Raw genomic sequence first — 72,089 nt, 5'->3', positions numbered from 1 at the left:
TTTCTTACAAAAACATGAAGAAATGCAAATGTCAATGCTTGAACCCATGACCTCTTGTTCATGAGCTAGAACTTTAACCACTAATCCAATGATACGGAGTAGAACTTATGATATTTAAGCAATTCAAAATATATAAGTTATGTTTATTAATACCATGTATGAAAAGTTAAATGCCTACCATAATTATACATTTTCATAATTTTTTATGAAACTAAACTATATTTACATTTTTTTTCATTTACATATTCATTTAGGTTCATTTACGATTACGTTTTTTTAGCAGGCCATTCATTTACATTTACTTAGAACTATAAAAAAAAGTAATTGCAATTAACACATAGGAAACGATTACTCCGTACTCTATTTTTTAATTTAAATTTAGTTTACTAAGATATTACACCAAGTTTTATATTGAATCACCTTACATAAATAAAATATAAAAATAAATGATGCACAAATATTTATCTCATATTATATGTAAGTATTTAAATATTTAAATATTGTAATTATTATTATTTAACTCAAATTTTATCAAGATCAACTATCAAATTACTTACAATCACCGGGAATCCGCCCGGGTGGCAATAACTAGTTAACAATCTGGAACCAAGTTACAAATTGTAAAACCTGATTAACAATTTGAAACCAAGTAAAAATTTCAGAGTTAGATGTAGGTTGTGTATATTTTTGTTTAGGTTTAGGTTTTTTTTCTTTTTTTATTTGTTTTTTTAACCCATGATTAACCGCAGTTAAACTATCTAATATAAAATTTTATCGTAATAACATTATAAGTGTGCTATTGGCAAGTCAATTTATATTTTGAGTGTATCATTGGCAGAAGCAAAAAATACAAGTGTACTAGCAGTTGGAATTTCCCTTAAAAATTTAATAATTCTGAAAAGTCACTTAATTTATTACCTATCCTGCAACGACACGGATATACTAATTTTTTTATCACTAAAACTGTTGTTTACGACGGTGATCACAATCTTTCCTTCCAGTTCCCTTTCCACTACAAATCCTGAAACTGGAGGTGATCCCGGAGCCCTCAACGTCGGATAACATATTACACGACGATAAAAAGATTACCTAAAACACATATATGATATGTTAGTTGTCACAATAATATGTTCTGACGTGTGAGAGAAAAACACACGCTGGTACAAAGAGGCAGAAAGCAAAGATAACCCATACTCTGGCCAAATTGTTGCTCTAAAGGGTACGTCTGACTCTATCCATAATCATCATCATCGTGGAATTTTAATAATAAATATTTGAATGAAAAAAACATGTGTTCAACTGAGCAACAATATATATGATTATAGATAGTAATAATACCATTTTTTAGGCACAAACTCGTTTTGATCATTCACAATATCAATGAAATTTAAATTCACAACATTTGTAAAAATAAAGTTGAATTCCATTAAAAAAAACATTAAATTATTTTAACGTAAAGAAAATTTACTACCCCATAAATGATTTCACATAACATTAATATATTATTTTGGTTTTGTACTTTTTAAAGTAGTTGTATATAATTTGTTCTTTATAAATAATTACTCCGTAAATGATTTTATGTAATCTTATTAATATATCTTAATTAAGAATTTTGAAAAAGTGATCTAGTTTTATATTATTAATTTAATTACACTTTATAAACAAATAATCTAACAATTTAGGATTTTTTGTGATTTACCACCTACACACAAAAAAAAAATCCAAATTTGTGTTTTACCACCTAAAAATCTCAAACTTTTATTTAACCACTTAAAAAAATACAAATATTCATTTTACCACCTTTTTAATAGCAAAGTTAACGGAATCATTATTGAATCCACTTCAATGGTTAGCATAACATATCCCTTATAAAATTCCACAATGTTTTAAGCATGTTGTATAATATAAGTTTGTAATTTGATTAATTTGGAGATTTGATGAACAAAAATGGATGATGAGAATTTAAGAATAGCAAATAAGAAGGTGAAATTTTGAATGAGAAGGATGAGTAAAAAAAAAACATAACATGCTTGTTCACCACATCAAATATGAATTCCATAATACTTCAAAACATATGATTCACAATTAATAATCGTCACATAATCCACATGTAAACGGTGGTCACCCTAGGCATGTACATACCTCGAATATCTAAGTACGTGTGCCACTTTGCGAATTAAGACTCTAGATTAGAAAACTCCTCCTACATTAAAATAATGAAATTCAATTATTATCCATGTTCATTAAATTTCCAGCAACTTTGTTTAGTTTTAAAACACTTGAATTAATTAGAAATTAATCGCTCATTAATAAAATAATAGTCCTAATTAATCGTTTAAAACCCTAGCATGAAATCTAATTAATTTCATGCTTAAAACCATTAAAAATCAATGATTTAAGTCTTTAAAATGAATCTGGAAATTATAATTGATTATCATAATTAAATTTATCATCTAATTGTGCTAATTAATTAGTCATTAGGTTCACATTAAAACCTCAATCATAGTTTGTAATTAAAACCATTAAAACTAATAAAAATTGAAGCTTTAATATATATTTCAAATCTGAAAATTATAATACTTCAATTCAAAACATTCTTCAATAATTCAAACATACAAATCATCAAAATTTGGTGTTCATAACCGATCCCAACATTTTAATTAATCAAAAACCAATAATAATAATAATAATATAATTTAAAATACGGAATTAAAGTAGAATAGGAAAAGAAGAAGAGAATTATACCAAACTGTTATTTGGATGGAACACTACAAGAGGGGGGGTGAATTGTAATATGGAACTTGCTAGCCAATTTTTGCGGAATTATAAAGAACATAAGCAAGTATAGAAACAATGCAAGAGAGATTTTACGAGGAAACTTTCCAGGGCCCAACTGGAAAGAAAACCTCGACCCACTAGGGATTTCAACTCAAACTCTTTTCACTATAGGGCAACAACTCAGTTACAATCCTATAAGAAACTTGGCCATTACTTGAGTTCCTCTACGAACTCAAGTTCCCAATAGTTGTTCCCTCAAACAACTACGCTCTCACTGACTTCCCTAGAAGTCTCTCTTGACTCTTAGACTTCACTCAAAGCCTCTCTGCTTCTCTCTCATAGACTTCACTCAAAGCCTACCCAAATACATATCAGGAACTCACTCACGTTCCTGCCCCATACACATCAGGAACTCACTCAAGTTCCAGCCCAAAACTTGATACAAGAATTCACTCAAACCCTTGACCAATTCCCCATTACAAGAGTTCACTCAACCCTTGACCAACTCTCAAAATATTGATGATTGATAATTGATTAGTATCCCTCTAGAATGTAGCACGTGAAAAACCAATGGGGAACATGTCACTCGTAGGAACTTGGAACTCGTAGGAACTGACTCAAAAATGTGGAATGAAAAACATATTCTTCTATAACATTATTCCACAGCCAACCCTTATGGAATGACACAAGTCAGACTCTTTGGAATGAAGATATAAGCCTCTATTTATAGCGTGTACAAGACTTAACCATAATCCCACTAATTCCTCCACTAACAGTAAGTTTCCTAACTTCTAGGCACTTACCCATGATCAGTTAGTTGGGGAGAAACTTGGGGAGAAAGCAGTCAAAGTCTTGGGCACAACTTATACCACGTTTACAGTAAAACAGTTAGAGTAAAAATAGGAAATAAAAAGAAAATAAATACTTGGAGAAAAAGCAACGTTTTATCAAAACATAATCCAGGAGATATTTTTCCAAAACTCACTTTTTATTTATTTTCTTATGCAAAAATATTTTACTGAAAACCTTTTCATAAACGTGAAATAAATACATGAGATTTCGTTCGTGCAGGAACTTGCATTACAAGTTCCAACACTCACAAACTCATTATACGTATTTTAAATTTTGACTCTTTATTTTCCAAAAGCAGGTAAGATAAAAATAAATAAAAGATGAAATTAAAATCAGAATCCTAATTAAAGTTGATTTAATTTAAAACTTATCTTTTATTTAAAACTAAATCTTATCCTAAAATAACTAGTGCATATTATCTAAAACTCTTAACCAAGTAGAGATTTATTAAGAAACAAAACTCTAAATAAATCCCTACAGATTACGATAATAATATGCAACATATTCACTGACTCTTAGATGCTTTTGACTCTAAGTTCCACGAGTTCCTTTTGACACCTTGTTCCATTACCTTTCACGCTACTACATACTTACATGAATCCTAGAAAATAAACTCTTATTTCCTGTCTTCATGTTCCATGCTGCTCCGCATGTTGGTTGTTCCACCTCTGGAACTTCTCGAACCATGTTCCCATCAGGAACTTATTTATGCCTGCTTGATCAGTTTCTCTGATTGTCCAAGTCTACATGCTTTGGCCTTCTCTTGTTCCTGCTCTGGAACTCCTGGTTTTCTTAGCATAGAAACTTAAACATTTATTAGTTAAGTTTGCCTGTCATCATCAAAACCCTGTGGGTCAACAAATTCCCCCTTTTTGGTGATGACAAACCAAGCAAACTTAATAGAGAAAATAAATCCAACATGCATAGAAATCTTAAAACAAAATATTTACAAGAGTTAAAAGAATATACATAGTTGTAACATACTTGAGAAAAGCAGATATTTGAGACTAGGAACTCAAAATAGTTTGCCTTCAATATTTGCCTTTCTTTTCCCCCTTTTGGCATCATCAAAAAGGTTTAGCTAATTGTATTAATTTAATCCCATCACAGCACCATACTAACGAGAATGGTTAGTCAGAATCAGAGACAAAGCAAAATATCTCCCTCAATGTTGTACTGTTTAGACAATCATACTCAAGCGAATAGAATTCAAAGTGAAAAGAAATTATCATAAGCCAATGTTCCTTAGCAACAAGCAGAAAAGAAAGAAATAAGTTCACCCAAAAAAAACAGAAAAGCAAAATAAAAATAATGAAAAATTATTTCAAAATACATAAACACCATCAATTTGTATTTTGCAGGGATAGGCAATTTATGAGGTAAAGGTTAGGCATGGCTCATGATTTTAATGAATGTATTCCTTTGTCACTTGTTTCTCTGCATGTCTCCTTCTTTACGGATTTTCAACTGAAGATCCTCGCCATAAAATACACCGTTGTTCCTTTCTTTCTTCTATTCTTCTTTAGCAGTACGTATAAATTCTTTGAAGCTTTTTGATAGTTCCTTGATTCAATTTTTGTAGGAACTTACATTTATGGTGTAAGTTCCCATGTGAATCTTGAAGGAACTACATAATTTTTGAGATAATTCTTTAAGGTATAGACAGCTTCATTTGCATTTCAACTTGGAAACTTGAAATGCTTGTAGGAACTTATGATCCCTTCTCTTTCTATTTTCACATATCTCTCCTTTTATTACCCTTTTTTTTTCGATTTCTTTTGTCTCCTTTTTTTTTTTTCATCTCCCTTTTTTTTTTCAAAATGTACATTAACGCTCTATTAATCACCTTCCTCATTAGTTCCCCCTCAGTTGTTGCTGCATCGATTTAGTGACAAAGGAGGAATATTTTGTAGAGGGTTTTGTATAGTGATGAATTTTTGAGAATGTTTTTGAAGAGAACAAATAAATCAACGTGTGGTATTGATTTGGCTTTTGTGGTTTCTAATAGGTTGATATGGTAAGAGAATATTGGGAAACATTTTTGTGAGGAACAAAACTTAATTGGTGCATAAGTCTTTTAGGATATAGGTGAAAGAGATTTTAAGTGTTTTAGGTGTTTATGATAGATTGAAACATTTAAAAGATAAAATTATATTTTATTGGGTGTAACTTAACAGAAGATGGAACATCCTTGAGGAAAATTGAGATCGGCAAGGAGTCCTTTCATTAAGCAAATACGAAAAATTGTAAAGGAAAAAGAATAAACGAAGATTGAATCAAAAGAAAAAATATAAAAAATTGCTTGTCGTACTAGTAATAGGAACACACAAAACAACATGGCTTATGACTCTTCTTTTTACCTTTTCATCAGTTAGCACAAGTAATTATGAACCAAAAAACGAGAAATTAGGAGAGTCCTTCACAATGTACAATTCTGATCTATGTTCACACACAAGAATTGCGTGGGATTAATTTTACCAAAAGCTAAATACTTACAGTTTTGCCATATTTGGGGAACTTCAAGGAAAATATATCCAGCTTGAATATACTGAGTTCCAGTCACATTTTCTCGTGCTTCTGATCAAGAGTTATAGGATGGTAAAATGCGACTTTCGGAGATTTGATTGGAACCTCTCGCTTAGACCTATGGATATGGCAATATTTGGTCTATTAGCGGTTAAATATTGGACAATTTAACAATCATACCTCTGAAGCTTTGTGTATGGCTCACAATCATCCCTTAGGAACCTTCATCTAGTCTTGCTCGTGTTCCTGTGGGAGTGTGATGCGTCTCTGCATTCTTACGCTCATGTTACTTTATGAGTTTAGTAAAGTACTTACACAAAGATTTGTTAGTTGTACCAAAGAATATATAATCAGTGATAAATACGTACAACAACCAAATTATAACATGCATTCATATGAAGGATTTTTAAAGAAAATTCATGATGCATGAAGAATAATTCTTTGGAAAAATAAGCTATAATGCGTTTTCCTTTTACAGCACAAAATACAAGTGTGACACATTTACTTTAAGCATACATAAGTGCCTTATTTAAATATGTGTATGCGTTCCAAATCAACAAAACTCTTGTTAAAGACTATGGTATGCTCATGTCATGCTTCACTAAGTCTTGATCCTCCAAACAGTCCATGAGTAGATGAAATCATAAAGAAAGCATATTCACATAATGCATTGCAAAACTTGTACACTTGTATTAATAAGTTAACAATATAACGCATTAAAACATGCTATGATATGAATAAGAAAAATTTACCTTATATAAATTTTCACCATGTATATGATTTCTTTGAAGTGCTGGACTGATTTTGATGACTTTATGTTCGAGTTCCTAGAGTGCTAGTTCCACCATCTTGATGCCCTCACATCTTATGGAAACATTCATGTGTAATCGAATATTGTCAATCATTCTTCAGAAGTTCCTTGACATGCTTTTGTCATTTGATCATTTCAAATATCACTCTCTATTTAATTTTTATAGAAATTAAGAGAGTGGTTGTTGTGTTCTTTCATCATGTTCATATAAACACTTATGATAATGAAACCTTATAAAACAATTCGTTATGTTCAACATTTATGTATATATATCACTAATAAATCAGTTTCTCTTGAAAACAAAATATGTTAATTTTAAAATCAGTTTTCAAGAAGGGACTTGACATTGTTCTTTATAAGAAAAAAAGAAGTCATCTTCTGTTTGGAACAACCTACGTCCCATATGTGCAACAACATAGGATTATATATAATTACCTTATAAACAAGCTACTGGAGAAAGAGTCTCCTAAAAATCAATACCTTTCTGACTGGTTGTTCCTTTCAAGAACCAACCTTCTCTGAGTTCCTTTGTCGATGTCATTGATAAATTGATTGAATGAATGTTGTAGTGCACACAGGAACTCGATAAATGAATCTGGCAATTCCTCTACTACTAGAGCAGTCGTGGAACTTGTTGCATGATATTGATTGATCGAGTTGATCTTCAGCTTCATGAACTGGAACTTGAACCTTAGTTTGAGGTTCCTCGACATGAGCTTATGTAGCTGGCTACTGTTGCTTTTAATAGTGACATATTTTATCATTAGAAACTCGATTAGTTCTACAGGAACTTGCGAGTTCAATATTGAAATAAACTTTAACCTGTTGCTGGGAATAGTCATGTTAGTTTCAATCACAAGTAATATATTCACTTATTTCAACGCACATTTTTATATTTGTTGTAAACTCTGGATCATCTTCAATAACCCCTAGAAATATCAAATTATTGTTAGGAACCAAATTGTGATCCACAAAGTATGTGTTCCCTCTTTGATTCCCTTCAACTATGACATTTATTACTAATGATGTAATTTGTTTTTAAAATTACCAGAGAAAACATAATTTTGGAAACTCCAAACAAATGTGCATTAATTACTCGACAATAAAAATTCACAATGGAACAGGAACTTGACTTACCAACTTTTCATTTGGAACCAATCTTACCTTAACTGTCAAAAGTTATAAGTTTCCACTGTAGGTAGCAACCAAACGATAATAGTGAATTTTCTTTCATAGAACAATCATTGTCGAGATATAACGAGTTGTTCCCCCTTAGTTGTAGCCACCTCATTTTTCATGTTACAAGTAAGCTAGAACATGTTCCTATGGTCTTCATGACCATTCTCCATCTTGAGTTATTTTAATATGAGTAATCTGGGAAAAAATAACACTCAAGTGTAGTACTTTTGTGCAAAGTTATGATTAGCAGGTTAGTCTAAAATAAATATATATATATACTCAAACATAATAACAAAATATGATGTTCCTGAAAAGTTACTTCACGAAAGAAACATGAAACATATATTCCATGGAACTTAGGTTAACAAGAACCAAGAACTTGTACATGAAAAACTTTGACACCAAAAATTTGCTATCAAATAGTTTATGCACCATTTATCAAGTTACTGTAACCTTGAGTTCGCTGATTGTTTCACCAGAACTTAGAAAGAGTTCCTTTGATCAATGAAACTTATTATTATGCATTTTATACATATTAAATTCCAAAACAAAACCTATAACACAAATAAGGTTAGTTTGCACAATAATTTAAGAGAAACAGGTTTATAAAAAATTCAACATTAATTAACACAAGTAAAATGAGGGAACAACCTTACTAGCATTTCACATGATTGAGTTCCTTTGAGATGTTCAAAGTGACTTCCAATTATATAGTGCATGTGAGTTGATTCGTTGATATGACCCATCATATTTGGAAGGAACTTACATGCTGGTGGAACTGGAACTAGTTTACATCTGAAGTTCCAAGTTCCGAGCCTGAGTTCCTCTTCACTATTCCAACGAATCTAATGGATTTCCAACTCATTTTTCCTTGGTGTAATTCTGATGTTGTTCCTTTACTTCATACACACACTCAATCATGAGTTATAAACCTGTAAAAATCATTTCTCTTCTACTACGTTCCATAATCATGCATTAGTAGTAAATATATTTAAGTAGCATAATTTAGAAGATTAAAGTATACAAAAATTGTAAACTAACAGACCTGTAAACAATTAATGGTCTTGGGAACTTGACATGATTTCAGTTCCTTTGTTTTTAGCATTAGCATCTTAGAAAATGATTATTTTAAACTGCTGGATCTAAGATTCAACATGCATACATGTAATAAATATTCAATATACTCATAATACATGGAAAAATCGTTCTTTGGACAATAAATGATATAACATTAGATTATGTAGCCCAAAGAATAAAGTTCCCTTCGCAGGGAAACCAAGTTCCAAGAGTGGCTATATGCATTGTTCCTTTGTCTTGTTCATTGAACCATTCTTATTAAACAAATAATGCATAAATGTAAAATCAATTTTAGAATCTGAAATTTGTCTCACAAAAACATATTTGAGAAGATCCAAAATCGATTAAACAAATTCAAAATACATTTGAATAATTTTCATAAAACGTTGTCAGGAACTTGAGTTAAATAAATAGCGTATGCATATAAAGATCTCAAACATTAGATGTTTACCTTAAATATATCATTAAGGATCTTTTAGTTGCAGCCTTTATCTGTTCCTTGGAATGGTGCTGGAATGAGTTCCTTTATCTAGAAGTTCCTCTTCGGATTTTGATCCTTGTTCCGAAGTGGGGTGCTGATGTAATGTATCTTTAATAATGTCACACCCTCATGAGTTACTAAGTGTAACTCGTGGGTCAACAGTGATCCAGTGAGTTCCTCAATGTGGAACTTATATTCATAGGAACTCTGACATATTAATGTGCATCTTTGTTTGTTCCTGTACCAATTTCTTTGTCAAGGGAACCCAACAGATTTGGGTCCCTTCTTGTTAGTAGTAACTGTTAAGAAAATAATCAACACAACAACTACTACCAAGATACAATAAGCCTTCATATAAATGATATTCAATATATTCATGAAGCATATAAAATAATAGTTCTTAGGCAGAGAAAAAATAAGAAGAATATTTTGTTGCCTAAAAATTAAAAACTCCGAGTTCCACATATATGCATTTTTCAAAATACGTTTCCTTGACATAATTTTAATGTACTGAAGTTTGAAAAAATAAATTGAAAAATCATTTATTAAATATAGATTTTAGATTTTTCAAATTTAATTTTAAATCAAAACAAAACAGAAGTTCCATTAGAAACAATGCAAGGAACACACAATAAATTAATGCATGCACACAAAGAAGGTCTAAAGGAATAGATATTTACCTTAGAAGATCGCCTGTTACACCTTGACTGACTTTTATTCAACAATAAAAGTCAGATCTGCCTTGTTCCTTTGAATGGGTAGGATCGAGTTCCTTTCATCAAGTTTCTTGTAATTGTTCCTCCTTCCAGGAACTTAACTCGGCAGGGTTGCCTGCTTATCAGCGAGTTCCGGCTCTGATACCAATTGTTATTTGGATGGAACACTACAAGAGGGGGGGTGAATTGTAATATGGAACTTGCTAGCCAATTTTTGCGGAATTATAAAGAACATAAGCAAGTATAGAAACAATGCAAGAGAGATTTTACGAGGAAACTTTCCAGGGCCCAACTGGAAAGAAAACCTCGACCCACTAGGGATTTCAACTCAAACTCTTTTCACTATAGGGCAACAACTCAGTTACAATCCTATAAGAAACTTGGCCATTACTTGAGTTCCTCTACGAACTCAAGTTCCCAATAGTTGTTCCCTCAAACAACTACGCTCTCACTGACTTCCCTAGAAGTCTCTCTTGACTCTTAGACTTCACTCAAAGCCTCTCTGCTTCTCTCTCATAGACTTCACTCAAAGCCTACCCAAATACATATCAGGAACTCACTCACGTTCCTGCCCCATACACATCAGGAACTCACTCAAGTTCCAGCCCAAAACTTGATACAAGAATTCACTCAAACCCTTGACCAATTCCCCATTACAAGAGTTCACTCAACCCTTGACCAACTCTCAAAATATTGATGATTGATAATTGATTAGTATCCCTCTAGAATGTAGCACGTGAAAAACCAATGGGGAACATGTCACTCGTAGGAACTTGGAACTCGTAGGAACTGACTCAAAAATGTGGAATGAAAAACATATTCTTCTATAACATTATTCCACAGCCAACCCTTATGGAATGACACAAGTCAGACTCTTTGGAATGAAGATATAAGCCTCTATTTATAGCGTGTACAAGACTTAACCATAATCCCACTAATTCCTCCACTAACAGTAAGTTTCCTAACTTCTAGGCACTTACCCATGATCAGTTAGTTGGGGAGAAACTTGGGGAGAAAGCAGTCAAAGTCTTGGGCACAACTTATACCACGTTTACAGTAAAACAGTTAGAGTAAAAATAGGAAATAAAAAGAAAATAAATACTTGGAGAAAAAGCAACGTTTTATCAAAACATAATCCAGGAGATATTTTTCCAAAACTCACTTTTTATTTATTTTCTTATGCAAAAATATTTTACTGAAAACCTTTTCATAAACGTGAAATAAATACATGAGATTTCGTTCGTGCAGGAACTTGCATTACAAGTTCCAACACTCACAAACTCATTATACGTATTTTAAATTTTGACTCTTTATTTTCCAAAAGCAGGTAAGATAAAAATAAATAAAAGATGAAATTAAAATCAGAATCCTAATTAAAGTTGATTTAATTTAAAACTTATCTTTTATTTAAAACTAAATCTTATCCTAAAATAACTAGTGCATATTATCTAAAACTCTTAACCAAGTAGAGATTTATTAAGAAACAAAACTCTAAATAAATCCCTACAGATTACGATAATAATATGCAACATATTCACTGACTCTTAGATGCTTTTGACTCTAAGTTCCACGAGTTCCTTTTGACACCTTGTTCCATTACCTTTCACGCTACTACATACTTACATGAATCCTAGAAAATAAACTCTTATTTCCTGTATTCATGTTCCATGCTGCTCCGCATGTTGGTTGTTCCACCTCTGGAACTTCTCGAACCATGTTCCCATCAGGAACTTATTTATGCCTGCTTGATCAGTTTCTCTGATTGTCCAAGTCTACATGCTTTGGCCTTCTCTTGTTCCTGCTCTGGAACTCCTGGTTTTCTTAGCATAGAAACTTAAACATTTATTAGTTAAGTTTGCCTGTCATCATCAAAACCCTGTGGGTCAACACAAACCGTTATATAGCACGGTACAATCGCGATTTGAATGTGGTTGGTCGCAAAGGATCAAAATATACGGAATATAGTACACACACAACACACGTTGGTGTGTGTGTTGCATGCGGTGCAAGCACGGAAGGGACAACAATTCTCGGCGAGGGCACGAGCAAGGAGAGGCGACGCGAGTGAGGGCTAGGCGACGAGGGTCACGCAGCGACGCAACAACGACGAACAGAGGGAGAGAGAGAAAAAAGAAGAATTACTGCTGCAGGATATTAGAACGCTCATAAATCCTAATCTATAACTCAAAATCAATCAATTTTTGAAGAAAAATTCAAGAAATTGTTGGGATCTACAACTCCGAAGAAGAAACTTTTGTCTGAAAACGAACGGGGATAGGAGAAAAACTTCCAAAAAGAAGTTCGACAAAAGAAAGAGGAATTTAGGGTTAGGGTTTTACTTTTATGTTTAATGAGGTTTAATGAATAATAGTGAGAGATTTAGAGGTTGATCACACCTATATTTATAGGCTTAGGAAACTCCAAGATGGGCTAGGGTTTATTAAACATAAGATGGGCTTGCTTAATTTGTTTGGACTTGAGCTTGGAGTTGGATTGGGCTAGATTAATTTAAAACCGTTTTACTTTTGAAACCAAATTAAATTTCCAACTTGAAATAATAAATTCGTTTTGTAATTAATTAAAATAATAAATATTCTAATTAATTAAAAATACATTTAGATAATATTTAAATGCGATTTAAATTCTAAAAATCATAAAAATGCTTTATAAATATAATAAAATATATTTATAAATATAGAAAAATACAAGGTATTACAACTACAGATTACTTCTATTTGTAATTGGTTACTTCAATAACCATAGTTACTACTAATATTGCGAAGGGTTACTTCTATGAATACTTTTAGTTACTTTTTATAGTTTTAGAAAAGTTACTTTTATTCGAGCTACTAAGTCACTTAGAACATTAGAATGTTACTCTAATATTTTACTATGGTTACTTTTTGTACGTTAATGATGTTACTTTTAAATATAGATACAATTACTACTAATGTTACTAAAGGTTACTTCTTATTGTAATTGGTTATATCTATTTATAATTTTAGTTACTAGTATAGTTTCAAAAGAGTTACTTTTTTTTAACAAGCTACTTATTCACTTAAAATATTAGAATATTACTTTAATATTTTATAGGGTTACTTTTTGTATGTTACCGGTGTTACTTTTAAATATTAGACACAATTACTATTAATAGTAATAAATGTTATTTTTATATTTTAATGGTGTTACTTTTAAATATTACGTACAATTACTACTAATATTACTGAGTTAAAGGCAAAAAAAGAATTCATGACTTCATGTATTTTCAACAATATAATGAAGACAACTTAAAGCTAAAAACTAACAAATTGGTTACCCTCTGAATTTTGTTTTTCCTACCTCTAACAACAATACATATGACATCCATGCCTTCATTTCCTAAACTCCTCAAAAAAAATCCACCTTGGAAACCACAATCACCGTCACATTTTCTATGAACTATATATTCCTCTTACTTTCTCTCTCCTCCATACCACCAACATCTTCGATTATTATAACGCAAATTGGTAAATCCTAAATCTTCATCTTACTCTGTCTCCTCTAACTTCAGAGTTCAGACCATCATCATCTGTGCTGAAAGATGGTGTTGTCCCGGGCAATGCCCCGAATAGCAGAAATATTGATCAATTAGATTATTATATAACTCGTTTTGAGTCTAATTTAATTTTTACATTACAATATATCTTGCTTTGAGTATGCTTTAATAAATTTTATCATGTAAGGATTAGTAACTTGTAAAAGTAATGACTAATTATATTGAGTTAATATGATTTTGAATATGAGTTAATGAATAATTATATTGAGTTAATATGATTTTGAATTAGTGATGTGAGACTATTGAAAAATTACTCATACCATTTTTCTAATTATATTGAGTTAATATGATTTTGAATTAGTGATGTTAGACTATTAAAAAATTATTCAGACCATTTTTCTAATTATATTGAGTTAATATGATTTTGAATGTATAAGGAATATCAAAAATGAGTTCTGGCAATCTGGCATAGTGGTTAAAATATGGGTTTACCAAATGAGAGGTCATAAGTTCAAAATCCATAACTAACATTTTTTCATGATCAAGAAAATTACATGAGATGACATGTCAAAGTTAACATGAAGCACTTCAATATTCATTGGGAGCAAAGACATAATCCACTCCATACGTCTATATACTGCATGTCTTGTGAGTCGTGTCATTAAATTGACAGAGGAATTCTGTATACACATTTTTTGTTTCTTAACTAACATATGAACTTGGTTTTGAAAGTCCTTCAATTGTACGGGAAAACTAAAATTTGTACTAATTTTTTTGTGTGGAGTATCAACAATTTATTTGAGTTATGCTTTCGGTTTATATAACCTTTGAAACCAAAACAAAGGATTTAATTTGAGGTAAGGTTTAGCAATATGTAATTCATGAATTATGAGTATGTTACTACTAATCTAACCTAAGAAATATTGGTCTGTCAATCTATCATCATATCTTATCACCAAGATTTTCAAGATTTCACAAATCTCTTTTTTGAAAAGAAATTCCAACACATGCATTGATTCATTGATGCATAGACGGACCACTCATAAAACAACCTTGTGACCCAAAAAAAAAAAAAAAAGCAATATGAGGAATTAAACAAAAAAAAACAATGTTGAATTGTTGATACTTAAGGTCTAAGGATGGCGTTCTTTATCCGCTGAAATCTCCAATTAATCTGGAAATATATTATTGATCAGGACGATAAATGGTATATCGTTGTTAAACCACGTAGTAATTCTTTACATAATTCCTGCAAATGTTATACATTGTACGTAGTATCCTTAATCTGTTGAATTTTTTTTTATAGGTAAGAAGAAGGGACCCTATTAAAACAGCATCTAGCAGGTTAACCAGCATAGCTGAGCACATCTTCGCTTGAGCTAGCATTTTGCAGTTGATGAGGCTCGACCTTGTGACCTCAAAGTGAGCGCAATTTAGAAGGTGGACTAAGGTGTAGAGTGAGCATGGTGAAAAAACTGAAATATTATAGCGCGTGTTCTTTTGTCGTAATGTTATGTTTTTTTGTTTATATACATATGTTCTTTTGGTGCACCATGCTCACTGTGTACCATGGTCCACGAATTGAAAAGTGAGTTCTCCACAACTCTACCAACTTATGTCGGTTTAATCTGTTGAAATGTTCATCCTGAAAATATATTATTAATTGGGACGATAAATGGTGTAGCGATGTTAAATCACGTAGTAATTCTTTCACATAATTCCAAATGTTATACGTTATAAATTTCTTTATTAATTGGGACGACAAACGGTATAGCGGCGTTAAACCATACTTCGTACGTATGGAGTAGTATTGTAACTATTGTTGAGTATGTTCCATGCCTTCAAAATTACTCTGCCTCGAAAAAATGATTTTTTGTCATTTAACACTTTAAAAAAACTAGTTTTTGTAATTTAACATTTTATTTATTTTTTTATTGTTTTTAAACACCTTAAAAAAACAAAAACATTTAGAAATCAACACCACTTGACAATTTTTATTAGAAAAAACATTAGTTTTTAACTATGCTAAAGTTCCCCAGCGCGTCTCCTGTGAGACCAGTCACACCATCAACTTGATGGTGTGACGAGCACGAAACCAATAGCGTACCTCCTCTAAAACTATAAAAAAAAAGTAACAGGTCTAAACTATAGAAGTAACATACCTAAACTAAAAAAGTACCTCCTCTAAAATTATATATATAAAAAAGTAACATGTCTAAACTATAGAAGTAACATACCTAAACTAAAAATATACCTCCCCTAAAACTATTCCGTATAAAAAAAAGTAATATGTCTAAACTATAGAAGTAACATACCTAAACTAAAAAAGTACCTCATCTAAAATTATAAAAAAAAAAAGTAACATGTCTAAACTATAGAAGTAACATACCTAAACTAAAAAAAATACCTCCTCTAAAATTATTTAAAAAAAAAAGTAAAATGGCTAAACTATAGAAGTAACATACCTAAACTAAAAAGGTATCTCCCCTAAAACTACTCCGTATAAAAAAAGTAACATGTATAAACTATAGAAGTAACATACCTAAATTAAAAAAAAGTATTTCCTCTAAAATTATATAAAAAAAAGTAACATGTCTAAACTATAGAAGTAACATACCTAAACTAAAAAGGTATAAAAAAAGTAACATGTATAAACTATAAAAAGTAACATATCTAAACTAAAAAAAGTACCTCCTCTAAAATTATAAAAAAAGTAACATGTCTAAACTATAGAAGTAACATACCTAAATTCACAAGTGTGAACTGGTCTCACCATCAGTTGATGGTGAGGACAGTCTCATATAAGAATTTGGGAAAGTTCCCAAGGCATGATATGATGGTAAACAACTCCTTCTACCATCAAATTATGCTTTGGAAGTTATAGCATGATTAAAAATCAACGTTTTTTTCTTATGGAAATCGTTAAACGGTGTTGATTTATAAATTTTTAGATTTTTAAGGTGTTTAAATATAGGGAAATTTGTTAAAAACGACCTTTTATAACCCAAATTTTATGAGAAAGGACCTTATATAATTTTTTTTGCGAAATTACACCTTAATGTAATTTTTTTTGCAAGAAAGGATCTTACATAATTTTATTTTGTGAAATCACATCTTAATGTAACTTTTTTTTTGCGAAAGACAACCAAAAGTAAATTTTCGGCATTGACTGAGCTTTTTCGGCCATTGACTTGCACGTGAGAAGCACGTGTGACTTTATATTGCTAATCACACCCAATTTTCCTCCAAAATTCAAGCTTTAAAACCTAAAGTTGGAAAAAAAAAAATCGAAATAAAATCAAGTTTGAAAATTCAAGACTCGGGAAAATCAATGTCTTTAGCCAACGTAAGCCACACGTGCTGCTCACGTGCAAGTCAATGGCCGGAAAAGCTCAGTCAATGCCGAAAACTTTCCTTAGGTCCTTTCTCGCAAAAAAAATTACTTTAAGGTGTGTTCTCACAAAAAAAATTATATAAGGTCCTTTCTCGCAAAATTTGAGTTATAAAAGGTCCTTTTTGGCAAATTTGCCTTAAATATAATAAAAAATAAGTAAGGTGTTTAATTACAAAAATTAATTTTTTTAAAGTGTTAAATGACAAAAAAATCCAAAATCACAAAGCAACAACATGAGCAGCAACTGTGACAAATTGGCAATAATGATACAAAAAAAAAACGTGGGAGATAATAGTAGAGGGTTAAATGGTTAATCTAGGGTAGAGATATTGTTAACTACTTGTATATAAGAATAAATTCCCTAAGGGATAAGGGCACTCACCTAACTTAATATCTCCCTTGCTTATTTGTTCTACTTATCCTCCTTTTATTTATTTATTTCCTTTTATATACGACAAGAACGCCCAATTGAGAAAAATATGGGAACGCGCTGTGTCATAGATATGCCTTTGACCGCCAGCTATACGCCTGAATCCCCGTGGCTTGATCCAGGTCAGCCTACTCTATATGCGCAACAAACATCGTTCAACACTATAGTAGAAGAAATGACACATAATGATATATATTAACCTGCACCAAGAACCATGCGTTAGAATAGACATAACACGAAATGATATATATTAACTTGCACCAAGAAACATGCATTCGTATAGGCATAACATGGAATATTACATATTAACTTGCACAAGAAACATGCATTAGTATAGGCATGCCACGGAATGATATATATTAACCTGCACCAAGAAACATGCATTAGAATAGGCATAACCCAAAATGATATATATTAACTTGCATTAGTATAGGCACACAAGTATAAGAAGTTGTCTTGGATACGTTGTGCGATAGCATCGGGGAAAATGTGAACACGTGACAGCTCGCGTCTCATGATCATTTTTCGGGGGTAAATAAGGTCGTGTTTTGGATTAAGAGATAAATTAGTTATAAGGGCATATAGATTCTTAATTACCTAACTATATTCTGCAGCTGATATTTATGCAGTAACTACATTCTGCAGATCATATTTGTGCCTCCTGCAAACCTGCAAACATGAATACTACTGCCAAATAACCTGGAAAGCCTACATATTGATAATACTAATAAACTAAAGTATGTCATCATATAATGCCTACATATTTTTGGTCACAAAAAAAATAATGGTATCTTTAAAATTTATGCTCAAAAGATCAACTTCCAAGTTCCCAGATGCCAGAATAATAATAAACAACCTGTTGTCTGGTCCACAGGAAGCTCGTGTTGACTACCCCCAATTATAAATTGTGTGGAGTAATTGCTACCCAGATCAACCCACCACTACTTAGGAACTTTACATGATGTACATGTATAATGAGTGTAACTTTTTTGAAGTGAGATTTAGTCATAAAGAAGATCATAAGTTTCACTTGTCACAACTAGACCGATCCAATGGACCGAGACCCCGTGATAGGCTTGGTACAACTAGGTCAGACTCGACTCACTTTTTAAGTATACACTGGTTTGCAAATCTGCAGATGGGTGAAAAGGGTTGATGAATAACTAATTTAATGTCGTTATAGATCCAAAATTGACATGAAATCAAGATGTGGGGACGAGTAGGAGTGAATCGTTTGTTCTGTTCCATCAATGGAAAGACTCTCTGTTTGGTTTGATGTAAAATGTTTTTAGTGTAAAATGATTTTTTATGTAAAACATTTTCCAAGGGAAAACGCAATTCCAATTTCCAAACTAGTTTTCATTAATTTGTTTGGTTCCTTAAAAGAATATGGGAGAAGATGGTGAAAATTGAGGAGAAGAAGAGAGAGGGAGGTAAGCCTGGAAAGGTGGAAAAGTGATTTCCCTCCCTTTCAAATGGAAAAGGTTATTCCACCTTGAGGGAGTTATGGAAAATTGTTTTTCAAACAAAACAACGTAAAATGATTGAAAAGAGGAAAATCGTTTTCCACGAAAATGTTTTTACACCATACCAAACGGAGCCTAAGAGCATCAACACGGCAAAAATCGATCAAATTACTGCACTTTAGATTAGAAGTCCATAGGAGTGTAGGACTCGTGGGGTTGTAACATTTTTCAGAGAAATTAATACACGCGAAAAGACAACACGACGCCACGACAATAACACGAACGACTAGTCATTTTCAATTAATGTACATAAAGTTTTCAGTTTTCACTTTGGAGTGAGATTATTTACCTTGTAGTAGTAGTACACTAGTACGTAATAGGAAGTGTTTGATCAGGTGATTTACCCTCCTCCTGAAAGTCCTGATGTGCTGCAACAAAACTGCAACTTGTACAAGGTAAATAAAGGTTAAAATTACAGTAAATATTTAGCCAACCACCTTTAAGAAAAAGGGAAAACAATGAAGGCCAAATGATTGCAACAGCTACACAGTAGCACAAATATCGAGAACAGAAAAAAATCAGGCAGAATACATGGAGTTGGGACAAGATATTCAGCCATGTGAAATGATTGTCAATTCCTGCCAACAGACCCTCTTGCACAACAAAGGGAACCACTAAAAGGGTCAGCTATCACTTGCCAGGTTTTGAGTTTTGCCCATACTGCCTCCTTTTATCATCTACAGTGTATAAATTTGGTCCACCACCAAGTTGTGAAGGCCAGTGCTCCAAAATTTTGATCTTTTTAATCAATACAAAACCAACTGAAAGCAGCAAATTGATTCTGTGAATCAATAACAGCAACCAGCAAGCCTGTATTACTGTATCACACCATCAGCATAAACCTTGGTGATTCATATGTATGTATCCTTACCCCTGACACGTATTCTCATGAGGGCGCGTGTTTACCTTTTGTGAAACTACATATTAAGTGATTACTACATACTAATAAGACTCTTTTCTCCTCACCTTATTTTCACTTATTTCAAATCTAGTAAGTTCACGTAATATGAGTTCATGATTAATACGGAGGAAGTTCTAATAAGTTCAAGAAACTAGTTTCTTCACGTTATTTTCACTTGATTTAGGTCAAATAAGTTCATGTCTAATAAGTTCAGATAAGAAAAGTCCAGGCCTAATAAGTTCAGATAAGATCAGCGGGACTATAATTTCAGATAATATAAGTTTAGGGCTAATAAGTTCAGAAAAGATAAGTGAAATTTGGGTGAAGGAACAATCCATGTTTCAAATTTATTGCCTTCTAATCTTCCAAACAAATGCAATACTTCCAAGTTCCAACTCCTTAGCTATGTTACTCCGACTCTTCATTTTACCTCAAGTACCCGTGTCGGAGCCTCGACACTCCGACATGGGTACTACTCCGACACTTCATTTTTGACTTAAATCCTGGAAAATTTTCACAATTTAGTCGAGGCGGACACTTGGACACTTACCCGTGTCCGACACTGGTACCTGAGTCCAAGTAACATAGCTCCTAAGTCCTAATACAGTTATGCAGTTTATTTAATGTTTCCATGAAAAGAAAATCTTCTAATTCCCTCATTAAGAGAGATCAAAACCATAAAAACAAAAGATTAGAAAAGGCAAAAATGCAAAACAATAGAAATCATTGTTCACATGATATTGCTCCTGATTTTATTGGTATACTAATGAAACTAATGTATTAATCAATTAATTAAACATTTTTCAGGCAAATAATTTCGTCCAAAAGAAATCTTGAAACATTATTCATTTCACTAAAAGAAATCACTTCAAATAATTCATGATAACAATCATAAGCAAATTGTCCCACATGTTAAAAATGATAAGGAGGCCAAATTTGGATCACACAAGACATCAACTAAAACACAAAGCCCATGTCCAATACTTGGTCCACTGCACAACAGACATATCTAGTGGCTACCTAGCTAGTTACTTGTAGGATTTTATCTCATCTCGGTTATTCAATATCCAAATGAAATTGTTAATTGAATTTTTCACCAAGATTGGTACATGAAAAAGTATGTCCGACCCCTACCCCAGTATTCCATAATGACAATTTTCTATGTACAATTATCTGTGAGTCTGTGATAAATCAATACATATAAATGACGAAGTTATCAAGATAAGGAATGCACTAACAACTCTTACCAGAAAAAAAGCTCAGCAGATTAGGCCAACTTCCTTCCAAGTTCCAAGTTCCAAGGTCAACCTAAATGATATCAGCAGCAAACCAAAAAAAAAAGTAATAATGCACCATGATGATTTCATTTCATACTACACCTAGAATATCTTTAAAGTTATTCAAACCATAAAACCTCATTTTACACACACAAGGTGGAAGATTGATGCCGTACACGACAAGTATCTGGGTCTGTTTAGATACTCTGTATTTGGTTAGCCTCAAATTAGAGATAAGTAATATAGTGGTGGCAGCCTGGCAGCTCCTTGTTATCCCAAATGTGCAATGAAACATTAAAATATGAGAATAAAATGAAATGTTATTCTGACCATCTTTGAACAATATGCATATACTAATAAAATTACAGGATACACATACATAAATGAATGAACAATTGGACACAAAGATAAAAGAGATAAAGGGTAGGAAGAACCTCCTTGATCGACGATGTTTTGGTTGAATCCGAGTATGAGTAATCTAATTCACCAATAATCTTTACAGGAACAATTGCCAGCAGAAAAATGGTGAAACCTATTAACATCTCTAACAATGATCTCTCTGTTGAAGATTTCAGAAGCATACTTCATAACTGTATGACAATCTCCACAAGTTCTCATATTCTTTTTTATCCTAATCGGTGCCCCAACAGGAAGGGCCAGTAGCCCTAATGCAAGTGCTAGTTTCTCACTGTGATGCCACAAACTCTCCTCTGTGTTATTTGCAGCAAAGTTGGTATCAGAAAGATAGCCTCTTTTCTTCAATTGTTCCTTGAACTTTCTTAGTAGAGTATAGATTTCATGTGTTCTTGGATGTGACTTATCATTTGCAGTAAATACAAAGGTGGTGTTGTTAACGTCTATCCAGCTACATCCATGCTCCTTTCTCAAACCTTGAACTCCCATTCGTCTCCTAATTTCATCGGCCTCTTGTAATTTTCCTTTACGTGTGTAAATGTTAGCAAGAATCACATAATTTCCTGGGTTTCTGGGTTCAATCAGGAAAAGCTTTTCAGCTGCTTCTTTGCCAATTTCAAGATTTCCATGATTTCTACAAGCACCGAGCAATGCTCCCCAAACAGATGGACCTGGGTTCATACTCACAGGCATTGATTCTATAAACCTCTTCGCTTCTTCCAAACGACCTGCACGGCTCAGTAAATCAACCATGCAAGCGTAGTGTTCATGACCAAGGTTCATGTTGTGGACTGATTCCACTGAATTGAAGTAAGCAAATCCCTCTTCCACTTTACCAGTATGAGCACATGCAGAAAGTACACATACAAAAGTTCGATAATCAGGCTTTATTCCCTGATGCAACATGTTCTCGAACAATTCGATTGCTTGGTTTGAGCATCCATATTGCTGGAAAGCTGAAATCATCACTGTCCAACATACAACATTTGGGTTATTTATTGCATAAAACACCCTTTGAGCATCTACCAAGCTTCCACATTTGGCATACATTGCGATCAACGAACTAGCTACTGACATATCTTTCTCAAACCCACTTTTCAAGATCAGATTATGTATAAGCATACCCTGATTCAGAGCCGCAAGACTGGCACAAGCATTTAGAGCAGTAGAGTATGATGCCTCATCAGGCGATACGCCTTGGCTTCTCATGAGCACAAAATATTTAAAAGCTTCTTCAAAGTCATTATTTTTGTGAACTCCTAACATCAACACATTCCATGTAACTACATCCTTTTCAGCAATACTCTTAAACAATGTAACAGCATCTTCAAACGATCCACACTTCCAATACATATCCATAAGAGAATTCTTCACATATGCTAAAGTTATTAATCCGCACTTAAACACAATGCCATGGACTTGCTTCCCAACATCCAAACCATCATCCATGTTAGCACAAGCAGTCAAGGCACTCGACGCACTAACTTCATTAGGAGTTATAGATGTCTCCCTAAGAACCTCTTTGAAAATCAAAAGCGCATGATCATAAACCTCGTTGTCTAAAAATCCAACAATCATAGAGTTCCAAGAAACAAGGTTTCTCTCAGGCATTTCATCAAACACCTTCTGTGCACACAACATATCACAACATTTTGCATACATATTCACTAATGCACTCCCAACAAAAACATGAATATCAAACCCATGTTTCCAAATCAAACTATGCATTTGAACCCCGTGAAAAGGGTTCTTCAAATTAGCACAAGCAGGTAAAATTGCAGAAAAAGTAAACTGATTAGGGTTAACCCCAGAAACCCTCATTTGATTAAACAATGTTAATGCTTTATTGGGGATATTATTACGAGATAAATTAGTAATTAGGGAAGTCCAAGTAATAACATTTTTACAACAATCTTCAATATTCGAAAACAAGATTAAACTTTTAATAATTTGCCCAGAATTAGCATACAAATTTAGGAGATTATTAAGGAGGAAAGGGAAGGTAGTATAGCGATTGATTATGATCTGGGTATGAATTTGGGTAGCTTGTTTGAAGCATTTGTTGTTCTGGGTTGCAGCATTTAGGAGAGAATTGAGATGGGTTGGAGTTAATTGCCATGGAATTCGATGATATGATCTGGGTTTCAAGGTGTGGAAATTTGAAGGAGATAGAATTTTGAGATAATTATTTTTAAGAAAGAAGTAAGATTTCATAATAGGATTTTATGTTTTTGAAATAAAGCTAATTTATAGATTTTGGACTTGTGGTTACATGGTTCTTAATTGAAGATTACAAGCTTTGTTCGCCATTGTTAATTTGTTATGCGCAATTTTTTGGCTGCCCTCGGGTACAGCCAAGCTGGCTGTACCCCTAATCAAACGACGTCGTGTGATGCGGGTACAGCCAGCGCTGGCTGTATCCCCGAAAACGACGTCGTTCAGCATATCTTTATCCCCTTCCTGAGTTTCCTAAGTTTTCTAACTCTTTTTTTTTTTGTTTCTTCTTCTTCAAGTTGCGATATATCTTGTTCTTAGGGTTTATTTCGATTTTTTCTCTCCTATTTTCTCTCTCCTCTGTTTCCATGGAGCTCGCAGTTATGGAAAATTCTGAAGCTCTTTTCGAATCTAATTCTGGAATTTTAAGTACATTGAAGTCAGAACGTAAGTTTATATTTTTATTATTTTCATTTATTTGTTTTGATTTCAATGTTTTTGGTTTTGATTGTTTTCGATTTTATATTTTGATTTTGGATAAAATGTGTTTAGAATTTTGTTATTTTTCGTGTTTTCGCTGGATATTTCGATTTTGATTTGTTTCTTTGTTTTTGTTTTCTGCAGATTTTCTTATTTTTTTGCAATTGTACGTTATTTTTTGTTCGATTTTTATTCATAATTTTATTTATTATCAATGTATATAATGTTAATGAATTTTTAGCTCAGATCTTATGAACATTATATATTTTGATAAAATACATATTATGTTATGAATTTTTGAATTGTTCTGTCCCAAAAGAAAATATTGTTCATTGTTTACTTATAACATTCTTAACAAATATATGAATATTCAGTTCAAGGAAATTGAACATTGTCTACAACAATAATGAACATTTTATTGAATGACTTTGAATGTTACGTATATTAGTAATGAACATTGCATTGAAATATATTGAATATTTTTTATTTAGATAATGAACATTGTATTGTATTATATTGAACTTTCTATTAAGAGTTATTGATCATTACCTATGTTACAATGAACATTTAATTCAAGTATTTTATCATTATTTATAATTTATAATGAACATTTTATTTAATGATTTTGAATATTACCTATGTTCGTAATTACCATTTTATTTAAGTACATTGAACAACACCTAATTAAGCAATGGACATTCTATTTCACTGTTATTTGAATAATATATTTTTAATATACATGCTATTTTATATAAAAATTATGAACGATTCAACTAAATTGAAAATTCATATTAATTTTTACCTTGATGTTTTTTGAACTTCAGGCTGTGATTTTGATGAAGATTTCTTATCTCCTTCACTGTAATTTGAATAGTAAGGTGTAAACGTACAAGTCATTTTATATAAAATTAATAAAAAATTATTTAAAAAGCTAAAAATGGACATTATATTATACTGTGAAATTTGAACCCATGACTAAAAACTTGAACATTAGGGTAAAAACTTTGAACATAAAGGTAATAAACTTTGAACAAAATGGAGAAAAGTTTTAAACATAATAGGTAAATTTGAACATTTGACTAAAAACTTTGAACAAAATGGAGAAAAGCTTTGAACATATAACCAAATAGTTTGACTGAGATATAAACAGAAAGAAAGGCTTTGAACATATGACTAAAAACTTTGAACATAAAGGTTAAAAAATTTGAACGAACAATGGAGAAAAGCTTTGAACATATAGGAGAAGCTTTAAACATAATAAGTAAATTTTTTGATCATAATTCATAAAAACTTTGAACACAAGGAGGAAATTTTTTGAACATAATTCATAAACGCAGATGAGATAAACTTTCAATTTATGAATGAATATTAAGCCATACACAATTGAACAAATAACTTTAAGAAAAAGAACATTTATATTACATGCATAATGTAGTAAAAAAATGGACATTATATTATACCTCAATGGTTTTTGAACTTCTGTCTCAGAAGTTGTACATGCCTTCCCATCTCCTTCACTGTATTTTTTATTAATATGATGTTAATGCACACATTATATTATATAATATTAAAAATCATTCAAATTTAATAAAAAAATGATATTATCTTATACCTTAATACTTTCTGAACCTCTGGCTGGGATTTAGTTGGTCTTCGCTTAAATTTGAGTATTAACCTTTGTGGTTGTTCTCTAGATTTTATAAATGTATAACTAATGAGTGTCCAGAGCAAAATTCAGTTTGAAGAAATGAATATTTTATGAAAACAAAATGAACATTTAACATAAAAACAGTTATCATGAGTTTTAATAATAAAAAGGACTGAAGAAATGAACAAAAGTTCAAACATTGAAATTATGAATATAGTAGTTGAAATAATTGAAGATTTCTAAACCAAACTTAGTATATCAGAGTAAACGAACATTTTATTAAAAAGAATTGAATATTTTAGCAAAATAAATTGAACATTTTTCGCAGATGAGTGTAGATTTAAAATTTTACTGTAGAAAAATTGAATATTAGTACAAAGAACATTTCCATTATGAATATAATACTAGAAATAATTCATAGTATATTCCAAAACAAAACTCTGTAACAAAATATATTCCAGAAAAAAAAATTGAACATTTTATAAAAAGAAAATGAACTATCAAAATATATTGAATATTTTATAAAAAGAAAATGAATATTTTATCAAAATATATTGAACATTTTGGAGACAGACAGTTACCATGATTTCTGGATTTAGTTTTTGGACATATGAATGAACAAATGTTCAAATCATTTCAATTATATATATAACATTCGAAATAATTCAGTATTCCTAAAGAAAATCTCAGTAGACCAAAAAGGATATCCAGTTTGGAATATATGATCATTTTCCAAAAAGATATTGAATATTCTGCTATAATCAATTGAACATTTTGCATAAGATAGTTATCATGAGTTCTCAAGACTTAATTTATTTTACAGAGGAATGAACAAAACTCAGTGGACCAAAATGAATATCTAGCTTAAACAATATGAACATTTTACACATAAATTGAACATCTAACATAAGATTAGAAAAACTCAACAAAAGTTCATCACATTTACATTATTATAATAATATTTAAATTAATTGACATTCCCAATCCAAATTTTAATCATCAATAAGATTATTGTTAAATCTCTATGAATATGAACAATGTATCATTAATTTGTATTTGTATTGTATCAAATGTCAAAAACGGCACATTCGCAAATTAAATAGAAATAGATATTCAAAAACATAAAAATTACTTACTGGAATGTGTCTATTTGCTTTTCAGCTTCAATTTCCTTCTCAATTTCGTATTTTCCAGTTCTGTGATCAAAAAACCAATAGTTAGGGTTTGGTTAAATCATCACGCAACGAAAATGAACATTAAATTAAAAACGATTGAACATTAACATAAAATTGATTGAACATATGTAAATTAAAATGAATTTATCTACGAAAACTTAAAATAACTTACTCCTTCATGTCTGGTTGCTTTGCATTCCCGATTTTTTGCTCTTCACTAGATCTTCCAGTCCTATAGCCAAAAAATCAGAAGTTAGGGTTTGCTAACATCATAAACCAAAAAATTGACCATTATAATGAAATTATTTGAACATTATAAAGAAAAATACTGAAAATAACTGAATTAAACAAATATTTAAGTAATAAAACAGTTGCATGTTCGAAATCTGAAATTAAATTACATACGTTTTCTTTTTTTCTTTCGGCATCTTCGTTTTTCTGAAATAGAACGAAAATAAGCAAAATTAGATTTCATTTTAGTTCGAAAATAAAATCGAAACATCAGAATCAATTGTAATTACTTACTTTTTGCTTTTCGGTGGATTTTGAAGCTTGTTCATGTCAATTTCGTCACGAACATCCATTTTTCTCTTTTTTTCAGTAAAAAGAAGTCACAGATTTCTTCTCTTGATATTTTGTGGAAATTCAGCTTTAATAATGAAGATTAGTAGCGGTTTGAAGAGAGAGAAAGTTGATTGAGGTGGTTGCAGGAAGTTTAATGGCGGTTTTAAGAGAGAGAAAACAACGAAGTAGAAGAGTGGGCAGAGGAGAGAGAAAATTTTTTGCGTGCTGAGAATTTGAAAGGTTTTCGAAATGATTTTCCTCTTTTTTTTTGTATTTATAGGCGATTCTTGCGCGAAATTTATTCCCATCACGTGCCACAATATTTGCTTACCCGCGCGTGGGTTCCACGCGCCTAACAATGGCAGGGGGTACAGCCAAGTTGGTTGTACCTGGGTATTTTACCCAAACGACGCTGCGCGTCGTTTTGGGCAGGGGGTACAGCCATCTTGGCTGTAACTGGGTATAGCAATTAGGGATATTTTGTTATGCATGAGCCTGAATTATGTTCCTGGGCCTGAGGATATGAGCCCAGAGAATGGGGGTTTTAGCTAGGGGTGTCGAATTCGTTCATCGGATCAGTTTTGGATCGGTTATAAATTGTTCGGGTCTTGTCGAAATCGGATAATACCGGGCAATGTTTTTATCCTGGTCAATTTGGATCTGTTCGGATAACTTTAGGTTCGGATGAAGTCAGGTAATACCGTAATATATTGTTTTGGATTCGAGTCGGATTCGGTTCGGATAATTTCGTTTCAGTTAAATCTCGGGTTCGGTTTGAACCGGTTCGGGTTTTAAGTTTAATGTGGTTCGGGTCTATTTGGTTCAGGTGTGTATGTCGGATACAGTTGCTATTATGACCGGTTTACTGCGGGTACGGGTCATGTCCGGATCGGATAAGTCTCGGGTTCGGGTGAATGTCGGATTCGGTTACTACTTTAACCGGTTTACTGCGGGAACGGGTCATTTCTAGACCAGAATATCGGATGAGTCTCGGGTTTGGGTCAAGTTCGGATCGGTCGTACCTCACCGGGTCAATCACGGATTGAGTTTGCGGTTTACGGTTCGAGCTAAAAATCGGGTTGGCTTATATTCTTTTGTTTTATGGATCGAGTAACTCTCGAGTTCACCATCAAATTCGGATCACTTTATTATTATAATATTTCATGCCAAATAATGATTTTTTTAGAATTCTAGTATTCTACTCCCTTCGTCCAAAATTAATCTTTATACTTATCAAGACACATTGACACATATATACATCCAAAATTCGGTTTAAAGTCGGTTTCGGGTTCTTCAGATCGGGTCTACAACAATGCGGGTTAAACCGGATATCGGGTTTTATGGGGTCGGGTCGATTGCAGTTGTTATCGGAAAAAATCGGTTTTCGGATTGCTATTGGGTTGGATGCGGGTTCGGTTCGGTTGAAACTGGTCGGATACTAATTGGGTTACGAGTCTCCTCGGGTTGTTAGCGGATTGGGTTCGCGCCTTTGATTCACGAGTCAAATCGGACTTCGGATAAATGTCGGATCGGTTCGGATCGGTTTCAAGAGCCTCTACTTCTCGGATATATTCGGTACAGATGTCGCTCGATTTCGGTCGGTTTTTCGAATCGGGTCACTTTTTTGACAGCCCTAGTTTTAGCGACCATGTTGAACCGTCGATTTGGATAAACGACCATGTTTCGTTCGCTTTATTTCAGACAAAAAAAGTCGCAAAGTATAAAGTTCCCAAATATTAAAGTTCAGTCAAAATAGAATATTTCAGATCTCATCTACAACGATCATGGTTTTATGTCGTATTATTATTCTCTTAATGAATTTGGTTAGCATCCGTACCATGCACCGTTAAAACAAAAATCTTTGTAAAAATATTAAGAAGTAATTAGTTGGTGTGGAGTGTGTAGAAATATTTTAATAAAGGTTTTCTATTAGACCAAATATGTGGATCATTGTTGAAAAGTTAAAATGCATACACGAGTGAATTTTTTTGGAAAAGTGAGTTTAACTTGTTCGATTATTGGGTAAAACAATAAAAAGATATGGACACTTTGAAATTTAGCCCACAATAAGTATTTTTGTTGTACAGTTCTACTTATAAAATAAACATTAAATTAAAAAAATGTGAGGTTTTAGAGGAAAACTCAACTGTGCTTTAGTATAATATATAGATAGATAAATTAGTTTTAGTTTAATAAAGGCAAAATAAGTTTTAGGGATAATAAAGGCAAAATAATTAGTTAAATTGTACATCAAAATAATATTAATTTCATTAACCACAACCCCTTCAAAAAAAACATTAAACCGGCAACAGAGTGGTGACAAGTAAAAATGATGCATTCTCTTCATCTTAATAAAACAAGTTTCTGGTTCAACAATTTCAAAATATGTACAAATAAATTGGTATCGGAGTCTATCACGTCAATAAATTCCAGTTCGTTCCTATAAGTTTAATTTCTAAATTTTTACTATCTTTAATCAAATATGGTCATGTTCAACAAGTTGCAATCAGATACTCCCTCCATTTCTAAATGTTGTATCCATATGGAATCAAGTTGGGTTTTTAAGAAAAATAGAATCTTGGTTTGTATGGGTATAAGTGTAATGATTGGGTGTAAGAGAAATGATTGTGTGTAAGTGATTGGAATAAAAGAAGGAGAGAGAAAACAATAAATAATTAGTGTAAAGGGGAGATATTGTATTATTATTAATAAAATAAATCAGATTTTCTCACCACAAATTTGTTTACCGGAATTCGAACAACGATCAACAAAAAAAATCAAAAAAAATCGAAAAAATTCAATCTGGAAATTCGAATAAAAATTCAAACCCAGAAATTAAAAAAAAAAAAAAAACAACAAAAAAATCAACCCAGAAATCAACAAAAATTCAACCCATAAATTAGAACAAAAACTAGTATAGTACCCGTGCGATGCACGATTTATGATATGAATATTAAATTTGCATATCAAAACTATAGCTATAGACAATTATCATAAAAATAGAGCTTATAAATAATCTTCTTATTAAGAATAATGATGAATAGATTTGTTACTGCCCCATTCCGTGTCTTATTTATTTAACTAATTAAAAACAAAATAAAATAAGGGTACATAGATAAATTTACGTTCTTCCTTTCATATCCCATGTCAAACATAAATTTGTTATCATCAGCTTTTTACTTCCATAAGCATACCTACTTAATACTCCTCTATCATCTACATCATGACCCAATCATTTAACACATATCCGATACCCCACCACGTTAGGTACGATACTCATCCCCATCCTATTCCCCGCCTCGAGGGCGGAAAAAAAAATTAACCCCGGTTCATCACCCGTCCGTGTATCCACACCCGCCTCAAACCAATCCCTAAACGACTGGACCCGACATCATTTTTTGATAAGAGGGTTTTGAATTTTAAAACTCTATGAGTATAATTGGGTTATCTGATTACATTATACTTTGGACACGTATAGGTTATAGATATTCTCCTAATTAAAATTAATGATAGATAAATTTGTTATTGCCCCATTTAGTGTCTTATTTATTAAAAGAAAAAAAAACAAATACAGATACATAGAAAAAATTATTTCATCCCCACTAATCACATGTGTCAAACCTAGTCCTAGACGGCTTGACCCGACATTATTTTTTGTTAAGAGAGATCTGAATTTAAAACTATATTCACAATTTGGTTGTCTGATATGATTACACTATAATTTGGACAAATATACCTTATAGATATTCTCCTAATTAAAATTAATGAGGGATAACTTTGTTATTTCCTCATTCCGTGTCTAAAATTCTCATCCCTATCCCTGTCTCCCACGATAGAAAATGTACTCACCCCTCACAATATCTTTCTTAAAGGGTAAAAGATATAACTAATCCCCGATCTATCACTACCCGTGTATCCACGTACAACACACTCGCCTAAAAGCTAACCCTGGACTCAACCTCTTTTTATTTTTTGGTAATAGAGTTTTGAATTTTAAAATTATATTACAGAGTCTTGTACCATTCCAATGTCTTATTAGAATAATGGAGTAGTAAACAAAACATTATAACATGTACTCTCTCCGTCAAAATTTAATCATTTCAATGGTCTTTTTATGGAGTTTTATGCGATAAGTTATTGTAAGCTTATATATTTTAATTTAATAGAAAATAGGTATCCTAAGAGATAGTGGATTATTTTATTTTAGATCGAATCAAGTATAAGAGAGGCAAATCAGAGAGCGACATAGCTCCACATCGATTTCGTTATCCGAAATTGCGGGAAATTTTTTTTCATTAAATTGCAATGTAAAATAAAGGCAAATATATTACCCATCAAATGATCAAAGACAGAGAGGCTTAAAATATAAAATGAAACTAAAAATCTCTTACATTGTTTAGATTAAGGAACTATTGAATAAAAGGAATATTTCCATTGGCCAAGTATATTATAAGTCTACAAATTTGCCAAGAAATTGTTGATAGAAAAAATATATTGCATGCGAAGTATTGTAATTATGATACAATATTAGTTTCTTTAATATGCCAAGAAATATTCGATAGAAATATTATATTGCATATCCTAATTACTTATTAGGGTACAATATCATTTTATTTTCTATAATTAAGATTCTGGTACTATTTTACGGCAAATGATAAATTCAAGGAAGAAATTCACTTTTTTCAAGAAAATCACTTTTTCCTTGGATTTATTACCCTCCTTTTGATTTTCTCTCTTTTAGTATAATATATAGATAGATATCTCAAAATATTTGTGAAAATATTCTATGATATTAAAATAATGAAGTAGGTATTACTTATTTATAATATTTGACTGTCAAATTAATATTCTCACAAATTTTACTATTACACGGCAAGCTTAAGATTCAACTATCTGTAAGTACGTATTTGTCTATTTTAATTCACCTATTTTTTAAGTTTTTGTCTTCAAAATATGCAAAATTTGTTAATATAGTACGTACCTGTCATACAATATCATTATAAATATTCTTTTTGGGATTAATAATCAAGATTTTAACTACAATTAAAAGATTGTTAATACATATCCATATATAGTTGTCATCCCAAAGAGGTTTTCAACCAGATTGTGAGTGTAAGTAAAAGATATGGATATTCGATATGATAGGACAATTTTTTTGAATTGGCAATCACTTAAGACATTAATTATTAGAATTAAAAAAAAAAAAAATACACGGGGACACTTCTCAGCGTCAGACTGAGTGCCATGTATTTTAGTAGAGTATATAAATATATAAATATAGATTGATGGATAAGTTGTTTGATATACCTTGGAAAAAGAGTCACTTTAACAAATAGTGATGGAGGAGGTAACAATTTTGTTACCATAAAGTTGAGAGGTAAGAAATGGTGGTAGTGGATACCATTAAAAAAGGGATTGTGTTATCATAGCTCTCATACCAAACATTAGGTAATAAAAATAGTTAAATATTTTTATTTTCATCCTTCAGAAATAATATACCAAACATGCTCTAATTTTGTTTGAAAAGAGACAATATATAGGGGGGTAATGGAAAGAATCCTCCATATCACCATAGTATTTTATTTTTTATATTTATAACAGAGGTAAATAAGAGAGCGACATTTTATGTGCTACACATTGATTTCCTCTCTTTAGTAATATATAAATGAAAAAATATATGCAACATTGTAATCAATTAAGTAATCGCCGATTATATGTGGTTAATTGTTGAGGTTTTGCTTGAGATAGTTAATGAAATATTAGAACTTCAGGACTTAATTTTTAAAATTGGTTTCAAGATCTTATTGGTTGATTCTAATTTATAATGAATTTTGATTTAGTGGGTTTTACATGCGAGTTACTGTCTCTAGGATTTGAAAATCTGTATCTTTTTTGAAAATTATTTTATGTATAACTGAACTTTGATTTGCAATTAGTATTTGTGAAGCTCCTTGTACTTTACAGGTTGGAAGTAGGTTTTGAAATGTATCATACATGGAACATAGCTTAGTTGGTCTTTCAATTATACGTATTTTCTTATGAATATTTTATGGGTAAATATATGAATATTGTTAGACATAATACATGAATATTTTAGGATAATTGTTGTTCACGGAAACTTGAAGATATATAATTGAAATCAATTATATTTGCCGTGCATATTTTCCTTAAATAAGACAAACTAATTTTGAATAAAAATATTAATTATTATTTTAAGAGAGGCAAATCATGTAGTGACATTTGTCATCACCACATCGATTTCCTCTCTTTTAGTATATTATATAGATAGATTCAAACAAAAAAATCAAGAATTCAACCCAGAAATTCAACCCAGAAAATCAACCCAAAAAAACCAACAAAATTCAAGAAATCAACCCAAAAAATCAACAAATTCGAACCCAAAAAATCCAAAAATCAATCCAAAAATCAACACAAAATTCAACCCAGAAATTCGAACAAAAATTCAAACCCAGAAATTCAAACAAAAAATCAAGTATTCAACCCAGAAATTCAACCCAGAAAATCAACCCAAAAAAACCAACAAAATTTAAGAAATCAACCCAAAAAATCAACAAATTCGAACCCAAAAAATCCAAAAATCAATCCAAAAATCAACACAAAATTCAACCCAGAAATTCGAACAAAAATTCAAACCCAGAAATTCAAACAAAAAAATCAAGAATTCAACCCAGAAATTCAACCCAGAAAATCAACCCAAAAAAACCAACAAAATTCAAGAAATCAACCCAAAAAATCAACAAATTCGAACCCAAAAAATCCAAAAATCAATCCAAAAATCAACACAAAATTCAACCCAGAAATTCGAACAAAAATTCAAACCCAGAAATTCAAACAAATAAATCAAGAATTCAACCCAGAAATTCAACAAAAAATCGAACAAATTCGAACCCAAAAAGCAACCAAAAATCAATCCAAAAATCATTAAATTCGAACCCAAAAAGCAACCAAAAATCAACCCAAAAAATCAACCCAAAAATCAACAAATTCGAACAAAATCAACCAACAGAAAATCGACTTTTGAACCACAAAAATCAACAAAATAAAATAAAAATCAACAATTTTACCATAAATCCAAGATTTTGAAGATTTAGAGGTCAAATTCGACCATGAAAACTCTAGATCTAGAATTTTTAAGGTCGAATTTCACCCTCTATACTATATTACTAACTCGGTCTTACCGATTCAACAAGGTTTAATTATTTTTAATAAGTTCATATAAGTTCAATCCACATATCATCCGATGAAGAGAACGCGTCATCAAATATAGTATAGAGCTAAATGTTCATAAAGTCAAAAGCAATCCACATATTTCGCCATGTTATACTGAAAATTGACACTTGAAAAGGCTTGTATTCAAAGAATTTTGGCTGTACTACTTTCAATTTTGGACTTCAATTATTTCCAAAAATTAAATGATGGGAATAAAATAATATGAAATTATGTGATTTAATTTGGCCGGTTTCGGTATTTACTCTTTCGCGTGGAATTTAATGTTCCTACATCATCGTCATGCTGTATTCCATATTTCCATTGCCTTAAAATTTGGAAGTTCGAACGTATTCATGTATGCAACATGTGTGTTTTTCCGAATTATTGTACAACTGTTCTCAATGATTAATGGTGTATGCTGTATTTAGGGTCAGACACGAGCCGAATCGAGCCGAAATCTAATATGGCTAGGCTTGGTTTGGTTAAATTTCCCCGAGTTCGAACTCGAGCTCAAACTTACCTCGAGCTTAAAAATTCTTATCGAGTCACGCTTATAAGAATTCTTCGAGTTCGAACCGAGTTCCGAGCTTTTTCGAGCCTTGACTCGATAAATATACTGATAAACCATATTCTACCAACAGGTACAATAATATTATTATTAATTTTCTTAATCTAACATTATAATAATATTATGTAAAATTTTATCCCCTATTGTCATTCAATTGATAGTTTAGACAATGGTACAAAACGATACATAAAAATCTCATAAATATACATTACTATTCTTAAATTAACGAACGCACGAGCTTTCGAGCCGAACACCATTGGGTTTGAGTTTGGTTCGTTTAGTTATCTAACCATTACAAACGAATCGAGCTCGAGCCGAACTTTTATCGAACCGATTCCGAGCCATTCACAAACAGTTCTGTTCGTATCCTCCCCTAATTATACTATAGTTTTGAGAGAAGAATATCATAATTTTCGTGTACTTTTTCTTTCAAGAAAAAGAAGAGAAAAAATGGTGTATATTGTATACTCCGTAGTACGTGAGTCATATACTCATATATTCGATCTTATATAACACATTAATGTCTTGGCCTAATGAAAATGATTTCGCCTTTCAAACAAAAAGTTTGGGGTTCAATTCCTATTGGAGCAATTTGAGGGAGGCTTACCCTTTATAATTTCCCCAATCTCAAAATGGCCAACTCGTCAACATATTTAGGGTTCTGATTCGATATGACACTTTATCTCACCTTACACAAAAACATGCTATATAGAAGTATAGACCAAACCATATTTGACCTAGCTAGTGAAAAGGATTAAACCTTCAAGCCTCAATTTAGGGATATAATTCCCATTAGTGATACTTTGGGGAAGATTTCCATTTTATCGTTCCCTTTCACCTAAAGTGTATAGCCCGCTAACCCGTACGTGACGATACTTTAATGTAACGCAACCTTAAATTAGAAAGAAAGCATATCTCCATGGATGCGCACAATTGCATATGCAGGCATGCAGCTCTTTCCGATCCAGTTGTATTTTGAAAAGCATACGTTACGCTACGTTCTTTGCTCCCCTTGTACTACAAATTAAGTTTGAGCATTAATGTTACACAACTTATGTAGTACGAATGCTCGTACAGTCCGTACTTCTTACTACTTGCGTCATCTCAAATACAGTTGGGGGTGTTTGGTTAGGAGAGGTTTGAAACCATTTTATAGTAGCTAACTACTCCATCCGTCCATTAATACTCGCACCACTTTTCTTTTCGGACCGACCCTTAATACTTGTACCACTTCTATAAATGGAAATCTTTATCAATATTATATTATTTCTCACACTTACGTACTAACTCACTTACACCCCTACTCCCTATAAAAAATCATTTAAAAATTCACACCTCCCCACTCACCACTTACCACTCACCACCGCTTAAACATTTTTAACTAACTATATTAAAAAAATACTCCATTATCAACTAACACCCATTAAATTAATAAGTCAATTCAAGTGTCTTAAACTCCGCACCGGTCAAGCTGGTACGAGTATTAAGGGACAGAGGGAGTACTAACTAGCTACTAAAACATTGATAGATAAACCTAGCTGGCTACAAAATGGAGCAAGTATAGGAGCATATATTCATGCATGGTTTAACCGGTTGTACCTTAAACAAATTGGATGGTATAATCCATTGTACCTTATACTTGCAAGATACAACCAATATAATGATACTTTTTGCTCAAACATGAAAATGAACGAAAGTAGTAGCTAGCATTGGGCATGTTCGGCAAAATTAACAATAGCGGGTCGGTAACTTTTAATTAGCGGTAATGTATACGTAGTGAGTAGCTAGGAATGAACTAGTAGCAATTAACGCGCTTAGATGTCAATGTAGCGGATAACTAGCTAGTATTAATAATGTATATGGTACAAGTAGTGGTTGAGACTTCGAGATTGTAAACACAATAAAAGACATATACTCCGTATGTATATATATTGTTTATAATTTTCTCAACATTATCCGCTACCTTTAAACGCTAACATATACTACTATATTTGTCTCTACTGCTAATCGTTATCTGCACCGGGCTTTATCAAATTAAACACTCGTAAATTTTATATATAATTAGCATTTTGAATAAGTAAAAATACTACCCGTTACCTAAAACGCCACGATCGAACACACTCTTTGTCAATATCTAATTAAATTAGAAATAAACGATTTGTTCATTTGTACAAAGTGGGGCGACAATGACATACCATTATTTGCTTCACCTAATTACTATTGGCTACTAATACTTGTCTACTTATAATACTATGTGTGAATGTGTGATTTATGTGGGATTAATTTGATGATTATTTCATATTTGATTAATTAGACAGCACTTTTAAAAGAGAAAACTAAAGTGTAGCACGTTACCAACGGATATGTACGTGTGGTTAACTATCACTTAAAAAAGAAAATGGTTTTCATTCTTATCGACTTTTCACCTATTAATACATAATTAAGTTACGTAGTTAAAAAAAAAAAGTTACGTAGTTAAGTACGAGTATGATTAGTACATAATTAAGGTTGATGTGACAGACATGGATAACAGTAGTTAGTACTCCCTAGCCTCCGTTTCTTTTTGTTTGTTACGTATTTCTTTTAGGGTGTTTCATAATGTTTGTTACGTGAGAGAGTCTTTCCCTTTATAAACTTATTATACTGTTATTTTTTGTGCCAACTTTTAATTTTAATTGGTCCTATTTTTCAACTCATTAGATTTTTTATAATTTTCTAAGTATGTTAAGTTAGCAATCTGTGTGCTTTTCCATTATTGGTTCATTTTGATAAATAAAATAATCTTATTGATTGTTGTAATGATTAATGGATTGAAGTTTTACTTGGGTATTTTTTTAATATAAATGATGGAATCTAAAGCATTTAAAATAAAAAAGAAAAAGTATATTTATTATACGTTAATAAACGTGCAAAATCCAAATGTAACAAACAAAAAGAAACGGAGGAGTTAATTTATTAATCAGTCGGAGCTGAATTAATCTCATTCATTTCTTTTTACGCAACCTTTGCTTAAATACTTGAACACGTCACAGGTGTCAATTGCCACAAATTATTTGACACATTCAAAAAGTCGAAAACAACCCCACTGCACAAATATCGCCATGTTACACACTTAAACTACCTTTAAAATGGGGGGTACAAAGAAAATAATTTGGGGAAGTACGACATTAAATTTTTTCTGTCCAAAACAAGAAAATACCGAATTAATTTTATAATTTTGGCCGGTTTTGGATTGAATTGAATCAAGTCGGCTAGGAGATTAGGTTTAAAATCTCATAGTTAACGTTTATCTAATACCCGGATACACCCAACTCAATGCATATAATGATGATAATTTTTCCCTCATCGTTTTCTTAAATGAGGAAATATGAAGTGGAAAGGTACATCTCGTTCTAGCTCGTACCAAATACATTATTTTATTGGTTGTATCAATGTATGTGTACGTATAATCTAATTCCTCTGGTATTACTTACATGATATAATTGGATTTTGGACACTATTCACACAAACTTATTTGACTTTCCTTTGTGATTTATACTTAAGAAAAAAGACAATCATGCCGATTTTTATTAGATTCGTCTCAATAAATATTTTTTAAATATCAAATTTTTGTAACTTTCTTATCCACAACTGAAGATATTAATGTTTAAAGTCGTGCATTGATAAACGTGCCTAAATAATTGTGTCAACTAAAAAAGAACGGATTAAGTGGATAGTTGCTAGCAAAAAGAAAGAAAAACTTAATAGTAATGTGCAGATGAAGATTTGAGGTGCTTTGCTTTTTAGAAATTTAAAGTTAGCATCACTTTAACCCTTAGAATAATGAAAGCATTAAATCTAAGTTTGAAATTGATGATCATAATGAGTTGGAGAATAAGCATCTCATAAGTCATCAGGCGCATAATTAATCACTTGCTACTTTGCTAGCTTTTGCAAGATACTCCAGCTAATTTATACACTAATACAAGATTGATGCGGGCATCTTGCTGCAATGGGTGCACCCTATACCTATTGCAGCATGTATGCTTGCAGTATGCAACTCTCGTGAAAGTCAAAACGTTACATCTTACACCAGTTGTATTATATACGCTTGCAATATGCAACTCTTGTGAAAGTCCAAGTGTTACACCCTACACCAGTTGCATCATGTATTCTCGCAGTATGCAATTCTTGTGAAAGACAAATGTTACATCCTACTACGTATATCAGTTACAAGTTACAACATGTATGCTCGCACTATGCAACTCTTTGAAAGTCCGAACATTGCACCCTACACCAGTTGCATCATGTATGCTTGTAGTATTCAACTCTTGTGAAAATCCAAACATTGCAATTGTCTTTGAAACTCACTTGTTACCCATATACGTATCCGACATATTGAATAAAGATAAGAGAAATATCAACTTGTAAGCTTTCGACCTCCAATCCTTCTTCAGGGTCGGCTATAATTAAGGTGGTCCATTAGGACCTCCAACACATTTTGGGACCGGAAAAAAAAATCTGTGGTAACTCACGCAACCCAATTATTGGTTAATTATATAGTAAATCGCATAGGGAGAAGACAATTAATTGTCTTTGGATCAGTGGTACAACCTTCTCTAATTACTCCATAGGTCATGGAATCGAGTCCGTCTACATTTTTATTTTTTACTTTAAAATAAATTGTATTTTGAAGAACAGAACCTCCATACCAGATATGTTTTTTTTTTTTTTTTCCGCTTTTACCGAAAAACAAATTGTAACTTTTTTAAAGAACAAGGTCTCCAAATTTTCGAAGTTATTAAGTTACCCGAGCCCATTTCTTATTCTGGCAATTTTAACAAAATAAGTAGAGCATGTGTTTATGTTTGGTGATACTTCGTACTCATTACAAATTTGTCAAATAGTGAAGGTAACATTTTATGGATATTTTTTTCGTTGTTTTCTTAAACATAGATATTTTTGGAATAGAAAAAATCAGAAGATGGATACAAGACTCCACTCTCATAGACTTGAGGTTCAAAAGATCGGAGCAGCTAGCTTGACAACAAACATCGCTCTACTTTTTCACTATTGTTCGTCCCTACTTTCGGGCCTCAGCCCGACCCCACACTTTTGTTTCTCTATTTCAATCTCCTTAATAATTGTGCTACGTAGCAAATAAAATAACGATGAAGGATAAATCCATCTCAAATATATTTTTGCAGAAATATATCACCCCACTAAATGACAAAATAGGCTAAAGACAAACGCAACACTAAATGACAAAATCATTTTTTTTGGAAAATGACATCCATTTTTGAAAAATGACATCTGTTTTTGAAAGATGGCATCTATTGCATTTGTTTTAATGCTTATCTTATTCCTATTTTGTCGTTTAATGGGGTGATATATTTTTGGAAAAAACATATCTGATATGGGGCACGCCGCCCTCAATAAAATAAGGATGAAGGGAGTATCCCAATATTGGTAATGTACTCATGTCTATCTACTCGGGTTAATTAATTAATTTTGAACGAGGTAAATCCGTGACAAAATTCCATGTTGTGTACTTATAATCTTATATTGGTTATACGAACGTACAATACCCAATGGTATTATTTGCTTTACATAAATAAAAAAAATGGTGTTCTTTTCTTACTTTACTATAGACCTGGTTAACTATAATCCGTCCAACTAACCCGACTAGATTCGAAAAAGTGCGAGTTTGGGTAGCATAAAATATGCATTTTAGACCAAAATTCAAACCCGGCCCAAAAAATCCCATTACGGCCCGCAAAACCAGACCCAAATTTATGAGCTTGGTCATAATTATGTTAAAGCCCGATCTGACTTGAATTATGATCACCTCTACTTCACTAGCTTTAATTGTCAACTAAGAGTGAAAAAATACCATTAGTTAGATAGACTCATTCTAGATATATCTAGGGAAAAAAAATGAAGATTTCGTGTTCACTTTGCATTTAAATTAATCATCTAAGAGTATATCCAATTATAAGTTATAAGGCGTTAGCATACTCATTTGTTAATTTCACCCTTATTCTTTTTTAACTAGCACAAGTTGATGGAGTTGATAGAGAATTGTGACATAAAAATAGAGGACATAAATTACGTAGTGCATAAAAGTGACTTCAGCGTTGACCTGCCTAACTAAACTGGAGTATCTAATTTGAAATAAATACTCTTGTGTTAGAATTATTTTTCTTACCTACGGAGTACTAAAAAAGGAAAACTCATTTTTGTGGACATGTCCGTTATATTACGGAAGTACTCCGTAGTTTCTTTTTGTTTTAGAAGCCGACATCATCCCAAACTTAACTTTAACTGCGTTAGACACTTAAGTCAAGGTGGCAAATTATTCTATTGACACGTGGCCTATGTCACCTTTCAAGTGGATTTCCCCCTATATATATCAACGGTAATAGGGATAACGAAATGAAATACGGAGTGTCACTCAATATAACAACACTTTAACTCTCTTTTACTCTTTCGAATTCGATCTTCTAATTCAAATCTTGCAAAACCAAAACCAAAACCAAACAAGAGAAAATGGGTGCAGCAACTTTGTTAGAAATCATATTAGCAATCCTTCTGCCTCCTCTTGGTGTTTTCTTGAAATATAGCTGTCAGGTATAATATCCCTAATTTATTACACTGTGTTATATTCGCCTGATTTTCATATACTGAATTGTTGTTGTTGTTGTTGTTGTTATTGGTTTAATCCGCTCATAGGATGCAATTAGTTAGTTGGACGATGATAAAGGTCGCAAGTTGCGACAACGTTTAGTTGTCGCAATCTTACGTGTCGCAGTTTAATTGGTACATATAGGCGCCACGTAGGATATAGTCATTATAATATTTTTACTATCAATGCAATATTTCTACTATGAAAATATGTAAATAAGGTAGTCGATATGAATAAGGAAACAAATTAGAATATTAAGATTTTCCTACCTTTTTTTATAACATGTATAATAGATAATATAAGTTTAAATATTTTAATTTCTAATTTAAATCATGACACATACGCATGCCATGTCATCATCGTGACACGGCTTAAAGGTCGCATGTTGCGACCTTTATCATTTTCGTAGTTATTAATCAAGTTTCATTGTGTTAAATTATAATTATGATTTCATGATTTGTACTCAATTTTATTTGTTAACGTATTGTTTAAGTACAATCCTACACTAATTGAATGTCTACCCGTAATGAACTTAGAGGTAGGTAAACCCGTGATGTATCTCATTTTGTGTTGCTTGTGCATAAATTGTTCGCATCTTATAATCCATTAATGGTATTGTTAGTATTGCGACAACGGGATCGTCTAGATTTTTTTGGTTTTACCACGAGGAGTTCCCACCGCTTTTGACGGGTGGACTAATCTCCCGCGAGAGTTTGCATGGGTACCTCGACGGGCAGCATCCCTCTCAGTATGAGATTTCTTCCATTTTCAAGGCTCGAACCCGAGACCTTGGTTAAGGGCCTCTCATGCCAACCTCATGGGTACCTCGACGGGATCGTCTAAATAAGCTTGTCATATTCTATTCACCGATTTGAACTTAATTATATGAATTTAGTTCTAACTTAATAAATTTATTTTAGTTGTAAATCAAAGTTGAGAGCTCTTATTTTTCTTGCATTTATCTATTATAAAATACTTCCTCCGTTCTTTTTTATATAAACTTTTCTATAAGGCGGTCTTACGCAAAAGACTACATTGACATCATATAAGTTAATTAAGCAATGTAACCAATTAGTTAAGAAATTAAACCAATTAGTTAAGCAACCAAAGTGGTCTTTCCGGTAAGGCGGTCTTACACAAAAGTTGCCGTCTTTTTTAAATGAGACAATTATTTAGGCACATTTACCAATGCATAATTTTAAACACCATTATCTTCAATTATGGATAAGAAAAAAATATAAAGTTGATATTTAAAAATTATTTATTGAGACGAATCTAGTGTACATAACCCAATATAAATATAAATTACAAAACGAAGCCAAAAGACCTTGTATGAATAGTATACATAACCCAATTGTGTCATATAAATAAGAATAGAGGAAGTATAAACTAAATTTTCTCCAAATTAAAGAAATAAGGTGACAATAACAAGACCCTCAGAGACTCATAAATTTGACGGAACTTTATTTAATTTAATGAAATCCCCGCGACTTTTACCTCACAAAAGTTACAAGAACACAAGACATGAGTCCAAATAAGTTCAAGTGGTGATAAATGTTCAAATAAAATAAGTTTAGATAATTTAAAATAATATAAATTACAACTCAAGTAGTTCATGAAATATTAGTTCAAATCAATTTTAATAATATTAGTTTATAAGAAAAGAACCTTAATTTTCTTGCAAACGAAACATAAATTTGAGATATTTATGTTTATGAGATATTTGAGTTCATTATCGATGGCCCGATTCAAGTCGGCTTGAAAACCATGCGGGTTGGGAAAACCCGAAAGTACATTCGTAAACTAAAGCCCGTCACAATTTCACGGGTTTCTTTTAAGCAGTTCGGCCCAACCCGACTTTTTATCACCTCTATTAAGAATGCACTAGAGATATATTTTCAATCTTTATTTGTATGGGACTATGTGTAGATATTTTGAACAACCGTATGTCGGTATCTAAACCCAAAAAAAAAAAAAACTGCCACCTTGGAGAAAAAAACTGATCTGTTCAAAAATCAAAATAACGGTTATACCTACTTTACTTAACAGCGTTAAGGCCACGTCACCAAATCACCTGTTGACACTTTGTGTTCGTTGCCTTTGATTGGTTTTTTCCCCTATATATAACAACGGTTCTATAGAAATTGAAATACAGAGCATCACTTTACAGTTTACACAATACTTGAAGTCAAAAATCAAATCTTGCAAAACACAAAAAAAATGGGTGCAGCAACTTTCATAGACATTATTTTAGCCATCCTTCTGCCTCCTCTTGGTGTTTTCTTCAAATACGGTTGCGCGGTAATTAATACATCCTTAATTTGTATTCGCCTGATTTTCATAGAACTGAATTGATGTTCGGGGGTTTAATTAGATGCTAATCAAGTTTCATTTGGTACACTTTGTTGTATTCACGTGATTTTCACATAACTGAATTGAAGTTTGGGGTATAATTTGATGTTAATCGAGTTTCATTTGGTGCTACTTTTGTTACCCTTTGTTGTATTCGCCTGATTTTCACAAATTGAGTTGAAGTTAGTGGGTGTAATTAGATGTTAACCGGGTTTCATTTTGGTGCTACTTTTGTTACACTTTTTTTGTTCGCTTGATTTTACATAATTGAACTCTAGTTAGGGGGTGTTATTAGATGTTAATCGAGTTTCACTTGGTGATTTGGTCAATTATAACTATGATTTGTGTTCAACTATGTTTGTTGAGAAATACTCTCTGTGACAATTTTTATAAATGGGGTTTTTGGAATTCAGTTTTGATCATTAAAACCCCTTTCAAATTATGTGATTAAATAAGTATAAAAACAATTTAATTAGGTTGTTGATTATAATTAAACGAGGATATATTCTTACATGATGGAGTTGAACTTTTAACAGGTTGAGTTTTGGATCTGTTTGGTGCTGACACTATTGGGATATCTCCCTGGGATTATTTATGCTCTTTGGGTCATCGTCAAGTGATCACATACATCATGTAAGTATTCATTAACAAGCAAAATATTATCTTTTACATTTTATTATAATCTTTCTCAAAAATTAGTTGTAGTTTTATAGATTGGCAATTTTGAGACTTGTTTTTCTTTGAATTTTTTATTAGCAAGTTTTCATGTGAATGCTTCGTATATGTTTAATTACCTAACCGTAAAGAGATCATTAAGCCCCTGTTCTGTTTACCTTATTTTCACTTATTTCAGGAAAATAAGTGCAGATAAGTTCAGATAAAATAAGGGTTGATCTAGTACAATCTATACCTAAAATAAGTTCCAATAAGTTCATATGAGATACGAGCGTTGTTTTCTTGGTTGTGTTGGCCTGTTGGGTTATGGGAATAATCTTTCAAGCATTGATTACTAATTAACTATGATTAGTTGGCCACATTGATTAGTTGGACCACTTTGAAAGAAAAGCATAAGAAAGAAGATACTTGTTCTTCATTTTCATCAACCTTTTAACCCACTATAAACAATATTTAAATACGAAGTTTTTTTTAATTTGAATGAGCCACAAATGCGGGGATGAGAATCGATCCCAGGATTACCTGGAACCGAGATGGAAGCTTTAACCAACTGAGCTATCCATCACTCTCATACTTAAATACGAAGTATATTGTAGTAATACGCATAAATACTCCGTGTGATATTTGAATTATTGAGTAATATTCCTTACTAAGTATGGAGTAATAACTAATAAGTGATGGTATGCAACATTCAGAAGTTTAATACTTGAGTATTGATTTTAGTTGGATGTTAACTATCTTAGTTTTTTGACGAGTACTTACGTTTTTTTGAGCAGGATACAGAAAAGGATCTCAGATTTTCATTTGTGGATGAAGATATAGCTGAAATTGGTTGTGTTAGTTTTGATTGGCGATTCATTGAATTCCCCCGTTGTTTTAATTTCAATTTAGAGTGAAAAGTATGTTTTTGATTTTATAGTGAATGATGCTGTTCACTTGTTCAGTGTTGTTTGCTATGAGTACATGGATTTCTTGATGTAATTAAAAAAAATGTTGATCGTGAAATTTAAGTGTTAGTAATCTTTATTCTATTACCTTGGTTTTCTTGTCTATGATTCAAATGGGATTTCTAACAAGGTGACCATCAATTTAACAAAAGGATTACTAATTGTAATTTGTAAAGCCATTAAACGATTACTAACATGTACAACTGATTGTATTTTACAATGTACAAAAACTAATAATTTTGATAATTTAATGAGCCAAAAAAAAAATTATTCAAGATACAAGCGGTTGTATGATTGAAACATGGAAGTCAACTAGTTTATGCGGTAAAGTTTTGAGTACGTGGTACTCAAGACCTGAGATCAAATCATGTTTACGTCGATCGTCGCCTTGACCGTTCTCTCTGCACCCAAAACAAAACAAAAAATTGCAATCAAACTGTGATCACTATGCTTCATTAGGAAAAGCAATAAAAATTAAAAGTTGCTCTAATGGAACAAAAAAACAACTTTGTTTATACTTTAGACAGCTATTATAAACATTAAACAAGCTAAAACCAAATCATTTACGTGCCTCCTAAGTCCTAACAACATCAAGAAAGTCTATTCTTCATATAGGGAGTATGTCACATTTATAACTACTCTGTATATATTCAAAGCATTACGATACGATCGTGACATTATCCTGTCAAAACTTGTCAACTTTATTTAGTTAATAGTGTGTTATGAAGGGCGATGCATCAATACTTGAATATGAGGTCTTGTATACCCCCGCGTCTTTAACCAACAAAACTAATTGATATCACTATGAGGTCTTGCATACCCCCGAGTTTTTAACTAACTAATTCTTTTTGGTCTATTTTTAGTTTCAATACTTGTTTCAGTTCAGCTAAAAAGAACAGGGCCTAAATCAATTGGCATCCACACCGTTTCTTCTTTCTCACTCCACTAAGTAAAGGCATTAGAACAGACGAGTTTTTAACCAACTAATTCTTTTTGGTCTAGTTTTAGTTTGAATACTTATTTCAGTTCAGCTAAAAAGAACAGGGCCTAAATCAATTGACATCCACACCGTTTCTTCTTTCTCACTCCACTAAGTAAAGGCATTAGAACAGAGTCTAGTTGGATTGGCCCTTAAGCTTTAGTCAAGGATTTCCCATTTTAGTATTAATAATGCTTTTTAATAACGTGTAAAGTTTACTTAAACAATGTATGTGTGATTGTATTACCACATCATGCCTTGCTCAGATATATTCGGAGGGAAAGTCCAAATTAAGATTCATCTGTGACATAACCTCAGATTAGATCTGTATTTTGATCTTTTTCCTTCCTAACAAACAAGAATTTTGGGAGTTACATACTTGATTTCGTCGACGTTTCCCGTTGAGACCGGACTTTTTGTCCAATCTTCGAGAGTGGACAACAGTTTCTCCTTCCGAACCCCTTCAAAATAAAAGGGGAAGGAAACTAGCCACCTTACCGAAATTAGTTCCTTTCCATTATTTCCAATTTTAGGACTTGACTCGCTAAAAGAACTACCGATCCCTCGATTCCCTTCCCTCTTCCCGTTCTATATTCCTCCCTTCCACTTCTCCTAAATTTTCTCATCCGAAAACCCTACAAGTACACATGGTCAGATTGGTTATAGCCATTCTTTTACCGAAAGAAATCCTGGCTCTGTAAACAAGGAGAATAAATATCCCGCAGCAAGAACCTTTCTAACCAGGAACCAGGTACATATCCACTAACCAAAAATATGCAAAATCTTAGCTCTAAGGCCCCTTTTTCTTTGGGCTTAATTTCCGTTTCAAAGCTTATTTTTCAGTCCAGTTCAGTTCAGGGGCATTCAGTTCAGTTCAGTTCAGGGGCATTCAGTTCAGTTCAGTTCATTTCAGCTCAAAAGAACAGGGCCGAAGCCTCTAAACCAACAAATTACCAACCCTACTTATCCCATCATATCCTTCCCAGAGAAGACAGAAAGAAAGGGGAGAAAACAGGGTAATCAACACTAAACAGAGTAATGGACCCATATCAGCAATACTTTTTCACAGCATTTAAGCATTTACAGGTCCAATTCGTCTTTGTCTTCTCTCTGGAATGAAAGAGACTGCGCGCTACGATATTTTGACACTTAAATCCAAATACAGATCAAATTAGGTAAGATATGTTAGCTATTCAAAATTTGATTTTGCATCACCCCCATTATACCCACTTGTCTCCTCATTAATCATGTTACTACCAGTGTTCAATCATTATCAATAATAAAAAAAAATGTGCAAGAAAAAATGATGACCTGTAAATTTTATCATCTACCATGATTAATCATGTCATTGCGTAAGCTTACAAAGTTTGTGAGTTATTCTTCCTTATAGGATATTGTTAAACCAACTACTCAATGACGTAAATGAAATCGATCAATTGAATTTAAAACTGATATCACCGTGTAGGAAGGTTGAGAGTCGTACCATGGTTAACAGGTGAAGAGATGATTTTAGTCCTTGAAGTGCCATTCTCGACGGCACATAGGACAATGAGCTTGAGATGTTTGTGAATTCACCCACTTCAAGATGCAGTGTAGATGAAAAGCATGGTTACATTGGCCCCAAACTGCAATCATAAGATATTGTTAGTATTCACCCAAACTCATAATAGATGTAATATTCAAGATATGCGCACACAAGGGTGTCAGCACCTACCCCACACACACACACACACACACACACTATCACATACACGCAAAAGAAAATAAAAACTTCAGCACCATCGTCCATTGACCATCTCCGTGTAGTCGGGGGTGTACAAACAACACACGGTGAATCCATGCTCATACGTAAAATAGTCCAGTACGTGTTCATCTACGGACAAAATATGGAATAGCTAAAACTATATCACAGTATATATGCTGGCAGGTGCAATAAAATCATGCAAATTTACTTGTTTCCCTTGTGTCATTGTGTGAGGACGTGTTCGACCACAGACCGTACCATGTATACACTGTACAATGTTATTGGTGTATCCACTCTCCTGTTAATTATGCAGCATCCTTTGACAAAGAGCAATTAACCAGAAATCAAGCAATCAACCAGAAATGAAAGAGCAAAACAATAGAAAAACTAAAGAATGAAGAGCAAAGCACAAAGGATTGAAGTATTAAACACCTGAGCAATTTTTCATTGTTTCCCATAAAATAAGAATGAAAAGAAAGCAGTAGAGGATGTAAGATTCAAGCAATTCCAGTGGGCATCCAAGTATATATCAACAACTTCATGGATTTAATGACCTCCATTACACGTCTGAAATCCATTCCCAGAACAAGGAACATAGATAATCTAATTTCCAGAGTAATGAACAAGGGAAATGGAACTGCTGAATCTTTCATTGCTCCAACATTTTTTTTTTTGGGTCTACTACGAGGAAACTAATCTCCCACGGGAGTTTGCATGGGTACCTCGATGGGCAGCATCCATCCCAGTTGAGATTTTTTCCATACCCCAAGGCTCAAACCCGAGACCTTGGTTAAGGAGCAAAAAAACCTTCACCACTCATGCCAACCTCATTGGTATTGCTCAAACAATATGGGATACTCTATAATAGTTTTCACGGCCTATATTATCATCAGCATCTATGCTTCTTGCTTGGACACTTCTTTCATTCTCTGAGGTCCATAGAAGACCGTGAGATACATCCTTACCCAAATTGACAGACAGATAACCGATTCACTAGGATTCAAGCCGAAGACCTATTCAAGGACAAGGTTGAGATTATCCAAATCATGGTGGGCCTTGCCCGATGGAAATTTCGTGAGAAAGGGGGCTCGAGATTTTCATTATTCCCGCATCACCCGGGCTTCTCCCTTGGAGAGACTCTATGCACTATCAGAAGACCTCAATAGGGCAGAGTCACCGCTTTTACACCACTACTGTCTTCCCACTTTCCTCGTCATTATTTGTATCCTTGTCTTCCCAATGCTTTTCAGAGTCACTTTCCCCTGCTTGGAAACGATCATCAACATCTACTAAAAAATTAACCTTAGAAGTTCTAAATCTTTCCACCCTTTTTAAACCTACCAACTCATTCACAAAAAGAGGGTAGTAAGACTCATTGATTCGAAAATTCCCTTCATCACAACAAGCCCTAACCATTGAAATCCCTAACAACATTTGTGCTTGCTTTTTTGGAAGCTTGCAAAATCGACTCTTATGCCCAACCCGACCACATGCATAAAGAATATAAACACACCTTAATACCTGAAATCGACCCAAACCGGGCTGCAACTTAACTTTCAACTTTAAAGAGGAATCCATGAATTAACGGTCGGTTGAGATGAACCCACATTTTTGCAGGTGAAAGGTTAAAGAAAAGGAAAAAATGAATTTTTTTGGAAGTTGTAACAGGTTGGGACTCTGGGCTCATCTCAACTGACCGTTAATTCCTGGCTTCTTCTTTGAAGATGAAGGTCGCAGCCAAAACCACACATCAATCAAAAAAATCATTACACTTCTCAATATTTATTTCTCATAAATTCTCCCTCCTAGTAATCTTCTACTAAAAAAACATAACCATGACAGGCAAAAAGGAAGAGAATGTTGATCATCAAAACAAAACAAAAAACCACAGCGAATAGCTTTTCAAGTTTAGGAGCATGTCGAACTTCCATAACATCTTCTTCCACTTTAGTAGAGTAAATTTGCTAACTTTTTTTGCTGCATATGAGCCACAATGGCGGGGTTGAGAATCGATCCCAGGATCATCTGGAACCGGGAGAGAAGCTCTAACCAATTGAGCTATCTCCCACTCTCGAGTAAATTTGCTAATTCATTACTAAGTAAATACCCAATAACCTTTTATATTTACATAACATTACTTGATACATGTATATACAGGTCAAAAATGGTCGATACCACTCGCTTAATTCCTGTCTGATTTGTATCGTATTCACTTCTGAAAACTCATTTATACGGATAGGTTTTATTTTACCAGGTTTTCAATTTTTTGTATTAAAAACGTAGATGCATGCAATGGATGAAAATGTTAATTATGACAACCCACAAAGTTGATGCCTTTTAACCAAATTTCTTGATTTTCAAACTCAAAGTCGTTTTTCCCTCGACAAAAACAAAATTACTCAAAAGTCCTTTCAACTGGTTCTGATTTTGAATTAGCATTACTATTGAAATTTATTTATTTTTTGTAATTCTACAAATAAATAAATCAGATTTCAATTTTCAAAAAATGATGGATTCTATACTTTCACGCCCACGTTATTCATTTGAGATAGCCCAAAAAAAAGAGTAAAATCTATTCAAGTGAAACGAAAATTAGATACCCCAAATTGCAAATTACATAGTTAGGACTTACCAATATGTAGAGTTTGCTATTGCAAGTTCATAATTAGAACAATTTGAAATAAAAATTAGGAAATTTTGTTTTTTACCACCTAACAAAGTAAAACTTGTATTTTACCACCTAAAAAAATAATAAAAGTTGTTTTTACCACCTAAAGACGAAAAATTTGAAGAAACCGTTATGTGGGGCAACTACTCATTGCATAATACGATCAATGCTAGAATACAATCTTAGGAAACAAGTGAGACGTACATCTGTTGAGGAGAAAACTGACGAAAACTTGCTTGGGAAATTTTTGTGGATGATCAACTTGTCCGGCGACCAAGGAAGTACAACCCTCTCTGCAGCTAAAGAAGCAAACATTGAATGCCTTATAGATTCACTGATGAAACCTTCTTTAATTGAAAAAGAACCCTTTGATTGGATCACATCATGAAAGGAAGATGAGAGATGGGTTGTTCTTGCTTTCATTTATCATTGCAGGTTCTTCAGAAGGAATTGCATAAAAGAAAAGACAGTCCTCTCCACCACAATCTCATGAAACAAGTGAGACATCTGCTGAGGAGATTGTATCCCAACATTGATCGTATTATGCAATGAGTAGTTGCCCCACATAACGATTTCTTCAACTTTTTCGTTTTTAGGTGGTAAAATACAAGTTTTATTTTTTTTAGGTGGTAAAAAACAATGTCTTAAAAATTAAAAGAGAATTACATATTTATAATAAAAATAAGCGTAATAGAAAAACATGAAAATAAAGGCTAATTTAACCCCGATACTAAATTGTTCTTTTACAAAAAAAATGGCCCTGGAATCTAACTAGACTATATTTGCATGTAACATCTCCAACCTAGTTTTCGTTTCGACCACATGTGCCAATGTCCGGATCGGAGTCTCCTTCCTCCTTGTACCATCTCAAGTTCTTCTCGGTATATGTCTAATGTCTCATCCCTGCGGTTAGGTCTTTTCCTCTTGTGGCCACTCCTTTGCTGCTTCTTTTCCCATGTCGAAAACTTCTTTTGGTGCTTCTTCACCTTATTCTTGTAGTAGCGTAAATTTTTATCTCGTCGCTCGTGAGACTTATCCCTTGTCATGTGGACTGTAGGACCACATAACCACATGCCCGAGGAGGGTTCTCCAAACGGTCATTCTAAGCTTCAGAATCAACAACAACCACACTTCAATTAACGTCTGTGTAGGGGAAAGGGGAATTTGGCTCTGGAAGGGAGCTTGTGATATCAACAATCTCTACATGTTGGCGTTTTCCTGCCACTTTTGATGTTTTTTTACTTGAAAAGTATAGAGAGAAATCCAGAGCGAAAAAGTGGCTTTTGTAAGGTAGAGGTGTTGTAAATTTTGAGGGATTCGAACAGTTTTCATGGGGGTATTTATGGCCGATAAAATGTCTGTTGTTTTTTTCTATTTTGTGATGGCATATCTTTTACTTGGATTCTTCATAAATATTTTCCTTACTCACCATTGCACGACACAGTGTCGTGTTAGTTAAATTAGTAATAAACTAGCATACAAAGAGGAGTACTTTATACTTTATAGTAATATCATTTAATATCAAATTGCTTATTTCAAAATATGGCAAATAAATGCCTTACTGATAGCAATTGAAGAAAATGAAAAAAAGAATGTAGGATTTATATGTATCAGGCATTAGCCAAGGGACTCTTATAAACAATTTGATATTTTTCAGGAATTAACAGTAAGGAAATTTGATATTTTTTTCAAAACTATCTCTAAGGCATTTATTTGCCTTATTTTGAAAATAAACAATTTGATACTACTGTAAAGTACTCTTCTTTATAGAGATCAATTTATTACGAATACGACACTATGTCGTGCAATGGTGAGCTAAGGCAAAAAATTATGAGAAATGCAAGGGTAAGATATGCCAACAAAAAATAGAAAGAAAAAAACAGACACTTTGTTGGCCATAAATACCCCTCATAAAAACTATTCAGATTCCTCAGAAAATGTATGACATCTCTGCTTTACAAAAACCACTTTTCTCTCTTTACATTTTTCTCCTTGTACTTTTCAAGAAGAAAACATCAAAGGTAAACACCAAAATATTTTAGAGATTGTTGATGTTTCAAGCCCCCTCCCAGAGCCAAATTCCCCTATACAAACGTCATTGAAATTGTGGTTGTTGCTGATTTTGAACCAAAGCTAGAGAGCCCTCCTCGATGACAAGGGATGAGTCTTATGAGAGATAGGATTACAATTTATGCCACTACAAGAATAGGGTGAAGAAGCAAAAAAAAAAGAAGATTCTGGCATGCAGTGGTGGAGGGAGGGGGGAAGTAGGGGCTGCCACCCCCCAAACATTTTTGTAAAAAAAATTAACAAAGAGATAAGTAGTATTAAATATATAAATATATCACTAAATGCTCCTTGCCTCAGTGGTTATTGTTGTTTTAGTAAGTGTGGACCCTTAGATCAAGGGTTCGAATCCTTCCCAATTGCAGGGGTGAGACATTTACACATTTACAGAGAAGAAATTAAGATGGTGCAAAGAGGAGGGAGACTCCGATCCGGATTCACCTATGGTCAAAAGGAAGACTGGGTTGGGGATGTTACATGCAAGTATGAATTAGCTAGATTCTAAGGCCAACTTTTTTTTTGAAGAACATTAGTATTGGGGTTAAATCAGTCTTTTAATTCCATGTTCTTTACTTTGCTTATCTTTATCTTAAATATGTGATTTTCTTTTAATTTTCATTTCAATAAAACACTGGAAAATTAACTTGGTTTAGTTAATAACTTAAATTTATTGTTTACAATCTTAAGGTTATAGATTTGTCCAATAATGACTCTTATATCTCTGTTGAACAATAGGTTTCCTACTTGCATTAAATGCTCAGAGTCGAAAGAAAATCACCTCCTAAGTGGCTAAGTCCAGAAAATAATAAATTCTCAGTATTCCTTAACAAGTCTACAACACTATCAGTCTATCACAGTTCTGTATCTTTGTTATGTACCCATACCCGATCGACGTATCTATATAACAGGGAGAATAGCAAATCACTGATGTACCGAAAGAGGTCAAATCTCTTTTTGTTTTCCCCTTCACAAAGAAAAAAGAAAAAAATCACATACTTAATGGGCAGTCATCACCAGGTAGTTTGCAATCTGGACAGCAACCATCAAAGGCCATCCTACATATTCCGCATGTTTCATCCTGAGCATCCCAGGTCCAAGAAGCTACAGCATGCCATTGTAGAATGTTTACTTTCATCCTCTTTTTCCTAAGAAGCAAAAACTCAGAATAATCAGCAAGTGCCTACTAACAAGGTCAAGCATGACGACAAGCATAAAAGTATGCAGTAATAACAAAATTGTCAAATAATTTTCCATCTTCCATCAAGTTGATGGCCGGTCTCTCGGTAAAAATTAGACAAAAAGGAAGACATAATGCTTCAATTGCCAAGTAAACAAGAGTGTTTCGTTAACATCAAAAGGGAAAATGTACTTTAGATGTGATTAGTTGGACAACAGGGAACGGAATGGAGTTCATTCCATTCTAAAATTTGCTGAGCATTTTTACCCTTGAATCTGAAACCAGACGGATATAAAATTCACTCCCCCGTCCCCATTCCTACATCACCCCTAAGAAAAGCACATCCCGCAAGATACAAACCCTGGCTGGTAAAGGAAGAGGATAGGGAGGCTGTGATAAAAAGCAGCTCCTCTTTTTACAGCAGCATCTCTGGCGCTCATTTGCTGCAACCAGCATAAGGTTAGTTTACTTTTTTCTGGGATTAGATTTTCATCGAGTTTTTTATGTGTAAAGATAGAATCTACAAACATCAATATGGAGGAATGCAAAAGTAACAATGAAGCCGGAATGCTCAAAGTCAGAAGATGAAGAAAAAGGCAGGCAAGGAATTATAAATTGATGACAACCTTTTGCTTGAAACTCAGGGGCGGAGAGAGGCTTGTTATTGATATTTAGGGGGTATCATAGCTTCCTTCTTAGCCTTTTGTTTTTTTTTGGGGAGGGGGGGGGGGGGGGTTACAATGTACCAGTTTTTTTTAGCTTTTATCAATATGATCCAATTATCTTATTTCAAGTGACGGTAGCTTTTTGAAAAAAAAACATGCATCTACAATGTAACAGAAGCTGCTTAGGAAATTTGGCATTTTTTTTTTCCTAATGAATCAATACTTCATTTGATTTTAATATAAAGAAAATATTAATACTTTGTATTTGATATTTATCAGCAGATAGCAGAGAGGACTCAAAATCCTGCTTTCTCTGCTTCTTGTTTTAGCAGAATAAAATAGGTATACATAAAGATATTAAAGTTTAATGACAATATTTATGTGGTAATAAATATAAAGTTTTACGCAAGTGATCTTGTTTGATTCGAGAAGTCTAACCCTCCACCATCCTCGAGTAATAGTTCTATATTACTATTGAAGTTAAAATTGTTTCCATGGAATGAATTTAGTAGCTTGTTTTATGAAATAACTCCCATAGAAGTATAAGCAAAAGACAACATCTCAACCAATGTACGGCAAGAACACCTTACACTCTTACAGCCAGACATACAAGCAATTTACCACAACCGGAGAAAAACGAAAAGGTAAGGACTCAGTTATACATGGATCATATAATCCCCATAAACTTACTCAACCAGGAAATGTATGTTTTCTCTTCGGCCAAGGAGCTAAGGGTTCCCATGGTCACATATAATGTTACACACCAAACCAAACAAGGCCTAGAATTTTTATTTTTTTTATTTAAAAAAAAAGGACCTGAAGACTCAGAACTTTATAAAACTAACACTTCATCGGGCGATGCAGTTTCTTCCATTGATTCCTTCGAATCCTTTCTTTTGATGACGTTAGCAGACAAAGTCCCAACAGAAAGTATACAGTAGCACTGTAGCAGCAAATGGATGTTAAGTAGAAACGCAAAACAGAAGGGAGATAGGCACAACAAGAAACTCCCACTAACTAGCTTCTGCTTGTATATTCTGTTACCCCAAAGTTCCCTCTCTTCCCCTCTCCCTCAAGCTCCCAATTTCGCGCTTAGCCGGCGAAGGTCATAAAAAAACACCGAACAGTCTGATTCGATGTTTTAACTCATCCAATATTAGTGCATACATTTATACACCACGCTAATTCTTCGTAACAGAAACATCTCTATTTCCCTAGGCTATGAATGTAACTTGAATATAGAATGACTTGTTCTCAATATGAATCCAAATAATATAATAACTTGTGAGAAAAAAATTAAATTATGCTAATCATTGATAGATTAGATTATACTTCCGCCGTTTCTTTTTGTTCCAACTTCTATCCACTTTCCACATTCTTTCGTTTTTTTTTGTTCTAAGGTTCTACCCATTTTTACTTTATTCCTTTATTGGTAACATTTTACCTCACTTACTCTTTCTTTACCCACTTTTTCCCTACCTTGATCAATTTTAATCCTTAATTATACCTTAGTCAATAGTCACATTGGTGGTCCCTCTTCGCTCTTCTCTTCAACGTACAACCACATACAAGGTACAAACAAGACTATTTTCTTTCCCACGTGTTCATAAGGAACAAGTCATGAATGGGTAGAATATAAAGGAGCGGGGATTAAGATTTAAGATATATGAAGTAGCTAATCTATTGTTTTCTTAATTTGACAACGAGAAGCTGCCACTGCTCCCAATGTTGGTAACAGAGTACCTTATATCTAGGTAAAGCTGCCAAGGTGCTCAGATAACAGTGTGCCCCTAAGTTGCTTATATAGGCGGTCAATGGCGGACCCAATGTAAACACAGAGAGTACGATTGTGTTGCAGTGGTCAAGGGGATATATTATCCTTGATTTATGTCCACAAATCAGAGGTTCGAGACCCGATAATGGCAATTTTGGTTTACTTATTTGTTTCTTTTCTTTTTAACTTTTTTTTCATCTTTATATTTAATTGGACTACACTAAAAAAAAACATCATGACCATCGATTGTTCATTTCATATTATTTGTCTCATTCCCTTTCTTTCCTAAATAATTCCATTTGTTATCTCTAACTTTGGTTTTTTTTTTAACACCAATTGAGTATTGTCTGCTTTCTTTTCCACCTTCGTATTTAATTGGACTATACTACTTCCTCCGTTCTGGAAATATCGGACCATGGTTGACTTTTGCTCCTCTAATCCTTACTTTGACTCTTAATATCTCACATCGTGTGCAAGTAAAAATTATAAAAAATTAATATTTAGAAAATATATATCGATACGAATCTAACATGACCTAAATTCAATTCCGAAATGGAGGAAGTATAATAAAAAAAAATTGTCGAGAATAAAATAAATTCAATTCCATCATTTACTGCTATTAATCGCTTTAAATTTTGTACAAATTTTTTATATTTAGTTATATATATTGATAAAAAAAATTCTCCTCAACGCCAAAAAAAAAATCTGTGCCACCCCTGACCCAAAGTCCTGGATCCGCCACTGTAGACGGTAGACTCTAAATTGCAGGTTTCCAAATTGACGAATTGTTATTAACAGGCAAATGAAAGATCGGAAAATCCAATATGCTGGAAAATATAGAGTTGTTGTAGCGCTTAGTGAGGGTACATAAGAGTTGTTTCATTCCTTCATAGAAGTCACACAATTTCCATTTTCATCTCCGCTCCTTCAAATAAGGACATCGTGAAATTTGACAAGAAAAAAGTCGAGTTCATTGGCTGCAAAGCATTGATTAGGCATTGTTTTTTCACATCATGTTTTCCCTTAGATTACCTTAGCTAATGTTGATGGGTGTGCTAAATTGCTAATGTTAGCTAATGTTGATGGGTGTGCTAAATTGCTAATGTTGTAATTTGACTTAACAATATTAAACAAATAGAAATTTGAGGACCACGCGGAAGTTTTGATAGACCTAAATAATATAACAAAATTGTATTTTTTATCATTTATTATATTAATAAAAGTTGTACAACAATATTTACGACAGCCCATATCTCTCACTCATATATTTGGTAGAACCCTTGTTTCTACCCACATTATTTATAGTGGATGAATCCTAGTTTCTAGATTTTCTACACTTGTCAATTATCTAGATTTTTTTTACTATATTTTTCTTAGGATAATTCTAGAAATTTCCCTACTAGATTTTTACAAATACATTATCTAAACTTTTCTAGATTAATATTTCAACAAGATTTGCACTCACCAGGGAAAATGAAAAGGCCAAAGGAAGAGAGAGCTCGCAACGACACGTGCACCACCAACAATCTCTGGTTCTCCCTTGTTTTAGATGCACCTAAGCAAATTCCAATCCCAACATTAAATCATTTTCGCCACATTTAGTTTACTTGTTAGCTTAAACATCAAATACTGTCAATTAAAAAGAACCCTAAAATGAAAATTATGACCTTCTTACTCTCACCGAGCAGACATAAACAAACAACTTCAATAGGACTAGACATCATAGGGGAAGAACCAAATTTGGAACGATTTCGATTAGATTTCTTGAATGAACAGCAGAGAAATTTTGCATAAATTAGAACCAAATTTTTCGTTTACCCTAGAATGATAACAACTCAATTGATTATGCGCTAATTGAGTAATTGATAGAATGGAGCTGAACTGCAATTGATGATTCATTCACTAACATAGCAACAAAACAAATCAGAATTGGATAGGGAATTGAGAAATTACCTTGAGAAATTACGGAACAATACCACAATTGCTGGAGAAACTGAAGTTCATCGAGAAATTAAATTTGTTCGACCAGTTGAAAAATGCACAGAAGGAGTGAAGTTCTAATTCGGAATTCTTGAAATTTGAACTGCTGGAGTACTTTTGACGGAATTGGGATGTGTGGGAAATTTGATTTATTTCATAGTACTCGTTTTACTAGAGTTGGGCATTTGCTGGGCCAGCATGAGGGCTGTCCGAGCCTAATATGGTAGCAGACGCACAGCGATGGGCCATGGCCCATGGGTCATGCGTAGACACTTTTTTAGAAATTTAGCATAATGGGTCAGTTCGCACGCTTTTTTTAAAAATAGCAATTACTCCGCATTAAAATTAGCAAGGGAATCCGCAAGCACGGCACGTGAGACGGGTTGTAAATGGGCCACGTTTAGACCTGTCAAACGGGTCGGTCGGGTCGGGTTGTAAAAAAATATTTTTGGGTTCGGGTTGAATCGGGTCGGTCACTTTCGGGTTCGGGTTTACAAATGCTTGTTCAAGACCCAGAACTTTTGGGTTCGGGTCGACCCAACGGGTTGAGAGATTTTAAAACGCGCATTATATTTTCATTAATTTAGATGATAAATATACAAAATATAGGCACAAATTAACAAATTTTCCTACACAAGTTTATATTTAGTCAAATTCAACCATAAAATGGAGTATAATCCAAATTAAAATCATATTACACACAACAATAGTAAAAACTGCGTGTTTATTATGCTTAAATTTTCTCATAATCTCATTTATTACTATAAATACAATGATTTTCAATCGGTCGGGTCCAAAACGGGTTCGGACGGGTTTTGACCCATTAATTTTCGGGTTTCTCGGGTTCGGATAAAATCGGGTTACGGGTCATAAAATCTTGTTCAGGACCCAGTATTTTCGGGTCGGGTTCGGGTCGGTTTTCGGGTCGGGTCGATTTTTGACAGGTCTAGCCACGTTTATGCAAAAGACGCATGAGCCCGACTTTTCCTTAGCCAGTTTTTAGACACGATCCGTTATTCAGTCAAACGGTTACTCGAGTCGGGTCCGGGTCTGGGTATCTCGGGTCTCGGGTCATGATTTGGTCGAGTCGTGTCGGGTCATTTTATCACCGGGTGCAGGTCGGGTTCGGTCTGGTTGAAATTTTGTCGGGTCATGTCGGGTTATTTTTCCATTTTGGTATAGGTCGGGTTCGGTTCGAGTCGGGTCTTTTTCTAGTCGGGTACAATTACGAGTTCGGGTCTTAACGAGTCGGGTCAAGTTCGGATCTGACAATTACCGGGTCCTGTAAAATTCAGGGCGGGTTCACTATCGGACACGGGTTAAGACCGGGTACGATAGCTATCAGGTCTAGTCAAGCTTTAACCTGATAAATAACTTTTTATAAATTTGGTTTAACGCTTTTCACTTGTTCTAGTTTAGGTGATTATAAAAAATAATATTAACTTGATTTAAATTATTATTTAGTTAGGTCAATGACAAATCGGGTTGTCAACGGGTCGCGTAAATTCAGGTAACGGGTTATCACGAATTGAGTCAATAACAGGTTTTATCGGGTATAATCGGTTTCGGGTTCGGGTCATTTTTCGGTCGGGTAAGCTGACTCAGTTTTGTTATCGGTCATATTTCGGTCGGGTGCCAGGTTCGGGTTCGGGTCATGCATTAACAGGTCGAAATCGGTCGTCGGTTTTAACGAATTGGATACGATCGGGTTACGGGTTTTCTATTTTAACAAAATTTCGAGTCTCGGATCGAGTCGGGTCTGGGTCCTTAAAAGTACAGGTCGGACCAGGGTGGTTTCTCGGATCGGGTTAATTTTTAACAGTTCTAGCTAATTGTGAAAAGACTCTTGTAGTCCCTGTGTTATTGTAATTAAAATGGAAAAAATGGGTCATATATGTTTTATTAGGTTAATTTGGCAAGTGATATATCATCCCAAGAGGCATGAAATGTTTTAAAAGTTAGAGGTGTGTATACATCATCAATTCCAATAGACATCAATACATAGACAGGGTGATGATAAAGGTCGCAAGTTACGACAACATTTAGTTGTCGCAATCTTACGTGTTGGAATTTAATTGGTACATATAGGCGCCACATAGGATATTAGTCATCATAATATTTTTACTATCAATGCAAAATTTTACTATGGAAATATATAAATAAGGTAATCGATATAAAGAAAGAAACAAATTAGAATATTAAGATTTTCCTACTTGTATTTTAAACATGTATAATAGGATATATAAGTTAAATGTTTTAAATTCCAATTTAAATCATGACACATAAGCATGTCATGTCATCATTGTAACACGGTTTAAAGATCACATGTTGCGACCTTTATCATTTTCGCAACATATAAACCGTACGTTGTTTTACATAAGATGATAAAACTTATCATATTCATTAAACTGTAATTCTATCACCACAAGAGCAACAATAGAATACCATGACATTACATTAATGAGAATTAATGATTAGAAGTTCCTCAGTGGAATATCACATAGGATTGTTGCAAAACAATACAATGTTTCCAACTGTACGGGGTGATTACTTTTTCAGAGAAAGCACAACAGTCTAAGACGGTTGTACTTACTCTGAGGGGGCTAGTTGTACGGGATACTCCCGTTGGCCCATTTCTATACCAGAACATCATATTCTAGTATTATGGGCCCAAAGAGTAATAAGGGCCAAGGCCCAATCCATGACCTAATAATCTAAAACCCCTATAAATACTCATTTATGGGGGAAGGTAAAAGAGACTTCTCTACACTCTCTCTCCTATCTCACTGCTTTATCTCATAATATGATACTAATGTTGGGCGTCGGAGGCCCTGATCCGGGGAGCCTCCCCCGGGTTCGGGTTCATCTTGCAGGCACTCATCTCCACGCTCAAGATCCGAAGATCCGACCTCACCACCCGTTTCCGATACCGGAACAATTGGCGCTAGAAGGAGGGGCACAATAACACATCATTGTGCCTGAATCTCCGTAAAAGTCAAAAACAAAAGCCTACTGGCTACTGCCAAACTTACCGTCGAGCAAAAAAGAAAACCGACAATAACCACCACTCTTACCACTAAAAATCCAATATACACGCATATCACTATTTGGCATTTCCTTGTTCCCAGATCTGAAAGTAAAGAAAAAAAAAAAAAAAAAGAAAAGGAAAAAGAAAGTGTATTGTGCGGAGAAAACAAGAACATTTTATTCCATCTCGAGGAAACAAATCAATACCCACCATCAAACACTACGTCATATTATTTTCTAAATAAATCTTCAAGATCAAGGGTGAGGATTGTGGCTGATATCGAGTATTGCAAGAAAAACAAGGCCTCAGGCCAACTTCATGTGTAATTCCGAAAAAAATGGCGGGTTGTTCTTGCACCGGTAGCAAGGCTAAGCTGCAGGGTTCAATGATGTGCTGAAATACGGTAATACAAAGGATCGAGATCCATGGATGGCAGTAAATCATCCTTCCGGAAAATATGCTACCGGCTTCACCAACCAAGTGTTGGTTGCCGAATTGCTCCGCTAACGGTGACGACACCAGAACGCCGATACCAAGGCTAAGTTTCTCTTTTATTTTATATTTTTTATGTGAAATTAAAAAAGTCTTTAAATCTCACTCAATGACCATCATACATGTGCATAGTCTCATATCAGCTTCAAAATGTCATACCAGCATTTAAGGCTACATGGCTATAATATTGTTATTGTCCATAATATCTGAATGTGGATTTCAGTTTGATTTTTTATAGTATCTAAATGTGGTGGTCTGGTTGATTTTATTGTATTAATGGATTTGCATACTCTTGAAATATGCTTCGTTGATAATTCTTTTTATGTGCTAGGCTGTGATTTAAATGTCATACCAGCCAAGTGATTCTCTGTCAGTATACACCTCTTACCAGCTACTGATTTGCTATCAGTATGCTATCAGCCTATTAATTCAGTGATTTATTAATAAAGTGCTACCTGCAGTGCTACTAAATGTTGTTAATTCGCAAGTCTGCACCAGCCCACTTTCAAATGGTTATGGTCTTACCAGCCCACTTCGAAAAATAATACCAGCCCACTTTGAAAAGTAATCTTACCGGTTGAGGTCTACTGTCAGCCCAACCTAGTCCTGCTATTTATCACTTGATTTGCTACTGGGGGCGCGTCTCTAAGTTTGCTAAGTGCGGTTTACTGGCAGCCTGTATTACACACTTGATAATTCACCACAATTGCACAATTTCATAGTGTTCATTTAACTTTATCTGGAGTGGTCAGTAATCGGCCAGTTTAATCGATGTCAGCCTGTCTCAGTAGAGGATTCTCTCAGTCACAATATTGCTGTCAGTATCCTTCCAACCGGCGTTTTTAACTTAGTGATTTCCTACCAGCCTAGCCACTTGATTTGCTACCAGCTTAGGTTGAAAGCTCATATCAGCCCAGCTGTGCGACATACCTTTCAATTATTTACTCTGTCGGCAATTTTTAAACGTGCCTAGTATGTCTGTATGTGAAATCATTTTGAGACAATTTTATGTGCTACCTGCTCGAACCCGCAGTTTTCTCAATTGATGAGCAAAGAGAAATTGAATTTCAATGATAAAAGACACATCCTTTATAATTAGTGGCTCCCACTGTCGGAGTACACATCTTACCGGCACATAGTAGTAAACTTATCAGCCGGTTTATAATTATATTGTCTTCGTTTCACTACCCAATAATTGTTGGCTCCAAGTGTTTTTTAAATGTACATTGTGAGCCATCCAGTAATAATGAGTGCAAGTGGCCGCCTACTTTACTGCCAAGATGCAACCTTTTAATTCGCTACCGGATTTTTAAGCAACCCAAGTTGTTAGATGATGTTTGTAAAACTCATAAGTCTCCAATAGCCAGAAAAAAGCTAATCTAAGTCGTAAGACCGAGCTATCGGTTGTGATTTTCTATCTGTCTAGTACGAGAATCTTTTGTCGGCCTATTTCTTGTCGGACTCGCAAATGTGTTGATTGCTAATGTTTTAGCTCATTTACTGTCAAAATTAGTTGCTGCCAATACTTATTGGATTCGCTTCGTGCTGGACCGAGTTTCGTCCTAAGTACATATTGTTTATACTATCTCGTGGCCATAGATAATGACTAGCAGACTAAAAATGCTGGCACGTCCATGTATTTACTTTTGGCACTCTCACTTTGTTTAACAACTTAAAAGCAGTAACTCCTAGAACTTTGGACTTTGGACACCAACCCAATTTACATGGTGTTATGTCGATAAAAAGTATCCTTAAACTGCATTTGAAGTGTACAGTCGGTTAGTTCTAGCATGTGTCAACTACCTTTCAAGAGGAAAGCAGTTAATGCATGGTGTATGTATTATGTTTGATGCATAAGTAATATAGGTATAATGTTTCGTAGGTTTATGCATGCTTAGTATATGATGATATTTTAGAAAGGTATGACTTGATTTAGTATCACCGACATTATACCATCGTACGCTACGAGTCTACTAGTGGTGACCATAATACAAGATACACTGAAGTTTATATTTTCAAAAGCAAATGGTACCCTCTGGCTAGTCTGTTGTTACGGTTGAGTTCTTATTTCAAAATTTCTTATTCCCAGTATGTGCCTAGGCGGTTATAAAGTCCATGTTTCATAAGTAGCCCGGTTTGGTGAGAAACAAAAGTTACAATTATCAGGTAACGGTTTTTTATAGGTTTTTTCTATCGGCCAAACTCTTGCCATACTCAAATTTGTAAAAAGGAGTAGCCAGAGCGCGATTTTAACATTTTATGAAAACAGCATTCCGATTGAAACCAATTTGCATAGAGCGTAGCATAATCATCAAGTGTTGCTATAGTCAACAAGCAGTCGGCTAGACGCCATTGCCAACCTTGCTACTGGCATAATAGAAACCACCTGCAACTTTGGGACTTGTTTAAACTAGGAGTTGTGAATTCTCTGCCAGCCAAATTCTTGCTGAACTCGGAAATGCAAGTCATAGTATAAACATTTTTGAGATATCGCCCTTACAATCTCATTTCAATTCTCATAAAACAAAGTACGCTAGTTTATGGGAAATAGTGTCCTCCTGCATAATTCACCGTGTGCTCCGTTTACAAAGTATTTGTTAGTTTTATCTGCATGCCATCGTGCCTCTTGAGGTAATTTTAATTAAGAATTGTATTGCATTATAGGAATATAGCCATTGGAGGTTACTACTACTGTTTGCATAGCCATATTTCCACGAGTGTATATTTTCCGAATCCCATGGTAATGGGCCACATACGGCCATTTTAAAATGGTACATGCCTATCAGTCATCCTTTACTATTTTAAGAGGTTTGATAAAGAATTATAAGAGCCCAATACTCAGACTGTTATCTGCTACCAAAATTGTCGTCAGCCTAATTTGATGAGTCTTCCTTGATTTAAAATGTTATACCCTTTACTACCGAACTAATTTGACGGGCCTTCGGTACTACCATAAATGCTAAGCTTCCCTGTTCATCACTTTTGTTAAGTTAAAGGCTGCATGAACCTTGTATGATTTTATGTATTAGGATTATGCCGGCCATGCCGGCTATGCATTGTGTAAATGAGTATTTACTACCGACCTGATTTAAAAAGTTATACCCCACCATAATTCACTGTCGGCTTACCGTTTGCACTTTCTACGAGATTGTGTACTTCGTTGTGACATAGTTCTAATTATAAATTTATTACTCCATAGTCAACCTGCAATTAGTATGCACCAGTAGGAATTTAGTTTGAGCAAGCTAATTAATTTCCCTCTGCTAAACGACATTAATAAGATTATGATTTTACAACACCGCTGCATTAGATGTGAAGGTCTGGGCGGCCATAATCTAGTTCTCATATGACCAAGTTAAATTGTGCATACTGTGTGTTTGCTAAAGCGCAATGGTTAAGCTTTCAAATTCCATTAAGTGTTCAAAGTCTTAGTCATAATCTCTCTGTCATTCCACAAGTGTTAATAATACCGATTTATTGATTACCTGATTTTTTACTTGAGTTATTTCTGACTGATTTGTTCCCAGGGTAATGTGAAATTACCTGGTTTATGATGAGCGATGTTAAAGCAAATGTTTAAGCAAGGAATTATTTGCAAGTGGTTAAAAGTTATCTGATCGGCTGTCCGTGCATAAATGGCCACAAGTATGTCTTTTCGAAATCCTACTGTCTGCTACCGATCTAAGTTTCATTACCAGCCTAGTCCTACCCCTTGACATTTGATTCGTTGTCGGGTACGCATCTCTTAAAAACTTGCTATCAGCTAACTTGCTGACGGCCAACCTTACACCATTTGAAAATGCTACCAGTTAGTGTATTGTCTATGGTTTGCTGTCGTACTTCTTCTCTGTTGGCTACTTTAATCTGATGTTAGTCATAGTGTCATACAGTCAGTAGTGTGCATATCTTACCGAGTTAATTTGCTGTTAGTCTACAATGTTATACGCCTCCTACCATCTAACTTCATTACTCCTTAGCAAAACTACCTATTACCACTATAAACTGTAGAGTCATAATTGTCGGTTGCTAGTCTGCTACTGGTCTAATGTATGATTGGTTTACAATGCTACCGGCCTTGTTTGATGGGTCAACTTGATGTCACCTGATTTAGAGTCATCCCCCATGAACCCATGCTGCAAAAGTTTTATCTAAAACCGAGTTTCTACTTGCTATCACCTGACTTACTACTAGTTTTAATTTGCACATTGTCTAATTTGTTACCGGCCTAATCTTACTGCCAGATACGTCCCTTATACTTGGCTATCAGCTTTGTTGTTTCCAGTCACACTAAATTGTTAGACGGCCTAATGTGATAATCTTACCGGCCTGAACTAGAGTCATGCCATATAATTTACCGCCTGCTCGCTATCGGCAACTTACTAAAAGTTTATTCGAATACATGGTTCTACTCTTTGTTTGTATGCATCATCTGATCAACTGTTACCGGCGCATATTTTTTGAAATTAGCTATTTTATCAAAGATTGCACTATGAATTGAAGAGTCATTCTTACTACAGTTTTAGTTCGCAAATGGTCTAAAATTGCTACCATCTATGGTCTAATTTGTCGCAATCAACTTTTTAATTCGTGATAAGCATGCTGACGGTATTTTTTACCTCCTCATTGACGTTTATGTTAAGTCAAAATTGTGATTTTTTGACTCTATATGAAAATGCTCAAACAACTTGGTGTAATAAAAATCTGTGATAGTAGCCGACCAATTGATAATTGGGTGTGGATGAGTCGAACTCAGTTTGACCAAAGTAAAGGGTGCATATAGAGTGCTTGGTTAAGTTTCCCATTGAAAGTGTTTTCATTTTGCCGCAACTAATGTGGTTATTTGGTAAAAATTTTAATTGAATTAAGTCTTACCGGCACATACTCCGTTTTTATTACCATCTCATTGTAAATGCCACCGCTGATTAAGGATGATATACGCTCTACCACTTTAAGCTTTAACTTCCTGTGGCACTAAGGAAAAGAGATCCTTTAATTAAAATTATGGTTAAACTGCATTCAGAATGTGCAACCAACTAATTTCAGTATGTATTAGTCACATTTTAAAAAAGAAAAGCAAGAAATTCATTGTGCATGTAATATATTTGATACGTGAATGGTGTAGGCACTTGGTCCAAGCATTGCTTCCCAACCTCTGAGGCAGAGCCTAACCGATCCTATGGAGCTTGATGGAGTAACGATGCCTCACTGGTTACTACTCCAAAAGCAAGGAAAAAGCAAGATTGCAGGTGCTAAATAGCCGTTGTGTTTGAAGTAAGTAAAAGGCCGACATCGCATATCAAAGGTGAAATATGGCAACCAATAAAATGTATGGATGTGATCAGTAGCTTTGGGGAAAATAAATGTCGTAGGGGCACTCCATTGTGAAGCGTAGCAGTCCATAAGGAATGGATGTGATCAGTAGCTTTGGGGAAAATAAATGCCGTTAAGGGCACTCCATTGTGAATCGTAGCAATCCAACGAAATGTATGGATGTGATCAGTAGCCTTGGGGAAAATAAATGCCGTAGGGGCACTCCATTGTGAAGCGTAGCAGTCCATAAGGAATGGATGTGATCAGTAGCGTTGGGGAAAATAAATGCCGTTAAGGGCACTCCATTGTGAATCGTAGCAATCCAACGAAATGTATGGATGTGATCAGTAGCTTTGGGGAAAATAAATGCCGTAGGGGCACTCCACTGTGAAGCGTAGCAGTCCATAAGGAATGGATGTGATCAGTAGCTTTGGGGAAAATAAATGCCGTTAAGGGCACTCCATTGTGAATCGTAGCAGTCCAACGAAATGTATGGATGTGATCAGTAACTTTGGGGAAAATAAATGCCGTAGGGGCACTCCACTGTGAATCGTAGCAGTCCATAATAAAGCAATGATAAAATAAAATATGAAATATGGTGTTGAAAAAAGACCGGCAAGACATATCAATGCAAAAAGGAGGCTAGTCATCCTAAAAATTCAAAGGGGCTAGTCGTCCTAAAAAATCAAGGGGGCTAGTCGTCCTAAAAAAATCAAGTGGGGCTAGTCATCCTACAAAAATCAGGGGACTAGTCATCCTAAAAATTCAAAGGGGCTAGTCGTCCTAAAAAATCAAGGGGGCTAGTCGTCCTAAAAAAATCAAGTGGGGCTAGTAATCCTACAAAAATCAAGGGGCTAGTCGTCCTAAAAAATTCAAAGGGGCTAGTCGTCCTAAAGAATCAAGGGGGCTAGTCATCCTAAATATTAAATAGGCTAGTCGCCCGAATAAAATCAAGGGGACTAGTCATCCAAAAAATTCAAAGGGGCTAGTCGTCCTAAAAATTCAAAGGGGCTAGTCGTCCTAAAGAATCAAGGGGGCTAGTCGTCCTAAACATTAAATAGGCTAGTCATCCTGAAAAATCGAGGAGGCTAGTCGTCCTGGAAAATTAAGGGGGCTAGTCTTCCTAAAAAATCAAGGGGGCTAGTCATCCTAAAAAATCAAGAAGGCTTCGTCCTAAAAAATCAAGGGGGCTAGTCGTCCTAAAAACCAAAGGGCCCAATCGGCCAGAGCAAGCAAAATAAATTATTAGTTTTATCTGCATATCTTCGACTCATGAGCAGAATCAAGATATCCGCCCATTCTACGAACCTCTGCAGATAAGGGGGCTAGTTGTACGGGGTGATTACTTTTTCAGAGAAAGCACAACAGTCTAAGACGGTTGTACTTACTCTGAGGGGGCTAGTTGTACGGGATACTCCCGTTGGCCCATTTCTATACCAGAACATCATATTCTAGTATTATGGGCCCAAAGAGTAATAAGGGCCAAGGCCCAATCCATGACCTAATAATCTAAAACCCCTATAAATACTCATTTATGGGGGAAGGTAAAAGGGACTTCTCTACACTCTCTCTCCTATCTCACTGCTTTATCTCACAATATGATACTAATGTTGGGCGTCGGAGGCCCTGATCCGGGGAGCCTCCCCCGGGTTCGGGTTCATCTTGCAGGCACTCATCTCCACGCTCAAGATCCGAAGATCCGACCTCACCACCCGTTTCCGATACCGGAACACCAACCTTAATTCCTCATTTTCATGATAAGTTTTTCTTTTGTTCAATTAACTCCCTATAAACTCGTGTCATTAATAAAACTCATCAACTCTTAATGGCATAACTTTTAAACATAAAGCACATTTATCGGCATAAAATATGTGTGTGACAAAAATCGCAAGTTCGAATGAGAAACAAGAATATGGGCTCTTATCATTTGATGGTTTTTTTTGGTGAGTGATGTAAATTGGAAACATTCAATTAAACATATCATGTGGTAGTGTTCTTGTGGAGACTATCAAAAGCAGCAACTTCTTATTTCTGATTAGATGGTTTTCCTTTCAATCAACTTCACTTAATTTGTCTACAATTAATTCAATTTAGCAAATTAAAGATGCAAATCACCAAAAGTAGACAATTTTTAAGATTTTTTCTATTCTTTTTTTAAGCCTTTATTTGTAATTGGTTTTGTCACTTCTTTTTTTCTTGATTAAGACGATTTACTTATAACTATGGAGCTAAAAGAATCAAGACAGCTATTCTCAACTTAAGAGTTTATAATTTGACATTATAATTAAGACTAGAATGTATATTCAACCCCTAGTTTTTTCTAAACTGTGGGCCAATCTACCTTAAATCGACATTAATGAAGTATGCTACGAGACCTAATTCATAACACCGCTGATGAGAACAATAAAAAGTATAATTGCATGTTGATATAATATTTGATCACAATATATAATATTTTGATTAAAAGTATAACTATTTGGTAAGATATTGAAATTACACATAAAGCCGTTATACGGAGTACTCTGTGTATAAGTTTTTTATTTTATAATTCATATACGGAATATACCTACAAGTCTCGTACTCACCCTGGTTTGTTTTTGTTACACTTAATGATTTATTTTACCTTTGAATTAATTAAGTTAGATGGTAAATAACTAGTATGTAAGATCTTAATTGTTATATTTATCTCATTTATCTCAATAAGTATTTTCAAAAATATCAACTCGTTTAATCTTTTTATACATAAATGAATATATTTAATGGTCAAAGATGTACATCAAAGACCATTGAAAGAAACAAAAAAAAAACTCGAATATATAGAATCATATTATAGTTATTTTGAAAATTAACAAAAACCCACCCCTTACAATAGAAAAGTCACCGAATAAAATAGCAAAGTATTATGAGACCGCCTTATACAAATAATTGTTTTTACTGCGTATGTAATATGGAGTATATCTGTATATATGATGTGCGTCCGATCCCTTCAATCATTTCCTAAAAGACGTACACGAAAAGAAAGTTTGTATTTACTCCGTACGTATGTACAAAGTATGTCCAATCCCTTCAATCATTTCCTATAAGATACGAAAAGAAATTTTGTATTTACACTGTATATATGAAGGTATGTCTGATCCCTTCAATCATTTCCTATAAGATACGGAAAAAAAAATGTATTTACGCTAAATACAAGAAGTATGTCCGATCCTTTCAATCATTTCCTATAAGATACGAAAAGAATGGAAATTTTCAGAATTGATTGGTAGTGGTTATAAGAAAAGAAAGTGATACATACGTACTAGTATCTTCTTCTTCTACTATTATGTTGATTTGTACTGAAATATGGTCCCAAGACTCCAAGGGCAAAGGAGAGCCATTGTTACAAATGATGCTCCCTGTGCTATTCTGTTACATTCTCATTTTATTTCTTCCTTTAACTTTTACTTTCTTTCAATCAATAGTGTTGGTTTCTTACCGACTTACCGTACCCTAATAATATCTTATGTTCCACATCAACTTTTCTTTTAAAATTATACTCGTAGAGTACACAATGAAGTTGTAATTGGCTCATAGGGTAATTAAAAAGAATTAATTGTAGTTTATACGGCTTGTCTGTTTGGAGGGATAACGAATGGGGTAAGGATACCCGATGGCCGGGGTGGCGTAAGGAGGGATAAGAAAATAAGATAAAAAGACAAATATACCCTTGACGAAATGAAGAAAGGAGGGTATAATAAGAAAGTTAGTAAGGTAATTTAATGAATTTGCTAATTATCTCGATCTTATTTTCA

At 33.6% G+C, this 72,089-nt stretch overlaps 3 protein-coding genes and 1 long non-coding RNA gene across 6 annotated transcripts; 2 read left to right on the top strand and 2 right to left on the bottom strand.

The window, feature by feature from the left end:
* Positions 1-17,125: 17,125 nt before the first annotated feature.
* Positions 17,126-25,259, bottom strand: LOC110787271 (pentatricopeptide repeat-containing protein At5g40410, mitochondrial). Of its 3 annotated transcripts, none has more exons than XR_008918738.1 (4): positions 21,918-25,259; positions 21,454-21,514; positions 19,595-19,690; positions 17,126-18,448 (listed from the first exon to the last, which is right to left on the bottom strand). XR_008918738.1 is itself a non-coding variant. In XM_021991882.2 (1 exon), exon 1 carries the CDS (start codon positions 24,109-24,111, stop codon positions 21,967-21,969), a length of 2,145 nt encoding a protein of 714 aa, XP_021847574.2. In that variant the 5' UTR covers positions 24,112-25,259; the 3' UTR covers positions 21,894-21,966. The 3 variants fall into 3 exon arrangements, 1 of the variants encoding a protein (XP_021847574.2); XR_008918737.1 differs by having other exon boundaries at positions 19,595-19,684; XM_021991882.2 differs by lacking the exons at positions 17,126-18,448; positions 19,595-19,690; positions 21,454-21,514 and having other exon boundaries at positions 21,894-25,259.
* Positions 25,260-44,581: 19,322 nt separating this feature from the next.
* LOC110777912 (hydrophobic protein RCI2A) lies at positions 44,582-46,501 on the top strand. The gene is made up of 3 exons (XM_021982493.2): positions 44,582-44,741; positions 45,329-45,425; positions 46,244-46,501. The coding sequence occupies exons 1-2, from the start codon at positions 44,661-44,663 to the stop codon at positions 45,410-45,412; spliced, it is 165 nt and encodes a 54-aa protein (XP_021838185.1). The 5' UTR covers positions 44,582-44,660; the 3' UTR covers positions 45,413-45,425; positions 46,244-46,501.
* A 54-nt stretch (positions 46,502-46,555) lies between these two features.
* LOC110777911 (anaphase-promoting complex subunit 11) lies at positions 46,556-59,601 on the bottom strand. The gene is made up of 5 exons (XM_021982491.2): positions 59,442-59,601; positions 58,954-59,043; positions 54,869-55,017; positions 48,877-49,018; positions 46,556-46,815 (listed from the first exon to the last, which is right to left on the bottom strand). Exons 3-4 carry the CDS (start codon positions 55,005-55,007, stop codon positions 48,903-48,905), a joined length of 255 nt encoding a protein of 84 aa, XP_021838183.2. The 5' UTR covers positions 55,008-55,017; positions 58,954-59,043; positions 59,442-59,601; the 3' UTR covers positions 46,556-46,815; positions 48,877-48,902.
* A 2,408-nt stretch (positions 59,602-62,009) lies between these two features.
* LOC130472457 (uncharacterized) lies at positions 62,010-70,409 on the top strand. The gene is made up of 2 exons (XR_008932745.1): positions 62,010-66,722; positions 68,111-70,409. It is a non-coding gene; the product is annotated as an uncharacterized lncRNA (long non-coding RNA).
* Positions 70,410-72,089: the final 1,680 nt, after the last annotated feature.

The sequence above is a fragment of the Spinacia oleracea genome, chromosome 4 (assembly GCF_020520425.1).
Source record: "Spinacia oleracea cultivar Varoflay chromosome 4, BTI_SOV_V1, whole genome shotgun sequence".
Lineage (NCBI taxonomy): Eukaryota > Viridiplantae > Streptophyta > Magnoliopsida > Caryophyllales > Amaranthaceae > Spinacia > Spinacia oleracea.
This window is presented reverse-complemented; position numbering and strand designations above follow the sequence as displayed.

Bases quoted from the DNA above. Each gene is read 5' to 3' on its own strand.
- LOC110787271 (XM_021991882.2), bottom strand. From the start codon at position 24,111: ATGAAATCTTACTTCTTTCTTAAAAATAATTATCTCAAAATTCTATCT.
- LOC110777911 (XM_021982491.2), bottom strand. From the start codon at position 55,007: ATGAAAGTAAACATTCTACAATGGCATGCTGTAGCTTCTTGGACCTGG. The intron at 49,019-54,868 runs GTATGTGATTTT...TTATGATTGCAG, and splicing joins TGGTGATGACTGCCCATTAA to TTTGGGGCCAATGTAACCAT.
- LOC110777912 (XM_021982493.2), top strand. From the start codon at position 44,661: ATGGGTGCAGCAACTTTCATAGACATTATTTTAGCCATCCTTCTGCCT. The intron at 44,742-45,328 runs GTAATTAATACA...AACTTTTAACAG, and splicing joins TCTTCAAATACGGTTGCGCG to GTTGAGTTTTGGATCTGTTT.